Consider the following 63,292-nt stretch of genomic DNA (forward strand, 5'->3'; position numbering starts at 1 on the left):
TCGTGCCGGTCTGGGAAGATCCCACATACCGCGGAGCCCGTGAGCCATGGCCGCTGAGCCTGCGCGTCCGGAGCCTGTGCTCCACAACGGGAGAGGCCACAACAGTGAGAGGCCCGCGTACCGCAAAAAAAAAAAAAGATTACATAAACAGACAAAAGTGAAGATTTTCCTTTCACATTTAAATTATATTTGTTTTACACGTAAGACTGCCTGAAAACAAGTTGGAAGAGACTATTAGTGACAGTGACAGTTTATTGCATTTTTCAGCATCTTTTTTTTGTGTGTGTGGTACGTGGGCCTCTCACTGTTGTGGCCTCTCCCGTTGCGGAGCACAGGCTCCGGACGCGCAGGCTCAGCGGCCATGGCTCACAGGCCTAGCCACTCCGCGGCATGTGGAATCTTCCCGGAGCGGGGCACGAACCCGAACCCGTGTTCCCTGCATCGGCAGGCGGACTCTCAACCACTGTGCCACCAGGGAAGCCCTTTTTTTTTTCATGTTAAATAGTTGGGAGTATTAAGTTCAACTTTCCTGCTTATTTTCAAAAAGATGGATTATCATAAAACCTGAATGGCTGACAGTACTACCATGACCATTAAATTGTTCATGGATCAGAACTCAACTCTGTCGAAGTTGCTTCCTTGTAAATTTTGATCATGAGTTTTAAATGCTCTCAGCAGAATGTGGATATGACTACATTTGCCTAACCGTGATTTGATTCTGATGATGGTTCCAGGATGTCTTTTGGTTTCATATCCAAATCATCTGTGCCTATAATATATTTTCTCCTATGCTTGGTCCTGTTCCCCCATATTATCCAGGATTAATTCAGAGGGAGTCACCTTTCAGAAATGGTGCTGAATGTATATTCACCAACCTTAGTGTCCACCATGTGTACTCTACCTGATTTTCTCTGTTCATAAACTGAGGTTTTCATTCCTGGAGAGGCAAGATGAAAATCAATATCTTTTCCTGCTTTATCTGAAACGTGGTAGTTGATCTCCACTGAGGTGAAAGTCACTGTACAGAAGAGCTGAGGCTAGCTCAGGAGCAGGCTGGCTCTTGTCACCCATCCTGTTGGAAGAGGTGGACTCATCCAAGTTGTCTGAGAACCTCCAGATAGCGGTGTCAATTGTCCTCAGAGCTGGGAGCATAGTCAGAGAACGGGAGAGATCCAGGTTGGGCTGCAATCACTTTCTGAACACTTGTGGGCCTCTGTGCCTCAGTACCCTCTTCCTCCTAGTGTTTTATTTTGAAAATTTTCAGTCCTACAAAAAGTTGAGAGAATAATAAAATTAACTTCTGTGTATCTTTTACTTAGCAGTTGATAACATTCTGCTTAGCAATATTCTTTATTTTTTAAAATTAGTTAATTAATTTATTTTTGGCTGTGTTGGATCTTCATTGCAGCCTGCGGGATTTCTCTAGTTGTGTAGAGCGGGGGCTACTCTTTGTTGCGGTGTGCGGGCTTTTCATTGAGGTAACTTCTCTTGTTGCAGAGCACGGGCTTCAGTAGTTGTGATATGCAGGTTCAGTAGTTGTGGCTCGTGGGCTCCAGAGCGCAGGCTCAGTAGTTGCGGTGCACAGCCTTAGTTGCTCCGCGGCATGTGGGATCTTCCTGACCCGTGTTCCTTGCACTGGCAGGAAGATTCTTAACCCCTGATTCACCAGGGAAGTCCCGCAATATTCTTTAAATGAATTCCTTCTCTGCTACATCAGGCAGTGTCTGTCCCAAGTGATCAGGGACGTTGGCTGACAGACTGTGAACAGGAAATTCACAGAAGAAAAACAAATAACAAAGTAAACATGTGAAACATCTTAAACATTTCCTCCTTGAGAAAATAATTTCCCCAGATGAGCCCAGTGCCCAGCACCTAGCAAGGTGATAGTAAAGGTCTGTAGAATCTGAATGATTGCTGTGAACACTGAGGCCTGATGGATAGGCTGGGGCCAGGCTAAGAAGAAAGAAGCCAAAGCATTGGGACACCTTTGTCGTGGGGACTAGAGGGCTCCTCTCCTTACTCTCCTTCCCTGCTCAGCACTGGCAACAGCAGGTACAGCAGGAGTGGTTTGGCCCACTGGGTGCGTGGTGTCAGAGAAATAGTCCAGAAATGTCAGGGCCACATCACTGGGGCTGACCCAGCTCAGTCGGGGCAGTGGTAGGAGGGGGAGGACCAAGGCTCCTGACCAAGCCAGGCTCCAGCAAAACTCCTCCCCCCTCAGCTGCTGAGCTGATGATAGCCCTCCCTCACACGAGAGTACCCAAAATGCGCTGTGTGGCCAGATCCGGTTAACCGACAGGTAAAGACAGCATTGAAAAGGCAAATATTTACACTAAGCTAGGCTCCTGGCAACCAAGGCCCAAAACTGTAGGATTCTGCAGCAGTACGAAGGGGGTTTGTTTCTTTTTTTCTTGCTGCTGTTATAAATTACCACAAACCTGATGGCTTCAAACAACACAATTTATCATCCTACAGTTCTGTAAGTCAGAAGTCCAACACAAGTCTCCTGGGCTTAAAATTAAGGCAGGGCTGCTTTCCTTTCTGCAGACTATGGGAGATTCCATGTCCTTACCTTTCCCACCTTCTAGAAGTTGCCTACATTCCTTGACTCATGCTCCCTCCTTCATCTGCAAAACCAGCATGCTGCATCTCCCTGATCCGTACTTCTGTAGTCACATCTCCCTCTGACCACAGTCAGGAAAGTTCTCTGCTTTTTTTTTTTTTACCACTCAGCGAGGCATGCAGGATCCTAGTTCCCCAACCATGGATCAAACTGGTGCCCCCTGCGGTGGAAGCTCAGAGTCCTAACCACTGGACCACCAGGGAAGTCCCAAAGTTCTCTGCTGTTAAGTCCTATGTGGTTACACTGGGCTGATCCCAATCATTTCTGATAATCTCCCCATCTCAAGGTCCCTAACCTTAATCACACCTGCAAAGCCCTTTATGCCATGTAAGGTAACATATTCACAGGTTCCAGGAATTAGGCTATGAACATCCTTTTTTGGGGGGAGGGGGTAAGGGGGGGAGGCATTAGTCTCCCTACCACAAGGTGTGGTAAGGAGAAAAGTATAATATTGTTAATGATAAGTAGGCAGCTCTGTACATAACGACATGGATAGTATCGATGATATATTATGAAATGGAAATAAGCAAGTTCAGTAAGTATTTATAGAATGATCCAAATTTTGTGGAATCTCCCTTGCCCCCAATAAATGCTGAATGAATTCTCTCTGAGCCGCACCCCACCGTTCATAGCCTGGCTTCTTCGGGGAGATGGTGGAGCCTACCTCACCCACTCAACTCTCAAGGCACTGGTTTCTTCACAGTCCTCTTTTAGGAGAAGAGTTTAGAAAGGTCCAAGACACCAGAGAGTAGAGAGGAAAGGATCTGATGCAGCTTCAGCATAGCAGGGGACAGCCAGAAAGGACCACACACTGCAATTGGCCAGAGGCAAGTGTCAGCCAAGCAATGTGGAAAGTGAGAAGGTGAGGCTTACAGGAATTTGCCAAAAGGGAAAAAGGGCATTTGAAGGAGAGTCTTTGTTTTTAATAGTGCTGAATAGAATCCAAGGCAGGATAGAAAATCCAAATAGGAATTCTGCAGTTTTAAATAGGTTCTGAGATGCAGACCCAAGGACCTACGAGAGGAAAACACCCATGAAAGGAGGCTGTGCCAGTAACTTAAGTCACTGGGTGTAGCATTCCCCAGGGACGGTGCCCGATCCTTGGCTCCTGGGATTGTCCTGTTGTCCCCACAGTGTCAGCGGGTCTTGGCTTCAGCATTTCCCTAATGCTCTCTCCATCCAACCTGAGGATCAATGCTACCTCTAACTCCCTTTATGCTTTTAGTGAGCACTGAGTTCTTAACACATAATAATAGCAGTCTCTGTAGTTATAATTTTAAAATTCCTCACCTTCCAAACTATATACAATATATATCCATGAAGGGATAGGCACCAAAACTTAACAATGTTTCCTGAGGAGAGGACAGTGAGATGGGAAGAGACACAGGAAGGCAACTTTCACTTTCACTCAGTAGACCTGTTTGTATTTTTGCAACAGACATACATTCATGTATCAGAATTGTAATTAAAAATAAAAAGTGCTTGAAACACTGTGGTTACTACTGTTTATAGTTCTGTACTGCTTGATTTATTTTATACCAAGTCTGTGTGGTTTTCCCAATAAAATCACCCTGACAATTGGAAGAGCGTGGTGGTTACACACAAGCCTGTGAGGCAGAGATTCCTCACCAACGAGATACTTCACCTGTCTCAACTTTAGGCGTCCCACATACTCTCCCTCAATTAGTGAGAATAGTACTTGCCTTCCCGGGATCTTGTGAGGTTTTTCCCCTCCTTTGTATGGAGTCTGACTTCCTAACTATCAGGAAACAAAACGGCTCCCCTCTGTGTCCCATTTCCTTTGGGTCTGTTTCCTGTTATGTAACAGCACAAATCTAAGAATTCAGTCGGCATGAACACCTTAGGTGGCTGCTAATAAATTAATTATTGGGCTGATTTGAACTCTAGATTGGATTCTCCCGGTTGGCAGTCTGGAATCTTCTGATTTATCCTTACAGTATTTCCATTTGCCACAAAGCCTGCACTCAACTGACATTGGCTGTATTCAATGGAATTTAACACAGAAGACTGAGGATTGCCAGCCCCAAAACAGATCTAACCAGGACTGACTTTTCCGTTAATTCTATTTTTCTAACTGAAGCATAGTTGATTTACAACGCTGCGCCAATCCCCGCTGCACAGCAAAGTGACTCACTTATACACAGAGACATGCTTTCAGGATGGACTTCTGAGCAGGCAACCACCTTCACACTCATTAAATTAAACCATTTAACGAGAGTTCTCTCTGGATTGAAGGGTCACTGTGGTTTTAAATGTCCTCTTTATAGTTTTTCGTATTTTTAATTTATTTTTAATTTAAAAAAATTTTTATTTATTTATTTTGGTCACGCTGTTCAGCTTGTGGGATCTTAGTTCCCCAACCAGGGATCAACCCCTGGGCCCCTGCAGTGGAAGCTTGGAGTCCTAACCACTGGACCATCAGGGAATTCCCTATAGGTTTTTGATTGTCCCAATTTTCTACCACATGCATATATTATTTCTGTGGGCAGACAAAAACAAATGTGAGTTAAATAAAAACTGCCATATATTGGTAGTTTTTGTTGTTCCTGCTTGTCTGCACCTTCTCATATGCTTTTAATCGTTGCCCTGATCCAAGCCACCCAACGAACCGTTTCCCACGAACCCCTTCTCAGAAGTGGTTGTCTAGTGGACATTACGAGGCCTTTCGAATCACATGGACCAGCATTTGAATCATAGCTCAGAGCTAACGTGGACGAGCATCTTAATTCTCTGAAACTGTCTCTTTATCTGTAAAAGAAAGTACGACCTACCTTCTGGATTGTTGTGGTCTGGGTCAGCAGCTTCACAAACTTTAATGTGTATACGACTCACCTGGGATGTTGCTAAAATGCAGGCTCTGATTTAGCAGGTCTAGGATGGGCCCGAGTGTCTCCATCTCTAAGAGCTCCAAGGTGTTGCTGATGTTGTGATGCATGTACCATACTTTGATTAGCGACATAACATTTGAAAGAGCCCAGGCACAAATGCCCTACGTGTGCTTTTACCTCTCCTTCCAGGGGGCCTGGATTTTCTGGCTGTCTGATGAGTTCACCCCCAAAAAAGTGCTGACTGAGATCCACTGAGGTGCAACGCAACTCATTTGAGCTTTAACCTATTCCTATTTTCTCCCCACTTCAGTATTCTTCTTTTTCTTTCTGTTCAAGGACTTCATTCTTCCATGGCCTAACAAAGATACAGGTACCTGTGCTTTTAGGTTTTTTTGTGTTTTTTTTTTTTTGTTTTTGGCCGCACCACGCCGCATGTGGAACTTCCCTGCCCAGGGGTTGAACCCATGCCCCCTGCACTGGAAGCGCAGAGTCTTATTAGGTTATTTTTGTTTTAAAAGAGCTTTCCTGAGGTGTAATTGACATATGATAAATTACACTTAAAGTATACACTTTAATAAGTTCTACTACATGTATATACTTGAGAAATCGTCATCATACTCAAGATAATGGATAAAGTGTCCTTAGGCTCCTGGTGCTCCTTCCACCCTCTGGAAACCAACCATCTGTTACATAGATTAGTCTGCTTTTTCTAGAGTTTTAAATAAAAAGAATCATACAGCACGTACTCTTTCTTTGTCTTGCTTTTTTCCTTCAGCCTCATTATTTCATCCATTATTCTGTGTACCAATAGTTCATGCCTTGTCTATTCAATGATTTTTTAAAATTTATTAATTTATTTTTGGCTGTGTTGGGTCTTCGTTTCTGTGCGAGGGCTTTCTCTAGTTGCGGCGAGCAGGGGCCACTCTTCATCGCAGTGCACGGGCCTCTCACTGTCGCGGTCTCTCTTGTTGCGGAGCACAGGCTCCAGACACGCAGGCTCAGTAGTTGTGGCTCATGGACCTAGTTGCCCCGCGGCATGTGGGATCTTCCCAGACCAGGGCTCGAACTTGTGCCGCCTGCATTGGCAGGCAGATCCTCAACCACTGCGCCACCAGGGAAGCCTCCATGCCTTATTTATTGCTGATAGTATTCCATCCTATGGATAGCTGTCACAGTTTGTTCATCCATTCGCCTGTTGATGGAAGTTTGGATTGTTTCCAATTTCTGGCTGTTACCAATAAAGCTGCTTTGAACAGTTTTGTACAAGTCCTCATCATGAAAATACACTTTCATTTTCTCTTGGGTAAATACCCAGAGTGGAGTGGTTGGATCATATGGCCAGCATATGTTTAACTTTTTTAAAAACTGAAACTGTTTTTCAAAGTAGTTGTACCATTTTCCATTCCCATAAAGAGTGTATGAAGTCCCAGTTCTTCCACATTCAGAAAATATTTACTATTATGAATAACATTTATTGTACAAAATTTTTTTAGAAAAGTCATTAGGCCAAAAAAAAAAAAAAATCTGTCATTCATCCCACGAATGGGAGATAACACTGTTAAAAGGTCATGTTCGTACATTTCCAGAAGTTTGCCCTCCTAGGCAAACAGTGGTCTCCTTTTTAAAAAAAACCTGAAAAAATATAATTTTCTGTCTTCACTGTTTTTTTTTTAAAAAGTGTTTTAAAAACTGGTTTTCCAAGTGAATAGATCAGATTCTATCTTTTAAGAATTTTAAGTACTCCAGTATTTGTCTGTGATGTGGTAAACAAAGAATATAGAGGTGACCACCAGCCCTGTCTCTTCCTAGGCTCCCAAGGCACTAGAAAACAATTCAACACTAACATTCCAGGCGTTAAGACCCTTAAATGAGTTAACAACAAACAAACAAACAAAAGGGAGGGACAGGAGTGTCTTTACTCATAACTTTATGCCCAACCATTATTCTTTCATTTCGAGAGAGTTATAAAGAGCTGATAGAAAAAATAGGTAACTAGCATCAATAATCATAGTACACTTCTTAATCATTACTGAACACTCCCTCTGTGCTCCCTGGGGCTCTCTCCGTGCATTATCTCCTTTCACTAGGTCTGGGGAGAGTATCCTACTTTTTCTAGTTTAGACACAACCACCACAGTAGGGATAGTTGAAACCTCTACAAACATGTAAAAGAAATCCAGATGACATTGGTTGAGCTCTTTGGGGAAGCACCACCCAACACCCTTCAAGTAAAAACCAGGGTGATTTCCAAGATCTCTGCCCCTCCCCCTCCCCATGGTTCACTTCCTCTTCTGAGTGTTCCACTCAGAAAAGATCCCTGTTCTCAGCCACCAGTTGATGTCAGCATCTTTTTATGGTATCTCTGGAGTGGAGGTTTCCTTAAGGAGTCTAATACTGACAGGCTCTTAAGAGTCAGTAGGCCTAACTTCTTTGGCTGGGCCCACAGCAGATGCAACCCGAATTCTCACTAAAATTGCCCTGTCCTCTATCTTCCAAGTGTCTGAAGCACGAATGACAAATGAATCAGGCCCATCTGAAAACTAACACTTACCCTTTGTTTTCATATCCATAAAAATGTAACGGGGTGATTCCTACATCCTAATGTTTACTCACGTATTCCCTCGCATGTTCATTCGTTCTTTCATTCGTAGGTCCATCCATCCATCCTTCCATTCATCCATCCATTCACTCATTCAGTCAGTTTACCAAGTATGTACTCCATGCCAAGTACCATTCTAGTGTGGTAATTTGCAGGGAATGATGGGCTCGGTAAAGTCTAACGCTCTAAGCAGTTACTGCTTTTACCTTTTACTATCAGGGGTCATTTCCCCACAAATCAACAAAACAAAGAAAATTACCTAAACTACAGAGGCAAGATACAGGCCAGACTTTCTCCACACAGGGTTTTTCCCTGAAGGGACTCAGGAAGCAAGCAGGTCCTCCTTCACTCTGGACGGTTCTCTGAGCTGTCCTCATGAGGCCTCGAGGTTTCTGGACGACTTTTCTTGCCCAAAGAATCCCAAAGCCCTACAGCGTACTTCCGGGCTGTAATTGTGAACCCAAGTTCTGATTCTGCCCAGTACCATTCAATCTCTGTCCTTACTCTCATTAATTTTTCTGGGCTTCAGTTTTCCCGATCGAAAACCAGGTTCTAGGCTCCTAACTCGCTGGGGCATGCCTGGGGAGCAAGTGCCTTAGCGTTTCTGATGCTGTTCCGAAAAGCGAAGGTTCCTCCAGACTGAAGCTCTCGGGTGGGCGGCCCGCGCCCCAAGCTTGGACGCGCACTCCTGATAAGAGGGCGCCGATGTACAGACAGCGAAACCACCCGGTTCAACCCTGCCTTCCCAAGCATCACGAGACTTATCAGAAAATGAAACTGAAAACCGGGAAGTCCCTCTTTCTAACCTGCCAGGGCCTCGCTCGCTAGGAGACCGGTGACGGCCCGGCGGGCACGGTTCTGATTGGCGGCCTGGGCCTGGCTTTAAGTGCGGCCGCGGGACCGGGCCGTCAGTCCGCCACCCGCGCTTCTCCTGTAGCGATGGCTCGTTTCGTGACCTTGGTCCTACTCGGGCTTCTCTCGCTGTCTGGCCTGGACGCCGTCCAGCGTGAGTGTCCCCTCCTCCCTTTCCCTCTTCCACCAGCCCGTCCCTGTCCCGCTCGCAGGCACTGGGCACTAACTCCGTACCCCCCGGTTCCGCTCCCAAGGTTCGGTGGAGTAGCATGCGGCTTTTTCTCGGGCTGTGGAGGCGGTGGGGGGTGGTGCGTGGAGTGGGGAGGGGGTGCGACCCCAGGACACCGGCTTCTCCGGGATGGGGGGAGGGGACCTCTGGCACGCCCGCACCGGGTGGGTCGGGACAGAGAGACGGAGGTGGGGGAGGGGTTCTCTTCCGCTGGTTCGCGGGGCCTTTGGTTCCCCCCGCGCAGCGGGAGCTGAGGGCGGGCTGGGTGGAGACCACGCGACTGGGTGGAGACCACGCGTGGGCTTTGGGGGAGTCGCCGCCAGGGTGTATCAGTCCGCTGGGAGCCCGAGGGCCTCGAGCTTCCTCCAGGCGCCCGCCAGGTTCAGCTGCCTCTCTGCACTTTCCCCAAATCCGCGACGACCAAACCACGGCGAGGAAGTTGCACGCGACTCTTGTGGAATGTCCTGAGGTGTTTACATAGCGCTTCACGTCGTTCATTCTCTTGTTCCCGCTACCTGTCGCTCTTAATAATAATCATAGAGCTACCCGTTGGCGGCTTACTGACCTGCGCTATGTGCTGTATGTCATTTAACTGTGAAATGCGTCTACGATGTAAACAGGATGGCTTTATCATCAGCTTGTCATAGATGAGGAAAGGGAGGCTAGAAGAGCTGAAGTAACTTAATTACGCAGGGGATTTATGGCAGACAGTAGAGCCTGACCAGAGCATCTGGGGGGTCGTGAGCCCTTTGCCTGTAATCCGTGCGTTTTTCACAGCCTTCTGGGGTGAGATTCTCGGGAGCAGGCTGGGCGGACATGGGCCCCTGTTGCCTTTCTTCACAGAGGGCTCCTCCTTTGGCTCCTTGCCTGGTTCTTTCCAAGATGAACTGAGTATGTACTTTCAGTTTTGAGTAAGCGAAGGTTTATCGTTCAGAAAGGTTGTAAAACTAGGGATAAGAGCAATCAACATGCTTACCCAAGCTGTCTGTCAGGGACACCATGGATACTGACTCAGTACCTCCTAAATACCCTGCAATACACCGGACCCTCAGATTTTTCTCTCTCACAAAAGGCTCTGTGAAGCGGGTTTTTGTGTGTGTGTGTGTGTGTGTGTTTGTTTGTTGTTGCTCATGAGAAAAAGGAAGTTAGTTTAAAATTTATTTAGAAAAGAAGCATAATGTGTGTCACTATTATTGATATCTGTGGTTGCATATAGCTGTAGAAAAATAGCAAGCCGACATTAAAAACTATCTGAATTTGAAAATTTCCTAAGTAATACATGCCTGCAAGATATACAAGGCCATTTCTGGAACGTATACAAGAAACATGTAATTGTGATTCCCTCTGGGGGGATCTATTTTCTGCTCTTTCCCCTATGTGGGTTTGATTTCACTCTGGGTGTAGATAATTTTTCAATTAAACTACAGAAACTCAAACAACTCTCCCCAAAATCCTTAGCCAGTAAGTGGTTGAGGGCAGATTCAAACCCAGGCCTGTCTGATACACCTCCTCTTCTTAGAAGCCACTATTGTGATATTCTTCCAAAAAAAAACCAAAAAACCCACAAACTGCCTAGCTCCCTCAAAGAGACAATTCCAGGTGGGATGAACCTGTGCTCTCACTACTGTAGCACCTACATGTTCTAATTATTAGAAGCTCAAATGCAAAGAGGTTTCTGAATTATCTTCACTTTGAACTATGAAAAATTATCAGGGCTTCATGGTATGTCCAGTCTAGCTCTTGGTGGGCCTAGGGACCTTTTCTTTGGTGATGGGACATTTCTAAACAGATACATCTGGTCAGAGTGGCCTGGTACTCCACCTTCTCTCTACCACTGGACGTGGAGGATGAGCTGAACTTTATAATCTTGTACCCTGAGTGTATTTGTATTTAAGTGGTTATATACATATATTTATATCAGTCTGTATATTCAGTAGCAGTAACACTTCACTTTGGAAGAAAAATATAGAAATAGAGTTTATAATATTTTCTTTACACATCCCCATGGAGGGTCTAGACATGCATCCCATTTTGGAAGCCACTGTTCTGTAGCATTATGCAATATTCCCATCCTGGCAGATTATGGCAAACACTTGAGCATGCTGATTAAAAATACAGATTCCACTGTCACATGCATTACTCCACCTGGTCCTAATGGAGAGTATGTTCTCTCCCATTTGCCATAGTCCTCACCCTTCCCTATTGTTCTTACCCAGCCCAACAACTTCATTTAAGGTATTTGCCAGCTCCTGTAGGTGTTTCAGTTTTGTTTCTTTGTTTTCTAGCTCACGAAATCAGATACAGATTCAGATAGATTTGTCATATAAACTCTGGACACGATGAGGATGTTGTGTTTTGTAGAAATATACTTTGGGTTGACTCTGTTAGGAACCTGAGCAAGGAGGTAACAATAATTACACCTGCCACTTACAGAGCAATTGCTGTGTGCCAGGCACTGTACTAGGCACATATTGAGAAGTCTGATCGGTATGGATCTAGGCAGGAGGCAAAAAAAAAAGGAGTAAACATAGGGGGGAAAAATTGACTGGGTTGAAACAGAGTACAATAACGGGAATTTTTTTTTTTTTTTTTTTTGCGGTATGTGGGCCTCTCACTGTTGTGGCCTCTCCCGTTGCGGAGCACAGGCTCCGGACGCGCAGGCTCAGCGGCCGTGGCTCACGTGCCTAGCCGCTCTGGGGCATGTGGGATCTTCCCAGACCGGGGCACGAACCCATGTCCCCTGCTTCGGCAGGTGGACTCTCAACCACTGCGCCACCAGGAAGCCCAATAATTGGAATTTTTGATGTGGCTAATATGGAGGGAGTGTGAAGTGAGAAATGAAGCTTGATAAGTAGATTACGGCCAAATCATGTAGACTCTTGAGTGATAAGGAATTCTGTGGGTGCTGAGGAGCCAATGAAAAGTTCTTTAGATTCTCCACAGAAAGATTATTAAAGATACAGCACAATCTTCACTGACAGAAGAAGATATTAAGAGAAATCTGCTAGAAAAAGCCTGAAAGGCACGTGTAGGGGAATTATGTGGGAAAGATACTAAGTCATGGTTTATCCCAGAAAATGGAGGCTGCCTTTTGGAAAAATGGAAGCTCATTTGGCATGAGGGGAAATGGAATTGGGAGAAATGGAGGATCAAATATAAACACTTGGGGTCTGATCTAGCTTTAGACCAAGGTAGCCCCAAGTGAAATACTCTGCAATTTCATCTGTCTTCCCCTGCTGCTCCTCAGGTCCTCCGAAGGTTCAGGTTTACTCACGACACCCCGCAGAGAATGGAAAACCAAATTACCTGAACTGCTATGTGTCTGGGTTCCATCCACCCCAGATTGAGATTGATTTGCTGAAGAATGGGGAGAAGATGGAAGTGGAGCAATCAGACCTGTCCTTCAGCAAGGACTGGTCTTTCTACCTTCTGGTCCACGCTGAGTTCACTCCCAACGCAGTGGATCAGTACAGCTGCCGCGTGAAACACGTTACTCTCAGAGAGCCCAAGACAGTTAAGTGGGGTAAGTTTTCAAGTTCGTTCCTTAGCTGCTGACAGTTGTATCTGAACATAGCCACAGCATAAAGCTGCCTTGATATAAGAACATCTGCATACTGGGATTATCAGGGAATGTTATTAAAGCTCTGATTAGTGGCACCTTCTGAGAGATCTCTGCACAGCGTGGTCACGGAGACAGTAGTTTCCCTGTAGTGAGAGCAGGGAGCAGTAGCAGCACTTCCACTGCTACAGGCACTCCCAACGATTCTTCCCTACTGGCTTCCTTGGGCCTTCCTGATAGCCTCAGGGATACTCAGGACCAAGGAGAGTCTCAGGCAGGCACCGGTCTTGTCTGTAAGTCCTGCTATGGTAGTGCCCTCCATTCCTAGACTACTCCAGTTCTCTGGCTGGCTTGGGATCTAAGGCTAGTAGGCAAGGTGGGGACCTGCTGGGTTTTTCTTAACAAGGCACTCACGGTGAGGGACAGTGGGCTCTTCTGCCAGCTTTATTTATAACAGTTTTAGACATTTGTTAGTGCATAGTATTTCAAAAGTGAAACTTAACTGTGTCTCTTTCTCCATTTTCTTTTCTGTAGATCGAGACCAGTAACCAGCATCATGGAGGTGGGTTTCTAATCTTAAGAAAATCTTTTTTTAATAAATTTATTTATTTATTTATTTTTGGCTGTGTTGGGTGTTTGTTGCTGCGTGCGGGCTTTCTCTAGTTGCAGCGAGCGGGGGCTACTGTTTGTTGTGGTGGGCTGGCTTCTTATTGTGGTGGCTTCTCTTGTTGCGGAGCACGGGCCTAGGCTCACAGGCTTCAGTAGTTGTGGCATGTGGGCTCAGTAGTTGTGGCTCACGGGCTGTAGAGCGCAGGCTCAGTAATTGTGATGCATGGGTTTAGTTGCTGTGCGCCATCTGGGATCTTCCTGAACCAGGGCTTGAACCCGTGTCCCCTGCATTGGCAGGCGGATTCTTAACCACTGCACCACCAGGGAAGCCCGTGCGCCACCAGGGAAGCCCCAGAAAATCTTTTTTTAATGTCACTATCCTGGGGACTGTTATAGACAGCTCTCATATGATAACCCTCACTGTCTGGAGGACATTCATCAGGGTAGCAATTTAGCAGGCAGAGAAGAACCCCATGGGGTCACATTCCCTTCTCCTGTGGGGTGGCATGAGGAAGGCATGTGACCCTGGGTGTGGCTCTGCCAGCATCACTGACCCTCTAAAGGGAGGACAGAAGAGCTACAGGTGTGCTGTGACAGGACAGAGGCTGTGGTTACCCACAGCACCTTCAAGGGTTTGCTCTTTCTTCTGCCATTTCTGCCTTGGGCATCTCTGTGCCTTCAAAAGTGAACTGTTCCTTCCTTTGCATGGCAGTTGCTTTGTTATTCAGCCAGAAGGGAAGAGTGACATGGTTCTGCAGACGCACCGTTCCTAAGTGTGTGGGCACTGTGGTTGCCTCTAGAAGCTCCCAGTCCAATAGAGGACAGAAATGGAAACAGATTGTTGTAACCTAATGTAAAGCTACTATAACAGACGTATCTTGCAAGTATCTGTAGCAGCATGAAACAGGGAGCAATTGGACTTCTCTGCATCTTCAGTTGGAGGCCAGAGGCAGATAATCCAGCTTTTCTGGGAAATTTTACTCCACAGGGTATCTTGGCACTGAAAACCTATTCAAATTTCCTGTTACACTGTAGGACAGGGAAGGTAATTTTCGAGAGCATGAGAGAGTTTGGGTGACCTGCCCAGAGTCACAGTTACTAAATGGTAGAGCCAGGATCTGAACTATAGTACCAGCATTCATTCTTCTAAGGTTGTGGGGGAACCAGTGGGATAAACTAGTAGGATATGCTCTTTTAATGGATCTGGAAAATCACCTGCACCTACTACTTTTACCAACAGTGATTTATACAGCACAAGTTAGATAAGTTTGGTGGTGCTATCTGTAATCCAAATAAAATAAATGTATTTGCTAATACTCCTTTTTTTTCTTTTTTTCAGGTTTGAAGATGCCTCATTTGGATTGGACCAATTCCAAATTCTGTTTTCTTGCTTTTTAATACTGATATGCTTTTATGCTTTATGGACATAAATCAGAAGTTATATTGATGTTACCACAAATATCATCTTCTTTATAATTCTACCTAGGGCGCTACGTCTCCACATTTGACCTGTCTTGGCAGGTAGCTGTAGTGGGGGCTCTGGCAGCCTAGAGGTGGGAAAGACAGAATTTCAGGTTTAACATCAACATCTCGGTCAAATCTGAACTCTTCAGTCTCTTCTGCATACAAATCTGGATAATAAGATAGTATGCATGTTTAGCGTAAACCTCCAATTTGTAATTTTTCTTAGAATTTTGGAAAAATTTTGAAAGATAATTTTCAGAATTATGGAAATTTATTACAGTGGATAAAACATTTTGCCATATAAAATTCATATTTACCTCTTACCTCTGTTAGAGAGAGACTTGGTTGTGCCTATTTTGTTTGTTTCACTAATTAAAACAATGGTAAAACACTGTGTTCAGCTTCTCAATGGAACAACAGCTGACTTCTCAACGTCAGTGGGATCCATAACATAGCAGAAAGTAATCATGAATGTAGTAAAACAACTGCCTACCTACAGTTCCATACACAACAAAAATATCTTTTAAAAAATTACAGCAAAGTAAACGTCATTAGATAAAAAGTCAGATTTCAGTACCCTTTAGATCCTCACTAAAGGAGATTCTAAATGATGCACTTCAGGCAGAGAGAAGGCCTAAAATGTGAGAAGAAAGGAAGAGCAAAAGAAATGTATCAGTTCTATGTAAAAAGAAATCAAAAAATAAGCACATAAACTGAATATTTAATATCTAACTAATAGAGGGCACAGTAGCTTATGGAGTGCTAGTAATGTTTTATTTCTTGACATGGATGGTGGTTACAAGAGATTTTGCTTTGTAATTTTTTGTTAAATGTACATATATTCTGCACATTTTAAAGGAATGTTATATTTCACATTAAAAATCATAAAATTAATGTGGTTTATTACAGTAACAGATTAAAGGAGATGATTTATATGCTTATTTCAAAGATTCAGAATAAGTGTTCAATTAAATTTCAACACTCAATGAGTTTATGATAAAAAACTCATAGCTGGAGGAAAAATAGGCTAATTTACTTGGACTTATAAGGGTTTTCTTAACACACATAAACAGACACATGCACACATTAATAGAGAGATATCGGTATTTTACAGGTAAAATCAGAGATAAGATAAGGAGGCCCAGTGCTACTTCTGAGTGATATTATACTTCTGAGTGATATTATACTATACAGCAGCAAATTAAGACAAGGAAAAAAAGTAAAATGAATAAGGATTTGAAGAGAAGAAACAAAATTATATTATTTTGATGTTATATATAGATTAACTATATAGAAATGTCAATAAGGTATAAAAGATGAATTATTAGGATTAATAAGAGAATTTAACAAATTTGCTGGACAGAAAAATCAACATAAAAGTTAAATGCATTTATACTGGTAACAAAATGTAAATTAAAAATATTTAATTTATAGTAGCAATATACATAGTACTTAAGTATATATAAATATATATGCTATATATGTTCAAATAATAGTATTTAAATTTAAATACACATACATTTAAATGTATACAGTTTTTAAATATAAATGCATACACCAATGTAAAGCTAACAAAAGATGTTAATGGAAGCTCTTAATGGAAAAATTGTAGGAATTGTTTTATTGGAGGAAATTAATGAAGACAAAAAAAATGGGGAGAGAGTATGTTTATGGATAGGAAGATTAAATATCCTAAAGATATCACTTCTTCCTAACTTGATATATAGATTTAATGTAATTATTAACAAAATTTTAATAGTTTTTCATGAAACTTGACAAACTGATCCTAAAATATGGAAGAGAGTTAATGGAGAAAGAAAGACAAAGACACACCTGAAGAAGAATAAAGTGAGAGATTTATAATTAAAACAGGATGGAATTGGCCCAGGGATGGACAAAGACCAGTGGAATAGAAAAGAGCCCAGAAACAAACTCATGCATCTATGGAAACTTGACATACAATACATTCCAGATCAATGGTAAAAGGAAGGACTTCTGAGAAAAAAACAAACACGGTGCTGAGACAAATGGTTATCAATATGTGGGGGGAAAATAGGTCCCTACCTCACACTATGCACAAATGTAAGTTCCAACGGAAAAGGATTTAGATGCAAGATTCAAAAATTTTAAACATAGGAAAAAAATATAAAACCATTTTTATGACCTCAACATAGAAGTCACAAATTACATGCATATAGCAAGAGTGATTGATCTCATTAAAATTTAGAACTACATTAAGAGACCCCACGAAAAAAGTAAAACGTCAAGCCACAGATTGAATATATTCACCATATCTATAACAAAGATTGGTATCTAGAATATATCAAACACTACAAACCACTAAGAAAAAGGCAACACCCCAAGAGAAAAATAGGCAAAAGACTTGAACAGTCATTTTACAAAAAACTCCACACCATATATATATGGTGTTTAACATTAATGCAAATTAAAACCCATCATTCCATCAGATAGGCAAAAGTTTTAAAAATCTGGATATACTAAGTGTTGGCAAAGACATACCCCAATGAGAACTTATTACATTGCTGTTGAGAGCATAAACTGATAAAACAACTTTGGAAAACTAGAGTATTATGTAGTAAAATTAAAGATGCACATGCCCTATGCCCCAGCAATTCTACTACTAACATAGAGGAACTCTTGCACAGGGGCTGCAATAGATGTATAAAATGTGTATGCATATGGCTGATTCACTTTGTTGTACAACAGAAAGTAACACAGTATTGTGAAGTAATTATACTCCAATAAAGATCTATTTTAAAAAAGAAACTTTATTCCAACACTGTTTCTAACAGCAAACAATGGAAACAATCTAAAGTTGGATAAAGATACATTCAGACAATGGAATGCTATGCAGGGGCGAAACTGAACGAATTGTTGTTATAAAAATTAACATGGATGAATCACAAAAAATGTTGAGTGAAGAAAAACCCAGCAAGTCCCCCCAAAATATATACAGTGATTCCATTTTATACAAAACTCAACAGTAGCCAAAACTAAATAGCGTTATTTGGGTATATATTTATATGGAGTAAGATAAAGAAAAACGGAATGGTAGAAAATTTCAGAATGGTAGTTAACTCCGAGGCTGGCAAGGTAAGGGAATAGAATGGGGATGGGCACACACATTCAACAGAAGGGGCACACATTTAAAGATATTGGAGATACCTGAGTTCTTGCCTGGATGGTGGGAACAAGAGTATGTGTTTTGTTACTATTGTTGTTATCAATTAAATCATACATATTCACTCATTTGTATGTAGGGGGAGACTAAGGCTAGAACAGTGCTGTAATACCACAAAATAATAATTTAACTCACACATGGCTGCACATTGTATAAGTGCAGAGGCTCTGCAGTCACACTGCTTGGGTTCAAATCCTGACACTACCACTTACTGCCCAAGTACATCTGAATTAGAATTCCTAATCTCTCTGTGTTCCCTCATCTGTAAAATGGAAATAATAACAGTACTTACCTATAAAATTGATAAGATTAACTAGATAACACTTGATTGTTAACATTAATATTTAAGAAAAAACAACTATAAGGAAATAATCCTAAAAGTAAACAAGATCACTTTGAGTAATAGATTTATAAGTGACAAATTTCCTTTTTTCCTCTATTACTCAATGTTCTACAATGATATTCTGTAGTATATAAAGGTAAGTTTTTCAACAAATGGTGCTGGAAAAATGGAATATCCACATGCAAAAGAATGACGTTGGGTCTGTTAGTCATACCATACACAAAAAACAATCAAAATACATCAAAGACCTAAATGTGAGAGCTAAAACTATAAAACTCTTGTAAAAAAATCTTCATGATCTCAGATTAGGCAATGGTTTCTTAGACGTGACACCAAAAGCACAAGTGACCTGAAAAAGGTAAAAACTGACTTTTAAAAACTTTTGAGTTTCACAGGACACCATCAAGAAGGTGAAAAGACAACCCATAGGAGAAAATATTTACAAATCATATACCTCAGAAAGGTCTAGAATAAAGAACTCTTAGAACTCAACAATAAAAACAAATAACTCAATTACAAAGTAAACAGGATTTAAGTAGACATTTCTACAAAGTCATATATAAATGGCCAATAAGCACTTGAAAACATGTTCAACACATGAGTCATTAGGAAAATGCAAGTCAGGGCTTCCCTGATGGCCCACTGGTTAAGAATCCGCCTGCCAACGCAGGGGCCACAGGTTTGATCCCTGGTCCAGGAAGATTCCCACATGCCATGGAGCAACGAAACCCGTGCGCCACAACTACTGAAGCCCACGCGCCCTAGAGCCCATGAGACACAACTACTGAGCCCATGGGCCGCAATACTGAAGTCCTCCTGCCCAGAGCCCATGCTCCGCAACAAAAGAAGCCACCGCTATGAGAAGCCTGCGCATTGCCACGCTGCAACTAGATAAAAGCCCGCGAGCAGCAACGAGACCCAACACAGCCAAGAAATAAATAAAATTTAAACAAACAAAAAACCAAAATACATCCTCTTTAAGAAAAAAAAAAAAAGAAGAAGAAGAAGAAGAGGGCTTCCCTGGTGGCGCCAGTGGTTGAGAGTCCGCCTACTGATGCAGGGAACACGGGTTCGTGCCCCGGTCTAGGAAGAACCCACTTGCCGCGGAGCGGCTGGACCCGAGCCATGGCCGCTGAAGCCTGCGTGTCCGGAAGCCTGTGCTCCGCAATGGGAGAGGCCACAACAGCGAGAGGCCCGCCTACCGCAAAAAAAAAAAAAAAAAAAAAATTCCCAGCCCCTCCCCTGCTCCCCTGTTAAAGGGCCAGCATCCCCAACCACTGCATCCTGGTAGAAATGACAGAACACTAATTCATGAGAAAGAAAACCCTACAAAGGGCAAGAGAATTAAAGTGCATTTTTAACCATCCATGGTTGTGAGTACAGTTTGTTGGGATCAGTATTGGGGAGCAGATATTTAAAAAGAGGATCCCTGTTTTCCACACCCTTAATACAAACTGTGTGAAGTTATGGTCTCTCAATCCTTAAGCTCTACTCCATTAAATTGGATAGGAAATCCCTGGGTGGATCTTGAGGCAATTACTGAGCAGCCAAGTTCTCAGTGCTTGAGGGCAGGGTGCTTGAGGACCCCTAAGGTCCACCTGGTGATGCTTGCCCTTCACTGGGTCCCGTGAGCTTGAGTTGGCTACCCACTCATGGGTACTACACTCAGAATGTAGAAGCCAGATGTTCAAGTTAAAAACACTTTTGCATGAGTTACACAGATAATCCCATATCTTCTTAGCTGCTGTAAATGGAAAACTGGTTCAGAAGCTCAGGAGTAAAAAGAAAAAGAAACAACAACAAAAACAAGCACTTCGGGACTGCTGGTGGCAAAACCTGAGACCCATCTGCGCCTCATCTAGCCCCTCAGCGATTCTGGGTTCTGTGCCCACATCCTGTGTTCAGCTGAAACACACAGGCTTTACAGAACTTCTGAATAAAACTAAAAGTGAAGCTAATTCTCTACGTTAAAAATGCAAGTTAGAGCTCTTTTTTCATGGTTATAAGATTATTAATAATCTCTACTGTGACAGTTTATTGCATTTCAGCCCCCTTTATAAAATGTTAAATAGATTGGAGAAAGTTCTGCTTTTCTGCTTACTTTCAAATAGATGGATTAGCATAAAACCTGAATGGCTAACACCACTACCATGACCACTAAATAGTTCATGGACCAGAGGGCAGTTTCATAGTGTGTAGGATGAGTTATAATAGAAAAAACGAAACATCTCCAATACAGGATTGGATAAAAATATGGAATATTCATATAATGAAATGCAATGAAAGTATGAAAAAACTATGTACATCTTTTATTATAGAAAGAGATATATTGTCCATGACACATCATTAAATTAAAAAGCTGTTGCAAAGAAATATGGGCAGAATGATTACATCTTTCCAAACATATATATCCATGCTTATATCTGTATATGAATAGACAAAGTCTGGGAATAAACATCAATTCATTAGCAGTGGATATTTTTAGATGGAGGGTTAACAGGTGATTTAAATTTTTATCTTTATTCTTACCTACATTGTGTGAACATTTCACGATGGATATTAATTTTATAATTGGAAAAATATTAAGCTTAGTGGAAAAGTTTTTTAAAATATCAAACAAGAAATGCTCAAAAGAAAACAAGGAAAAAACAAAACCAAAACCCCAGCTCAACTGGCACCAGCATCATGGTCTAAAGGTTAAGTCCACATTCTTATTCTTGGCTCCAAAGTCGTTCCTAGCTTCTTTGACCCCTCCACGTGGAACAGGTTGCTTTCCTGGAATCATAATCTATTAAAGGTATATAAACCAGAGTCCATGAATTCTTTGAAGAAAGAGTTTTCCCCAGACCAGCCCAGTGCCCAGCACCTAGCAAGGTGTAGTAAAGGTTTGTAGAATCTGAATGATTGCTGTGAACACTGAGGCCTGATGGATAGGCTGGGGCCAGGCTAAGAAGAAAGAAGCCAAAGCATTGGGACACCTTTGTCGTGGGGACTAGAGGGCTCCTCTCCTTACTCTCCTTCCCTGCTCAGCACTGGCAACAGCAGGTACAGCAGGAGTGGTTTGGCCCACTGGGTGCGTGGTGTCAGAGAAATAGTCCAGAAATGTCAGGGCCACATCACTGGGGCTGACCCAGCTCAGTCGGGGCAGTGGTAGGAGGGGGAGGACCAAGGCTCCTGACCAAGCCAGGCTCCAGCAAACTCCTCCCCCCTCAGCTGCTGAGCTGATGATAGCCCTCCCTCACACGAGAGTACCCAAAATGCGCTGTGTGGCCAGATCCGGTTAACCGACAGGTAAAGACAGCATTGAAAAGGCAAATATTTACACTAAGCTAGGCTCCTGGCAACCAAGGCCCAAAACTGTAGGATTCTGCAGCAGTACGAAGGGGGTTTGTTTCTTTTTTTCTTGCTGCTGTTATAAATTACCACAAACCTGATGGCTTCAAACAACACAATTTATCATCCTACAGTTCTGTAAGTCAGAAGTCCAACACAAGTCTCCTGGGCTTAAAATTAAGGCAGGGCTGCTTTCCTTTCTGCAGACTATGGGAGATTCCATGTCCTTACCTTTCCCACCTTCTAGAAGTTGCCTACATTCCTTGACTCATGCTCCCTCCTTCATCTGCAAAACCAGCATGCTGCATCTCCCTGATCATACTTCTGTAGTCACATCTCCCTCTGACCACAGTCAGGAAAGTTCTCTGCTTTTTTTTTTTTTACCACTCAGCGAGGCATGCAGGATCCTAGTTCCCCAACCATGGATCAAACTGGTGCCCCCTGCGGTGGAAGCTCAGAGTCCTAACCACTGGACCACCAGGGAAGTCCCAAAGTTCTCTGCTGTTAAGTCCTATGTGGTTACACTGGGCTGATCCCAATCATTTCTGATAATCTCCCCATCTCAAGGTCCCTAACCTTAATCACACCTGCAAAGCCCTTTATGCCATGTAAGGTAACATATTCACAGGTTCCAGGAATTAGGCTATGAACATCCTTTTTTGGGGGGAGGGGGGAAGGGGGGGAGGCATTAGTCTCCCTACCACAAGGTGTGGTAAGGAGAAAAGTATAATATTGTTAATGATAAGTAGGCAGCTCTGTACAAAACGACATGGATAGTATCGATGATATATTATGAAATGGAAATAAGCAAGTTCAGTAAGTATTTATAGAATGATCCAAATTTTGTGGAATCTCCCTTGCCCCCAATAAATGCTGAATGAATTCTCTCTGAGCCGCACCCCACCGTTCATAGCCTGGCTTCTTCGGGGAGATGGTGGAGCCTACCTCACCCACTCAACTCTCAAGGCACTGGTTTCTTCACAGTCCTCTTTTAGGAGAAGAGTTTAGAAAGGTCCAAGACACCAGAGAGTAGAGAGGAAAGGATCTGATGCAGCTTCAGCATAGCAGGGGACAGCCAGAAAGGACCACACACTGCAATTGGCCAGAGGCAAGTGTCAGCCAAGCAATGTGGAAAGTGAGAAGGTGAGGCTTACAGGAATTTGCCAAAAGGGAAAAAGGGCATTTGAAGGAGAGTCTTTGTTTTTAATAGTGCTGAATAGAATCCAAGGCAGGATAGAAAATCCAAATAGGAATTCTGCAGTTTTAAATAGGTTCTGAGATGCAGACCCAAGGACCTACGAGAGGAAAACACCCATGAAAGGAGGCTGTGCCAGTAACTTAAGTCACTGGGTGTAGCATTCCCCAGGGACGGTGCCCGATCCTTGGCTCCTGGGATTGTCCTGTTGTCCCCACAGTGTCAGCGGGTCTTGGCTTCAGCATTTCCCTAATGCTCTCTCCATCCAACCTGAGGATCAATGCTACCTCTAACTCCCTTTATGCTTTTAGTGAGCACTGAGTTCTTAACACATAATAATAGCAGTCTCTGTAGTTATAATTTTAAAATTCCTCACCTTCCAAACTATATACAATATATATCCATGAAGGGATAGGCACCAAAACTTAACAATGTTTCCTGAGGAGAGGACAGTGAGATGGGAAGAGACACAGGAAGGCAACTTTCACTTTCACTCAGTAGACCTGCTTGTATTTTTGCAACAGACATACATTCATGTATCAGAATTGTAATTAAAAATAAAAAGTGCTTGAAACACTGTGGTTACTACTGTTTATAGTTCTGTACTGCTTGATTTATTTTATACCAAGTCTGTGTGGTTTTCCCAATAAAATCACCCTGACAATTGGAAGAGCGTGGTGGTTACACACAAGCCTGTGAGGCAGAGATTCCTCACCAACGAGATACTTCACCTGTCTCAACTTTAGGCGTCCCACATACTCTCCCTCAATTAGTGAGAATAGTACTTGCCTTCCCGGGATCTTGTGAGGTTTTTTCCCTCCTTTGTATGGAGTCTGACTTCCTAACTATCAGGAAACAAAACGGCTCCCCTCTGTGTCCCATTTCCTTTGGGTCTGTTTCCTGTTATGTAACAGCACAAATCTAAGAATTCAGTCGGCATGAACACCTTAGGTGGCTGCTAATAAATTAATTATTGGGCTGATTTGAACTCTAGATTGGATTCTCCCGGTTGGCAGTCTGGAATCTTCTGATTTATCCTTACAGTATTTCCATTTGCCACAAAGCCTGCACTCAACTGACATTGGCTGTATTCAATGGAATTTAACACAGAAGACTGAGGATTGCCAGCCCCAAAACAGATCTAACCAGGACTGACTTTTCCGTTAATTCTATTTTTCTAACTGAAGCATAGTTGATTTACAACACTGCGCCAATCCCCGCTGCACAGCAAAGTGACTCAGTTATACACAGAGACATGCTTTCAGGATGGACTTCTGAGCAGGCAACCACCTTCACACTCATTAAATTAAACCATTTAACGAGAGTTCTCTCTGGATTGAAGGGTCACTGTGGTTTTAAATGTCCTCTTTATAGTTTTTCGTATTTTTAATTTATTTTTAATTTAAAAAATTTTTTATTTATTTATTTTGGTCACGCTGTTCAGCTTGTGGGATCTTAGTTCCCCAACCAGGGATCAACCCCTGGGCCCCTGCAGTGGAAGCTTGGAGTCCTAACCACTGGACCATCAGGGAATTCCCTATAGGTTTTTGATTGTCCCAATTTTCTACCACATGCATATATTATTTCTGTGGGCAGACAAAAACAAATGTGAGTTAAATAAAAACTGCCATATATTGGTAGTTTTTGTTGTTCCTGCTTGTCTGCACCTTCTCATATGCTTTTAATCGTTGCCCTGATCCAAGCCACCCAACGAACCGTTTCCCACGAACCCCTTCTCAGAAGTGGTTGTCTAGTGGACATTACGAGGCCTTTCGAATCACATGGACCAGCATTTGAATCATAGCTCAGAGCTAACGTGGACGAGCATCTTAATTCTCTGAAACTGTCTCTTTATCTGTAAAAGAAAGTACGACCTACCTTCTGGATTGTTGTGGTTTGGGTCAGCAGCTTCACAAACTTTAATGTGTATACGACTCACCTGGGATGTTGCTAAAATGCAGGCTCTGATTTAGCAGGTCTAGGATGGGCCCGAGTGTCTCCATCTCTAAGAGCTCCAAGGTGTTGCTGATGTTGTGATGCATGTACCATACTTTGATTAGCGACATAACATTTGAAAGAGCCCAGGCACAAATGCCCTACGTGTGCTTTTACCTCTCCTTCCAGGGGGCCTGGATTTTCTGGCTGTCTGATGAGTTCACCCCCAAAAAAGTGCTGACTGAGATCCACTGAGGTGCAACGCAACTCATTTGAGCTTTAACCTATTCCTATTTTCTCCCCACTTCAGTATCCTTCTTTTTCTTTCTGTTCAAGGACTTCATTCTTCCATGGCCTAACAAAGATACAGGTACCTGTGCTTTTAGGTTTTTTTTTTTTGTTTTTGGCCGCACCACGCCGCATGTGGAACTTCCCTGCCCAGGGGTTGAACCCATGCCCCCTGCACTGGAAGCGCGGAGTCTTATTAGGTTATTTTTGTTTTAAAGGAGCTTTCCTGAGGTGTAATTGACATATGATAAATTACACTTAAAGTATACACTTTAATAAGTTCTACTACATGTGTACACTTGAGAAACCATCATCATACTCAAGATAATGGATAAAGTGTCCTTGGGCTCCTGATGCTCCCTCCACCCTCTGGAAACCAACCATCTGTTACATAGATTAGTCTGCTTTTTCTAGAGTTTTAAATAAAAAGAATCATACAGCATGTACTCTTTCTTTGTCTTGCTTTTTTCCTTCAGCCTCATTATTTCATCCATTATTCTGTGTACCAATAGTTCATGCCTTGTCTATTCAATGATTTTTTAAAATTTATTAATTTATTTTTGGCTGTGTTGGGTCTTCGTTTCTGTGCGAGGGCTTTCTCTAGTTGCGGCGAGCAGGGGCCACTCTTCATCGCAGTGCACGGGCCTCTCACTGTCGCGGTCTCTCTTGTTGCGGAGCACAGGCTCCAGACACGCAGGCTCAGTAGTTGTGCCTCATGGACCTAGTTGCCCCGCGGCATGTGGGATCTTCCCAGACCAGGGCTCGAACTTGTGCCGCCTGCATTGGCAGGCAGATCCTCAACCACTGCGCCACCAGGGAAGCCTCCATGCCTTATTTATTGCTGATAGTATTCCATCGTATGGATAGCTGTCACAGTTTGTTCATCCATTCGCCTGTTGATGGAAGTTTGGATTGTTTCCAATTTCTGGCTGTTACCAATAAAGCTGCTTTGAACAGTTTTGTACAAGTCCTCATCATGAAAATACACTCATTTTCTCTTGGGTAAATACCCAGAGTGGAATGGTTGGATCATATGGCCAGCATATGTTTAACTTTTTTAAAAACTGAAACTGTTTTTCAAAGTAGTTGTACCATTTTCCATTCCCAAAAAGAGTGTATGAAGTCCCAGTTCTTCCACATTCAGAAAATATTTACTATTATGAATAACATTTATTGTACAAAATTTTTTTAGAAAAGTCATTAGGCCAAAAAAAAAAAATTCTGTCATTCATCCCATGAATGGGAGATAACAGTTAAAAGGTCATGTTTGTACATTTCCAGAAGTTTACCCTCCTAGGCAAACAGTGGTTTCCTTTTTTAAAAAAAAAAAAACAAAAAAAAAACCTGAAAAAATATAATTTTCTGTCTTCACTGTTTTTTTTTTAAAAAGTGTTTTAAAAACTGGTTTTCCAAGTGAATAGATCAGATTCTATCTTTTAAGAATTTTAAGTACTCCAGTATTTGTCTGTGATGTGGTAAACAAAGAATATAGAGGTGACCACCAGCCCTGTCTCTTCCTAGGCTCCCAAGGCACTAGAAAACAATTCAACACTAACATTCCAGGCGTTAAGACCCTTAAATGAGTTAACAACAAACAAACAAAAGGGAGGGACAGGAGTGTCTTTACTCATAACTTTATGCCCAACCATTATTCTTTCATTTCGAGAGAGTTATAAAGAGCTGATAGAAAAAATAGGTAACTAGCATCAATAATCATAGTACACTTCTTAATCATTACTGAACACTCCCTCTGTGCTCCCTGGGGCTCTCTCTGTGCATTATCTTCTTTCACTAGGTCTGGGGAGAGTATCCTACTTTTTCTAGTTTAGACACAACCACCACAGTAGGGATAGTTGAAACCTCTACAAACATGTAAAAGAAATCCAGATGACATTGGTTGAGCTCTTTGGGGAAGCACCACCCAACACCCTTCAAGTGAAAACCAGGGTGATTTCCAAGATCTCTGCCCCTCCCCCTCCCCATGGTTCACTTCCTCTTCTGAGTGTTCCACTCAGAAAAGATCCCTGTTCTCAGCCACCAGTTGATGTCAGCATCTTTTTATGGTATCTCTGGAGTGGAGGTTTCCTTAAGGAGTCTAATACTGACAGGCTCTTAAGAGTCAGTAGGCCTAACTTCTTTGGCTGGGCCCACAGCAGATGCAACCCGAATTCTCACTAAAATTGCCCAGTCCTCTATCTACCAAGTGTCTGAAGCAGGAATGACAAATGAATCAGGCCCGTCTGAAATCTAACACTTAGCCTTTGTTTTCGTATCCATAAAAATGTAACGGGGTGATTCCTACATCCTAATGTTTACTCACGTATTCCCTCGCATGTTCGTTCGTTCTTTCATTCGTAGGTCCATCCATCCATCCTTCCATCCATCCATCCATTCACTCTTTCAGTCAGTTTACCAAGTATGTACTCCATGCCAAGCACCATTCTAGTGTGGTAATTTGCAGGGAATGATGTTCCTCAAGGGCTCGGTAAAGTCTAACGCTCTAAGCAGTTACTGCTTTTACCTTTTACTATCAGGGGTCATTTCCCCACAAATCAACAAAACAAAGAAAATTACCTAAACTACAGAGGCAAGATACAGGCCAGACTTTCTCCACACAGGGTTTTTCCCTGAAGGGACTCAGGAAGCAAGCAGGTCCTCCTTCACTCTGGACGGTTCTCTGAGCTGTCCTCATGAGGCCTCGAGGTTTCTGGACGACTTTTCTTGCCCAAAGAATCCCAAAGCCCTACAGCGTACTTCCGGGCTGTAATTGTGAACCCAAGTTCTGATTCTGCCCAGTACCATTCAATCTCTGTCCTTACTCTCATTAATTTTTCTGGGCTTCAGTTTTCCCGATCGAAAACCAGGTTCTAGGCTCCTAACTCGCTGGGGCATGCCTGGGGAGCAAGTGCCTTAGCGTTTCTGATGCTGTTCCGAAAAGCGAAGGTTCCTCCAGACTGAAGCTCTCGGGTGGGCGGCCCGCGCCCCAAGCTTGGACGCGCACTCCTGATAAGAGGGCGCCGATGTACAGACAGCGAAACCACCCGGTTCAACCCTGCCTTCCCAAGCATCACGAGACTTATCAGAAAATGAAACTGAAAACCGGGAAGTCCCTCTTTCTAACCTGCCAGGGCCTCGCTCGCTAGGAGACCGGTGACGGCCCGGCGGGCACGGTTCTGATTGGCGGCCTGGGCCTGGCTTTAAGTGCGGCCGCGGGACCGGGCCGTCAGTCCGCCACCCGCGCTTCTCCTGTAGCGATGGCTCGTTTCGTGACCTTGGTCCTACTCGGGCTTCTCTCGCTGTCTGGCCTGGACGCCGTCCAGCGTGAGTGTCCCCTCCTCCCTTTCCCTCTTCCACCAGCCCGTCCCTGTCCCGCTCGCAGGCACTGGGCACTAACTCCGTACCCCCCGGTTCCGCTCCCAAGGTTCGGTGGAGTAGCATGCGGCTTTTTCTCGGGCTGTGGAGGCGGTGGGGGGTGGTGCGTGGAGTGGGGAGGGGGTGCGACCCCAGGACACCGGCTTCTCCGGGATGGGGGGAGGGGACCTCTGGCACGCCCGCACCGGGTGGGTCGGGACAGAGAGACGGAGGTGGGGGAGGGGTTCTCTTCCGCTGGTTCGCGGGGCCTTTGGTTCCCCCCGCGCAGCGGGAGCTGAGGGCGGGCTGGGTGGAGACCACGCGACTGGGTGGAGACCACGCGTGGGCTTTGGGGGAGTCGCCGCCAGGGTGTATCAGTCCGCTGGGAGCCCGAGGGCCTCGAGCTTCCTCCAGGCGCCCGCCAGGTTCAGCTGCCTCTCTGCACTTTCCCCAAATCCGCGACGACCAAACCACGGCGAGGAAGTTGCACGCGACTCTTGTGGAATGTCCTGAGGTGTTTACATAGCGCTTCACGTCGTTCATTCTCTTGTTCCCGCTACCTGTCGCTCTTAATAATAATCATAGAGCTACCCGTTGGCGGCTTACTGACCTGCGCTATGTGCTGTATGTCATTTAACTGTGAAATGCGTCTACGATATAAACAGGATGGCTTTATCATCAGCTTGTCATAGATGAGGAAAGGGAGGCTAGAAGAGCTGAAGTAACTTAATTACGCAGGGGATTTATGGCAGACAGTAGAGCCTGACCAGAGCATTTGGGGGGTCGTGAGCCCTTTGCCTGTAATCCGTGCGTTTTTCACAGCCTTCTGGGGTGAGATTCTCGGGAGCAGGCTGGGCGGACATGGGCCCCTGTTGCCTTTCTTCACAGAGGGCTCCTCCTTTGGCTCCTTGCCTGGTTCTTTCCAAGATGAACTGAGTATGTACTTTCAGTTTTGAGTAAGCGAAGGTTTATCGTTCAGAAAGGTTGTAAAACTAGGGATAAGAGCAATCAACATGCTTACCCAAGCTGTCTGTCAGGGACACCATGGATACTGACTCAGTACCTCCTAAATACCCTGCAATACACCGGACCCTCAGATTTTTCTCTCTCACAAAAGGCTCTGTGAAGCGGGTTTTTGTGTGTGTGTGTGTGTGTGTGTGTTTGTTTGTTGTTGCTCATGAGAAAAAGGAAGTTAGTTTAAAATTTATTTAGAAAAGAAGCATAATGTGTGTCACTATTATTGATATCTGTGGTTGCATATAGCTGTAGAAAAATAGCAAGCCGACATTAAAAACTATCTGAATTTGAAAATTTCCTAAGTAATACATGCCTGCAAGATATACAAGGCCATTTCTGGAACGTATACAAGAAACATGTAATTGTGATTCCCTCTGGGGGATCTATTTTCTGCTCTTTCCCCTATGTGGGTTTGATTTCACTCTGGGTGTAGATAATTTTTCAATTAAACTACAGAAACTCAAATAACTCTCCCCAAAATCCTTAGCCAGTAAGTGGTTGAGGGCAGATTCAAACCCAGGCCTGTCTGATACACCTCCTCTTCTTAGAAGCCACTATTGTGATATTCTTCCAAAAAAAAACCAAAAAACCCACAAACTGCCTAGCTCCCTCAAAGAGACAATTCCAGGTGGGATGAACCTGTGCTCTCACTACTGTAGCACCTACATGTTCTAATTATTAGAAGCTCAAATGCAAAGAGGTTTCTGAATTATCTTCACTTTGAACTATGAAAAAATATCAGGGCTTCATGGTATGTCCAGTCTAGCTCTTGGTGGGCCTAGGGACCTTTTCTTTGGTGATGGGACATTTCTAAACAGATACATCTGGTCAGAGTGGCCTGGTACTCCACCTTCTCTCTACCACTGGACGTGGAGGATGAGCTGAACTTTATAATCTTGTACCCTGAGTGTATTTGTATTTAAGTGGTTATATACATATATTTATATCAGTCTGTATATTCAGTAGCAGTAACACTTCACTTTGGAAGAAAAATATAGAAATAGAGTTTATAATATTTTCTTTACACATCCCCATGGAGGGTCTAGACATGCATCCCATTTTGGAAGCCACTGTTCTGTAGCATTATGCAATATTCCCATCCTGGCAGATTATGGCAATCACTTGAGCATGCTGATTAAAAATACAGATTCCACTGTCACGTGCATTACTCCACCTGGTCCTAATGGAGAGTATGTTCTCTCCCATTTGCCATAGTCCTCACCCTTCCCTATTGTTCTTACCCAGCCCAACAACTTCATTTAAGGTATTTGCCAGCTCCTGTAGGTGTTTCAGTTTTGTTTCTTTGTTTTCTAGCTCACGAAATCAGATACAGATTCAGATAGATTTGTCATATAAACTCTGGACACGATGAGGATGTTGTGTTTTGTAGAAATATACTTTGGGTTGATTCTGTTAGGAACCTGAGCAAGGAGGTAACAATAATTACACCTGCCACTTACAGAGCAATTGCTGTGTGCCAGGCACTGTACTAGGCACATATTGAGAAGTCTGATCGGTATGGATCTAGGCAGGAGGCAAAAAAAAAAGGAGTAAACATAGGGGGGAAAAATTGACTGGGTTGAAACAGAGTACAATAACGGGAATTTTTTTTTTTTTTTTTTTGCGGTATGTGGGCCTCTCACTGTTGTGGCCTCTCCCGTTGCGGAGCACAGGCTCCGGACGCGCAGGCTCAGCGGCCGTGGCTCACGTGCCTAGCCGCTCCACGGCACGTGGGATCTTCCCAGACCGGGGCACGAACCCGTGTCCCCTGCTTCAGCAGGTGGACTCTCAACCACTGCGCCACCAGGAAGCCCAATAATTGGAATTTTTGATGTGGCTAATATGGAGGGAGTGTGAAGTGAGAAACGAAGCTTGATAAGTAGATTACGGCCAAATCATGTAGACTCTTGAGTGATAAGGAATTCTGTGGGTGCTGAGGAGCCAATGAAAAGTTCTTTAGATTCTCCACAGAAAGATTATTAAAGATACAGCACAATCTTCACTGACAGAAGAAGATGTTAAGAGAAATCTGCTAGAAAAAGCCTGAAAGGCACGTGTAGGGGAATTATGTGGGAAAGATACTAAGTCATGGTTTATCCCAGAAAATGGAGGCTGCCTTTTGGAAAAACGGAAGCTCATTTGGCATGAGGGGAAACGGAATTGGGAGAAATGGAGGATCAAATATAAACACTTGGGGTCTGATCTAGCTTTAGACCAAGGTAGCCCCAAGTGAAATACTCTGCAATTTCATCTGTCTTCCCCTGCTGCTCCTCAGGTCCTCCGAAGGTTCAGGTTTACTCACGACACCCTGCAGAGAATGGAAAACCAAATTACCTGAACTGCTATGTGTCTGGGTTCCATCCACCCCAGATTGAGATTGATTTGCTGAAGAATGGGGAGAAGATGGAAGTGGAGCAATCAGACCTGTCCTTCAGCAAGGACTGGTCTTTCTACCTTCTGGTCCACGCTGAGTTCACTCCCAACGCAGTGGATCAGTACAGCTGCCGCGTGAAACACGTTACTCTCAGAGAGCCCAAGACAGTTAAGTGGGGTAAGTTTTCAAGTTCGTTCCTTAGCTGCTGACAGTTGTATCTGAACATAGCCACAGCATAAAGCTGCCTTGATATAAGAACATCGGCATACTGGGATTATCAGGGAATGTTATTAAAGCTCTGATTAGTGGCACCTTCTGAGAGATCTCTGCACAGCGTGGTCACAGAGACAGTAGTTTCCCTGTAGTGAGAGCAGGGAGCAGTAGCAGCACTTCCACTGCTACAGGCACTCCCAACGATTCTTCCCTACTGGCTTCCTTGGGCCTTCCTGATAGCCTCAGGGATACTCAGGACCAAGGAGAGTCTCAGGCAGGCACCGGTCTTGTCTGTAAGTCCTGCTATGGTAGTGCCCTCCAATCCTAGACTCCTTCAGTTCTCTGGCTGGCTTGGGATCTAAGGCTAGTAGGCAAGGTGGGGACCTGCTTGGTTTTTCTTAACGAAGCACTCATGGTGAGGGACAGTGGGCTCTCCTGCCAGCTTTATTTATAACAGTTTTAGACATTTGTTAGTATATAGTATTTCAAAAGTGAAACTTAACTGTTTCTCTTTTTCTTTCTCCATTTTCTTTTCTGTAGATCGAGACCAGTAACCAGCATCATGGAGGTAAGTTTCTAATCTTAAGAAAATCTTTCTTTTATAAAGTTATTTATTTGTGGCTGCGTTGGGTGTTTGTTGCTGCGTGTGGGCTTTCTCTAGTTGCAGCGAGTGGGGGCTACTGTTTGTTGTGGTGGGCTGGCTTCTTATTGTGGTGGCTTCTCTTGTTGCGGAGCATGGGCCTAGGCGCGCCAGCTTCAGTAGTTGTGGCATGTAGGCTCAGTAGTTGTGGCTCGCGGGCTCTAGAGCACAGGCTCAGTAGTTGTGGTGCACAGGTTTAGTTGCTGTGCGGCATGTGGGATCTTCCTAGACCAGGGCTTAAACCTGTGTCCCCTGCATTGGCAGGCGGATTCTTAACTACTGCGCCACCAGGGAAGCCCCAGAAAATCTTTTTTTAATGTCACTATCCTGGGGACTGTTATAGACAGCTCTCATATGATAACCCTCACTGTCTGGAGGACATCATCAGGGTAGCAATTTAATAGGCAGAGAAGAACCCCATGGGGTCACATTCCCTTCTCCTGTGGGGTGGCATGAGGAAGGCATGTGACCCTGGGTGTGGCTCTACCAGCATCACTGACCCTCTAAAGGGAGGACAGAAGAGCTACAGGTGTGCTGTGACAGGACAGAGGCTGTGGTTACCCACAGCACCTTCAAGGGTTTGCTCTTTCTTCTGCCATTTCTGCCTTGGGCATCTCTGTGCCTTCAAAAGTGAACCGTCCCTTCCTTTGCATGGCAGTTGCTTTGTTATTCAGCCAGAAGGGAAGAGTGACATGGTTCTGCAGATGCACCGTTCCTAAGTGTGTGGGCACTGTGGTTGCCTCTAGAAGCTCCCAGTCCAATAGAGGACAGAAATGGAAACAGATTGTTGTAACCTAATGTAAAGCTACTATAACAGACGTATCTTTTTTTTTTAACATCTTTATTGCAGTATAATTGCTTTACAATGTTGTGTTAGTTTCTGCTGTATAACAAAGTGAATCAGCTATACGTACACATATATCCGCATATCACCTCCCGCTTGCATCTCCCTCCCACTCTCCCTATCCCAGCCCTCTAGGTGGACACAAAGCACTGAGCTGATTTCCCTGTGCTATGCGGCTGCTTCCCACTAGCTATGTATTTTAAATTTGGTAGTGTATATATGTCCATGCCACTCTCACTTTGTAACAGATGTATTTTGCAAGTACCTCTAGCGGCATGAAACAGGGAGCAATTGGACTTCTCTGCATCTTCAGTTGGAGGCCAGAGGCAGATAATCCAGCTTTTCTGGGAAATCTTGGCACTGAAAACCTATTCAAATTTCCTGTTACACTGTAGGACAGGGAAGGTAATTTTCGAGAGCATGAGAGAGTTTGGGTGACCTGCCCAGAGTCACACAGTTACTAAATGGTAGAGCCAGGATCTGAACTATAGTACCAGCATTCTTTCCTCTAAGGTTGTGGGGGAACCAGTGGGATAAACTAGTAGGATATGCTCTTTTAATGGATCTGGAAAATTGCCTGCAGCTATTACTTTTACCAACAGTGATTTATATAGCACAGGTTAGGTAAATTTTGGTAGTGCTATCTGTAATCCAAATAAAATAAATGTATTTGCTAATACTCCTTTTTTTCTTTTTTTCAGGTTTGAAGATGCCTCATTTGGATTGGACTAATTCCAAATTCGGTTTTCTTGCTTTTTAATACTGATATGCTTTTATGCTTTATGGACATAAATCAGAAGTTATATTGATGTTACCACAAATATCATCTTCTTTATAATTCTACCTAGGGCGCTACATCTCCACGTTTGACCTGTCTTGGCATGTAGTTGTAGTTGGGGTGCTGGCAGCTTAGAGGTGGGGAGAAAAGAACTCTCATGTTCAGCATCAACATCTTGGTCAAATTTAAAGTCTTTATTGTCTTTTGCACACAAAACTAGGTAGTAAGATAACTATGCATATTTAGAGTAAACCTCCAATTTGTAATGTTTCTTAGAATTTTGGAAAATTTTTGGAAAGATAATTGTCAGAATTATTGGAAATTTGTTATAGCGGATGACATTTTGTCATATGAAATCATATTTACTTAACATCTGTTAGTATGAGACATGGTTGTGCCTGTTTTTATGTTATTTCGTTTCACTAATTAAAATGCTGGTAAAACTTGATGTGTTTAGTACTTATATATCGCTCCTCTTCTAACCCCTTTGTTCAAACAGGGAAATGATCTTCAAATATCACTTGGAAAAGAGTGTGAACTCCTGATGTATAGGGTTTGGCTCACAGTGGAAGGGGCATCAGTGATCTGCATTTTACGAATGAGGAACAGCATCTACAAGAAGTTAAATGACTTAGGGTGACACAGCTATCTGCTGGAAGACCTGGCTTCTGTCTTTTCACCAGAATTCTGTTCCCTGGGCTAAGAAATGAGGACTGTGCGGACTTTAAGAGGGAGCAAAAATATCTGGAGGATTTCTTATTTTAGCAAGCAATATACCTAAATAAAAAATACTAGATTAAAAATTTCAAGGCATAATTTATACTTGATGACCAGCTTTGTGCATTTAAAAAAATTTGACCATGAATTTGAGTGAGTTAGTGCTAGGTACTGACGAGATGAATAAGACATAACACTGCTCTCAAATTGCCTTAGTGGAGGGCTAGACATGCACTTGAACAATTAAAATATATCCTGATAAAGAGTATAACATAGTTATGCCCAAAAAACTAGGTGATAGGAAAATGTGTTCAGGGAACAAAAATCCTTAGGTAGATTGTACGGTAGCTCTGTTTTTATTTCTTAAGGAACTTCCATACTGTTTTCCATAGTGGCTGTACCAATTTACATTCCCACCAACAGTGCACCAACTGTGCTCCCTTTTCTCCAATATTTATCTATATTTCTGCCTAACTAACTTCCAATATGCAAAAACAAAAACTTTAGGTAAGTGTTAAGGAGGGCATTTGCTTGTGCTGAGACTTACTGGGTAGTGGTTCTTCCAATTGGTAAATGGAGCCTGAGGTAAGGAGGTAAAATTATAAGACGTATGGAGCTATGACAGGTGTGGATAATTCCAACCAGTGGAGCAAGGGTACCTGGGTGAAGACTTGTAGGAACTCAGCTGAGCAGATTGAGGGGTGCCTTATTTAGACTGGTAACTCTCCACCCTCGATGCACATTAGAATCACCTGTGGAACTTAATAAAAAATACCAGCTCTAAAAAATAAAGTCTATTAAAAAAAAACAAAAACGCCAGCTTTCCAGGCACCAATCCAGAGCAACTAAATCACATGGAGCCCAGATATCAGTATTATTATTCGTTTTTTTTTCTTTTAATTAAGACATTATGTTTTTAGAGCGGTTTTAGGTTCACAGCAGAATTGAGGGGAAGGTGCTGGTATTTCACATCTACCCCCTGCTCCCACACATGCATAGCCTCCCCCATTATCAACATCCCCCACCAGAGTGGTATATTTGTTACAACTGATGAACCTACACTGACACATCATAATCAACAAGGTCCATAATTTAAGGTTGCTCTTGGTGTTTTGTTCTGTAGGTATATACTATGTATAATGACATGTATCCATCATTATACTGCCCTAAAATTCCTATGTGCTCGGCCTATTAATTTCTCCCACCCCTGGCAATCACTGATCTTTTTACTGTCTCCATAGTTTTCCTTATCCAGAATCATACAGTATGTAGCTTTATCATGCTGACTTTTTTAATTTAAAAAATTTTTTATTTTTTAAAAATTTATTTATTTGTTGGCTGCATTGGGTCTTCGTTGCTGTGCGCAGGCCTTCTCTAGCTGTGGCGGGGGGGCACTACTCTTCATTGAGGTGCGTGGGCTTCTCATTGCGATGGCTTCTCTTGTGGAGCACGGGCTCTAGGCACACGGGCTTCAGTAGTTGTGGCACATGGGCTTAGTTGCTCCACGGTATGTGGGATCTTCCCAGACCAGGGCTCAAACCTGTGTCCCTTGCATTGGCAGGTGGATTCCTAACCACTGCACCTCCAGGGAAGTCCCTCATATTGACTTTCACGTAGTTATATGCATTTAAAGTTCCTCCATGTCTTTTCATGACTTTATAACTCATCTTTTAGCTTTGAATAATATTCCATTGTCTGGATGTACCACAGTCTATTTATCCATTCACCTACTGAAGTACATCTTGGTTTATTCCAAATTTTGTCAATTATGGATAAAGCTGCTATAAATGGCACGTGCAGATTTTTGTGGACATAAGTTTTCACAGTATTGTTTGTTTAAGGTTTTGAATAGTTCTTATCTGCAGCCAAGGTTGAGACCTATTGGGTTAAATCATAAAGGACTTTTTGTTCCATGTCACTCAACAGAACAATTTTGTGAAAAGCTGCTTTGCTGGCTAATGGTTCAGTGTAATGCCCCTTTGGAGCATGGCTTAGTCCCCCATTTCAGAAGAAGAGGTTGATCAAAGAGGAGAGATATTGGAGCTTAATTAAGCTTATTAAATATAACTGTGCAATGCAAATTAAAAAGTCTCAATTTCAGTAATAAAGAATTAGATCTTATATACTGACATGGAAGAAGAACCGTGCTATATTGCTGAAACAAAAAGCAGTTTCTAGAAAATCTATATTGGAAGCCATTATATACAAGCACATGCATTTTATATTTGTATCACACACCATAGCAGGTCTGGTAGGCAATGCCCTGAATAGTTGTTACCCAAGGCATGGATGAGGGGTAAATAAAGAAGAGAAAGCTGACTAGTGTGTTGGAAAATCAATTTGCTAAAATCCATTTTCCTTGGTGTCAGTTGGTGTTTTTCTGAAACCATATGTATTGGGGGGAAGGAGGAGGGATTTTGGGGTGGGATGAGAGTGGAGGAGTAGAGGGGAAATGGCAGGGTCAGACCCTGAGCAGTGGTGTTTCCCTCCTGCTCACCATGGCCAACAATAGAGCCTGTGTCTTGCTCTTCTAAACACTGGGGGATGTGGCAGCTGAGCCAACCACCACCTACCATGGCCTGGTCAGATGGAAGGAGGGTGGAACCCACAATACTCCACCATTCTCCCAGGCAGAGGGCTGGTCTCACCCCAGGCTGTGCTGATGAAAGGGCCCAAAGAAGCTGTCTCTCAGTTTGGGGCAAATTGATTATTTGAAGAATTATTTGGCTAACTGATATATAACATTTTTCTTTTAGGAAATTGATTTTATAATTGTTCTAAAATTGTCTCCCTCATCAAATAGTGAAAATAAGGAAAAAAATATCATAAACTCCTGTAATCTCTTATAACAGGATTACCACCTTTTGGACTCCACTGGATTCTCTCAATGTGTACCCATCACTCTCCATTTTATGTTATGGCTATTTTTAAAATTTAACCTTTGGTAAATAGTTCTCCTTGAATGTCCTTATAATTCCCCATTTAGAAAAATTTAGAAAGATCCAAGAAACTAGAGAAAGACAGCATATGATTGGATGCAGGTTCTAGAACTGCAGAGACAGCCTGAGGGGACCCCCTACCTTAACTGACCAAAGCAAGCAATAGTGAGAAAAAGCTTTAGGGTGGGACCCATGGCTTAAGGCAATTCACCAAGGTAAAGGGAGAAAAAACACACCTGGAAGAGAGAGTCTAAAGAAATTCAGAAATGTGAATTCGAATGCATCAATTTTAACCTGGAACTGCTCTGCTAATCCAAAGACCTACAAGGAAACATCAAGAGATGAGACTGTGACTGTAACTTAGTGGTTTGTGTATTCCTCAAGAATGGTGCTCAGATCTTGGCAACTGTGGTGCTCATCCTGCTCATCCCCCATTTCAGAGCATCAGCGTTTGCCATCTCAGGCACTCCAAGCTGAGGTGCTACCTCTGACCCCATTTTTATATAGATTTAAAACAAACTACATTAAACTTTAACTTTTTTTCTCAACCTCTCTAAGCACATACACCAACAAGAAAAGGTCCAAAAATGTATCCAACTACCTCTTAACAATGTTTACCTGGGGGTAGGGGCTAAGATTTCAGGAGAAGATGGAGGGAGACTTTTAAAATATAATTCTACATACTTCTATATGATCTGAATTTTTACATCTTTTATTATTTGAGTGTATGCTCATTATTTTTAAAAATAGAAAGTTTGTATAGGCAGAAAAAAAACTTGTTAATCCCACCACCCAGAGATGATCACTTATCAGTGTTCATTTTGGTGTGGTTAGCTTTTTAGGAGATTTTAATTTTTATTCTATCATTTAAAAAATGGTCATTATTATTATGTTTATTTAAAAATTGTTTGAAATAATAATTTTTATATCTCACTTTTTTTTCACTGTCCCAAATGAAAACATGGCATAAAAGGAAACAATACAGAGAACTGGCAAATGTTCTTTTCTAGTTTTTGTCAACAACTACTCTCCCAATATGTTTGGGCTTGTTGCTTTTTACTTATATTTCTTATGTTGTAAACTCTTGAGGTAAAACTCAAAGCCTTTCTTTAATAAAAATGAGTATTTTGTCTGTGATGTAGCCATCAAGATTTTAGGGCCAAAAATTAGCCTTATCTTTCCTTGAATTCTAGGCTTTTACAAAAAAAAATTGAAGACTAAAATTTGGGTCCCAGTTATATTAAGAAATAAAGTATCTGTGAGTACCTTAACTGGAAACTTTATGCATTAAAAACTATTCTGGGGCTTCCCTGGTGGCGCAGTGGTTGAGCGTCCGCCTGCTGATGCAGGGGACACGGGTTAGTGCCCCGGTCCGGGAAGATCCCACATGCTGCGGAGCTGCTGGGCCCGTGAGCCATGGCCGCTGAGCCTGCGCGTCTGGAGCCTGTGCTCTGCAATGGGAGAGGCCACAACAGTGAGAGGCCCGTGTACCGCAAAAAAAAAAAACCCCCACTATTCTGATACTTTAGAGAGCATAAGAAGGGCTAACAGAAAAAAAAACAACTAGTAAATACAATTAAAAACCACAGTTTGATCATGTATCAAGTACTTATTATGCACTAAATTCAACACAACTGCTCTCATTAATTGGATACAGTTATTCATCTTCTTCGGTCCTCCACAACATAGATGATTAAAAAGTCTACAAAACTAAGGAGATATTTATAACTCTATAGCACAGAGGCCCAACTAAAGACCGCAGTGATGTGCAGCCTTCCCCTCCCCCATGGCCCACTTCCTCTTTTTACTGTTTTCACTTAGAAAAAACAGAGAGGACTCTTGATGCCACACAATGCCATACTGTTATTCGAAGTGGGTTTTTTGGTATGCTAAGCGATCTACAACTTTGCATACCATTTTCATCATCTGAAGAGTCAGTAAATGTCTTAGGTTGAGTTCTTGTAGAAGCAGGCCCTGAGCCACTGGATGTAAGTGATTTAGTATTAAGAAAGGGCTTCCATGCAGAGAGTTCCATACAGGATAAACCCAAGGAGAAACATGCCGAGACACATAGTAATCAAACTGGCAAAAATTAAAGACAAAGAAAAATTATTGAAAGCAACAAGGGAAAAATGACAAATAACATACAAGGGAACTCCAATAAGGTTAACAGCTGATTTCTCAGCAGAAACTCTACAAGCCAGAAGGGAGTGGCATGATATACTTAAAGTGATGAAAGGGAAGAAGCTACAAGCAAGATTGCTCTACCCGGCAAGGATCTCATTCAGATTCGATGGAGAAATCAAAAGCTTTACAGACAAGCAAAAGCTAAGAGAATTCAGCACCACCAAACCAACTCTACAACAAATGCTAAAGGAACTTATCTAAGTGGGAAACACAAAAGAAGAAAAGGACCTACAAAAACCAACCTAAAACAATTAAGAAAATGGTCATAGGAACATACATATCGAAAATTACCTTAAACGTAAATGGATTAAACGCTCCAACCAAAAGACACAGACTGGCTGAATGGATACAAAAACAAGACCCATATATATGCTGTCTACAAGAGACCCACTTCAGACCTAGGGACACATACAGACTGAAAGTGAGGGGATGGAAAAAGATATTCCATGCAGATGGAAACCAAAAGAAAGCTGGAGTAGCAATTCTCATATCAGACAAAATAGACTTTAAAATAAAGACTATTACAAGAGACGAAGAAGGACACTACATAATGATCAAGGGATCGATCCAAGAAGATAAAACAATTGTAAATATTTGTGCACCCAACATAGGAGCACCTCAATACATAAGGAAAATACTAACAGCCATAAAAGGGGAAAACGACAGTAACACAATCATAGTAGGGGACTTTAACACCCCACTTTCACAAATGGACAGATCATCCAAAATGAAAACAAATAAGGAAACACAAGCTTTAAATGATACATTAAACAAGATGGGCTTAATTGATATTTATATGACATTCCATCCAAAAACAACAGAATACACATTTTTCTCAAGTGCTCATGGAACATTCTCCAGGATAGATCATATCTTGGGCCACAAATCAAGCATTGGTAAATCTAAGAAAATTGAAATTGTATTAGGTATCTTTTCCGACCACAACGCTATGAGACTAGATATCAATTACAGAAAAAGATCTGTAAAAAATACAAACACATGGAGGCTAAACAATATATTAATTAATAACGAAGTGATCACTGAAGAAATCAAAGAGGAAATCAAAAAATACCTAGAAACAAATGACAATGGAGACACGACGACCCAAAAGCTATGGGATGCAGCAAAAGCAGTTCTAAGAGGGAAGTTTATAGCAATACAATCCTACCTTAAGAAACAGGAAACATCTAGAATAAACAACCTAACCTTGCACCTAAAGCAATTAGAGAAAGAAGAACAAAAAAACCCCAAAGTTAGCAGAAGGAAAGAAATCATAAAGATCAGATCAGGGGCTTCCCTGGTGGTGCAGTGGTTGAGAGTCCGCCTGCCAATGCAGGGGACACAGGTTCGTGCCCCGGTCTGGGAAGATCCCACATGATGTGGAGCAGCTGGGCCCGTGAGCCATGGCTGCTGAGCCTGCACGTCCGGAGCCTGTGCTCTGCAACGGGAGAGGCCACAACAGTGAGAGGCCCACGTACAGCAAAAAAAAAAAAAAAAAAAAATCAGGTCAGAAATAAATGAAAAAGAAATGAAGGAATCAATAGCAGAGATCAATAAAACTAAAAGCTGGTTGTTTGAGAAGATAAACAAAATTGATAAACCATTAGCCAAACTCATCAAGAAAAAAAGGGAGAAGACTCAAATCAATAGAATTAGAAACGAAAAAGGAGAAGTAACAACTGACACCGCAGAAATACAAAAGATCATGAGAGATTACTACAATCAACTCTATGCTAAAAAAATGGACAACCTGGAAGAAGTGGACAAATTCTTAGAAATGCACAACCTGCCAAGACTGAATCAGGAAGAAATAGAAAATATGAATAGACAAATCACAAGCACTGAAATTGAAACTGTGATTAAAAATCTTCCAACAGGGCTCCACTGCTGGCACAGTGGTTGAGAGTCCGCCTGCTGATGCAGGGTAAACGGGTTCATGCCCCGGTCCGGGAAGATCCCATATGACGCGGAGTGGCTGGGCCCGTGAGCCATGGCCTCTGAGCCTGCGCGTCCAGAGCCTGTGCTCCACAATGGAAGAGGCCACAGCAGTGAGAGATCCGCATACCACACACACACACACACACACACAAATCTTCCAACAAACAAAAGCCCAGGACCAGATGGCTTCACAGGCTAATTCTTTCAAACATTTAGAAAAGAGCTAACACCTATCCTTCCCAAACTCTTGCAAAATATAGCAGAGGGAGGAACACTCCCAAACTCATTCTACGAGGCAACAATCACCCTGACACCAAAACGAGACAAGGATTTCACAAAGAAAGAAAACTATAGGTCAATATCACTGACGAACATAGATGCAAAAATCCTCAACAAAATACTAGCAAACAGAATCCAACAGCACATTAAAAAGATCATACACCATGATCAAGTGGGGTTTACTCCAGGAATGCAAGGATTCTTCAATATACGCAAATCAATCAATGTGATACACCATATTAACAAACTGAAGGATAAAAACCATATGATAATCTCAATAGATGCAGAAAAAGCTTTCGACAAAATTCAACACCCATTTATGATAAAAACCCTCCAGAAAGTAGGCATAGAGGAAATGTTCCTCAACATAATAAAGGCCATATATGACAAACCCACAGCCAACACCATCCTCAATGATGAAAGACTGAAAGCATTTCCACTAAGATCAGGAGCAAGACAAGGTTGCCCACTCTCACCACTCTTATTCAACATAGTTTTGGAAGTTTTAGCCACAGCAATCAGAGAAGAAAAGGAAATAAGAGGAATCCAAAACAGAAAAGAAGAAGTAAAGCTGTCACTGTTTGCAGATGACCTGACACTATACATAAAAAATCCTAAAGATGCTACCAGAAAACTACTAGAGCTAATCAATGAATTTGGTAAAGTAGCAGGATACAAAATTAATGCACAGAAATCTCTGGCATTCCTATACACTAATGATGAAAAATCTGAAAGTGAAATCAAGAAAACACCCCCATTTACCACTGCAACAAAAAGAATAAAATATCTAGGAATAAACCTACCTAAGGAGACAAAAGACCTGTATGCAGAAAACTATAAGACACTGATGAAAGAAATTAAAGATGATACAAATAGATGAAGAGATATACCATGTTCTTGGATTGCAAGAATCAACATTGTGAAAATGACTCTATTACCCAAAGCAATCTACAGATTCAATGCAATCCCTATCAAACTACCACTGGCATTTTTCACAGAACTAGAACAAAAAATTTCACAATTTGTATGGAAACACAAAAGACCCCGAATAGCCAAAGCAATCTCGAGAACGAAAAACGGAGCTGGAGGAATCAGACTCCTTGACTTCATATAATACTACAAAGCTACAGTAATGAAGACAGTATGGTACTGGCACAAAAAGATAAATCAATGGAACAGGATAGAAAGCCCAGAGATAAACCCTCGCACATACGGTCACCTTATCTTTGATAAAGAAGGCAGGAATGTACAGTGGAGAAAGGACAGTCTCTTCAATAAGTGGTGCTGGGAAAACTGGACAGGTAAATGTAAAAGTATGAGATTAGATCACTCCCTAACACCATACACAAAAATAAGCTCAAAATGGATTAAAGAGCTAAATGTAAGGCCAGAAACTATCAAACTCTTAGAGGAAAACATAAGCAGAACACTCTATGTCATAAACCATAGCAAGATCCTTTTTGACCCACCTCCTAGAGAAATGGAAATAAAAATAAACAAATCAGACCTAACGAAACTTAAAAGCTTTTGCACAGCACAGGAAACCATAAACAAGACCAAAAGACAACCCTCAGAATGGGAGAAAATATTTGCAAATGAAGTAACTGACAAAGGATTAATCTCCAAAATTTACAAGCAGCTCATGCAGCTCAATAACAAAAAAACAAACAACCCAATCCAAAAATGGGCAGAAGACCTAAATAGACATTTCTCCAAAGAAGATATACAGACTGCCAACAAACACATGAAAGAATGTTCAACATCATTAATCATTAGAGAAATGCAAATCAAAACTACAATGAGATATCATCTCACACCAGTCAGAATAGCCATCATCAAAAAATCTAGAAACAATAAATCCTGGAGAGGGTGTGGAGAAAAGGGAACACTCTTGCACTGCTGGTGGGAATGTGAATTGATACAGCCACTATGGAGAACAGTATGGAGGTTCCTTAAAAAACTGCAAATAGAACTACCAAATGACCCAGCAAACCCACTACTGGGCATATACCCTGAGAAAACCATAATTCAAAAAGAGTCATGCACCACAATGTTCATTGCAGCTCTATTTACAACAGCCAGGAGGTGGAAACAACCTAAGTGTCCATCATCGGATGAATGGATAAAGAAGATGTGGCACATATATACAATGGAATATTACTCAGCCATAAAAAGAAATGAAATTGAGCTATTTGTAATGAGGTGGATGGACGTAGAGTCTGTCATACAGAGTGAAGTAAGTCAGAAAGAGAAGACAAATACAGTATGCTAACCCATGTATATGGAATTTAAGAAAAAAAAATGTCATGAATAACCTAGGGATAAGACAGGAATAAAGACACAGACCTACTAGAGAATGGACTTGAGGATATGGGGAGGGGGAAGGGTAAGCTGTGACAAAGTGAGAGAGTGGCATGGACATATATACACTACCAAATGTAAAATAGATAGCTAGTGAGAAGCAGCTGCATAGCACAGGGAGATCAGCTTTGTGATCACCTAGAGGGGTGGGATAGGGAGGGTGGGAGGGAGGGAGATGCAAGAGGGAAGAGATATGGGAACATCTGTATATGTATAACTGATTCACTTTGTTATAAAGCAGAAACTAACACACCATTGTAAAGCATTTATACTCCAATAAAGATGTAAATATATATATATATATATATATGCACCCAACATAGGAGCACCTCAATACAAAAGGCAACTGCTAACAGCTATAAAAGAGGAAATCAACAGTAACACAATAACAGTGGGGGACTTTAACACCTCAGTTACACCAATGGACAGATCATCCAAAATGAAAATAAATAAGGAAACAAAAGCTTTAAATGACACAATAGACCAGATAGATTTAATTGATATTTATAGGACACCCCATCCAAAACCAGAAGATTACGCTTTCTTCTCAAGTGCGCACAGAACATTCTCCAGGATAGATCACATCTTGGGTCACAAATCAAGCCTCAGTAAATTTAAGAAAATTGAAATCATATCAAGCATCTTTTATGACCAGAACGCTATGAGATTAGAATCAATTTCAGGGAAAAAACGTAAAAAACACAAACACATGGAGGATAAATAATATATTACTAAATAACCAAGAGATCAATGAAGAAATCAAACAGGAAATCAAAAAATACCTGGAGACAAATGACAATGAAAACATGACAATCCAAAACCTACGGGATGCAGCAAAAGCAGTTCCAAGAGGGAATTTTATAGCTATACAAGCCTACCTCAAGAAACAAGAAAAATCTCAAGTAAACAATCTAACCTTACACCTAAAGGAACTAGAGAAAGAAGAACAAACAAAACCCAAAGTTAGCAGAAGGAAAGAAATCATAAAGATCAGAGCAAAAATAAATGAAATAGAAACAAAGAAAACAATAGCAAAGATCAATAAAACTAAAAGGTGGTTCTTTGAGAAGATAAACAAATTGATAAAACATTAGCCAGACTCATCAAGAAAAAAAGGGAGAGGACTCAAATCAATAAAATTAGAAATGAAAAAGGAGAAGTTACAACAGACACCACAGAAATACAAAGCCTCCTAAGGCACTACTACAAGTAACTCTATGCCAATAAAATGGACATCCTGGAAGAAACAGATGAATTCTTAGAAAGGTATAATCTTCCAAGACTGAACCAGGAAGAAATAGAAAATATGAACCGACCAATCACAAGTAATGAAATTGAAACTGTGATTAAAAATCTTCCAACAAACAAAAGTCCAGGACCAGATGGCTTCACAGGTGAATTCTATCAAACATTTAGAGAAGAGCTAACACCCATCATTCTCAAACTCTTCCAAAAAATTGCAGAGGAAGGAACACTCCCAAACTCATTCTGTGAGGCCACCATCACCCTGATACCAAAACCAGACAAAGATACCACAAAAAAAGAAAATTACAGACCAATATCACTGATGAACATAGATGCAAAAATCCTCAACAAAATACTAGCAAACAGAATCCAGCAACACATTAAAAGGATCATACACCATGATCAAGTGGGATTTATCCCAGGAATGCAAGGATTCTTCAATATATGTAAATCAATCAGTGTGATACACCATATTAACAAACTGAAGAATAAAAACCATATGATCATCTCAATAGATGCAGAAAAAGCTTTCGACAAAATTCAGCACCCATTTATGATATAAACTCTTATGAAAGTAGGCATAGAGGGAACTTACCTCAACATAATAAAGGCCATATACGACAAACCCACAGCAAACATCATTCTCAATGGTGAAAAACTGAAAGCCTTTCCTCTAAGATCAGGAACAACAGAAGGATGTCCACTCTCACCACTATTATTCAACATAGTTTTGGAAGTCCCAGCCACGGCAATCAGAGAAGAAAAAGAAATAAAAGGGATACAAACTGGAAAAGAAGAAGTAAAACTGTCACTGTTTGCAGATGACATAATACTATACATAGAGAATCCTAAAGATGACACCAGAAAACTACTAGAGCTAATCAATGAATTTGGTAAAGTTGCAGTATACAAAATTAATGCACAGAAGTCCCTTGCATTCCTATACACTAATGATGAAAAATCTGAAAGAGAAATTAAGGAAACACCCCCATTTACCACTGCAACAAAAAGAATAAAATACCTAGGAATAAACCTACCTAGGGAGACAAAAGACCTGTATGCAGAAAACTATAAGACACTGATGAAAGAAATTAAAGATGATACCAACAGATGGAGATATATACCATGTTCTTGGGTTGGAAGAATCAATACTGTGAAAATGACTATACTACCCAAAGCAATCTATAGATTCAGTACAATCCCTATCAAATTACCAATGGCATTTTTTACAGAACTAGAACAAAAAATCTTAAAATTTGTATGGAGACACCAAAGACCCCGAATAGCCAAAGCAGTCTTGAGGGAAAAAAACGGAGCTGGAGGAATCAGACTCACTGAGTTCAGGCTATACTACAAAGCTACAGTAATCAAGACAATATGGTACTGGCACAAAAACAGCAACATAGATCAATGGAACAAGATAGAAAGCCTGGAGATAAACCCATGCACCTATGGCCAACTAATCTGTGACAAAGGAGGCAAGGATATACAATGGAGAAAAGACAGTCTCTTCAATAAATGGTGCTGGGAAAACTGGACAGCTACATGTAAAAGAATGAAATTAGAACACTCCCTGACACCATACACAAAAATAAACTCAAAATGTATTCGAGACCTAAATGTAAGACCGGACACTATAAAACTCTCAGAGGGAAACCTAGGAAGAACACTCTTTGACATAAATCACAGCAAGATCCTTTTTGACCCACCTCCTAAAGTAACGGAAATAAAAACAAAAATAAACAAATGGGACCTAATGAAACTTCAAAGCTTTTGCACAGCACAGGAAACCATAAACAAGACGAAAAGACAACCCTCAGAATGGGAGAAAATATTTGCAGACGAATCAACGGACAAAGGATTAATCTCCAAAATATATAAACAGCTCATGCAGCTCAGTATGAAAAGAACAAACAACCCAATCCAAAAATGGGCAGAAGACCTAAATAGATATTCCTCCAAAGAAGACGGCCAAGAAGCACATGAAAAGTTGCTCAACATCACTAATTATTAGAGAAATGCAAATCAAAACTACAATGAGGTATCATGTCATACCAGTTAGAATGGGCATCATCAGAAAATCTACAAACAACAAATGCTGGAGAGGGTGTGGAGAAAAGGGAACCCTCTTGCACTGTTGGTGGGAATGTAAATTGATACAGCCACTATGGAGAACAGTACAGAATTTCCTTAAAAAACTAAAAATAGAATTACCATATGACACAGCAAACCCACTACTGGGCATATACCCAGAGAAAACGATAATTCAAAAAGACACATGCACCCCAATGTATATTGTAGCACTATTTACAATAGCCAGGTCATGGAAGCAACCTAAATGCCCATTGACAGACGAATGGATAAAGAAGATGTGGTGCATATATACAATGGAATATTACTCAGCTATAAAAAGGAATGAAACTGGGTCATTTGTAGAGACGTGGATGGATCTAGAGATTGTCATACAGAGTGAAGTAAGTCAGAAAGAGAACAAATATCGTATATTAACACATATATGTGGAACCTAGAAAAATGGTACAGATGAACCGGTTTGTAGGGCAGAAATTGAGACACAGATGTAGAGAACAAACATATGGACACCAAGGGGGGAAAGCAGTGGGGGGTGGTGGTGGTGGTGTGATGAATTGGGTGATTGGGATTGACATGTATACACTGATGTGTATAAAATTGATGACTAATAAGGACCTGCTGTATAAAAAAATAAATAAAATTTTTTTTAAAAAAAGAAAGGGCTTCCAGGAGAAACCTATAAGGGCATGGGGGATGAAGGATAGGGAATGGGAAGAAGCCAAATGAGGGTGTGATTTCAGAAGTCCTACACTCAACCTATGCCCGTGGGAGTTCAGAATAAAGGAATAGACATCAGAGTTTGTCCTGCCTTGAAACAAAGGAGCTGGGCTTTGGTATTCCACATCAGCCTGGCTTTGGCTATAGGCTGCCAGGAGGGTGAAGTGGGGTGAAACATAGCACTCCCAGGTACTTTCAGCTCACTTCAGTGCCTGAGGGTAATTTGCAGGACTGGGGTAATGTGCAGGTGCAGCTGATAGCAGCAAAATATGAAAAAGCTGGGGATGGGCTCATAGACCATGGGTGGGGCATCAGTTTGCTACTGTGAGTTTCCTGGTAACTTCCTCTACTGGGCCCACAACACATGTTATCCCAAACTTCCAATAAAAGTTCAAAGTTTCTAAGCAGCTGGCATTGAAGTGTGAATGCCATTGAACCCCAATTTGAGTTGAAATCCTAATTCCACAGAAGGAATGGGAAAAGTCATATTACTGTTTAAGTTTGTATCATAACCCCATAAAAGCAATTGGAAAAGTCATTATTACTGTCTTGACTCTTTGTCACCATATCCATAAAATGGAAGAATCATCCCTACATCAGAAAGTTTACTCATTTATTTGATCAATCATTCATTCAATGAATATGGAGTGTCTACTCTGAGATTCTGTTCAAGGGTTATTCTGAGAAGCAGATGGTGATAAGAAGAGCTCTGTAAAATGTAAAGCTCTAGGCAACTGCTTTTATTTCCAGTGGTTATTTATTTTCACAGCCCACTAGGAAACATAAAATTACCTAAAACCACAGCAAGGAGATACAAGGGAAAACTTCTTGGTACTGAGCTGGTATAAGCAGGTTTTTCAAAGAGAGAGAGAAACAGAGTGTGTGTATAGGCTGGGGTCCCTGGCCCTCAGCCCTTAAATACCGTAGGGACCCCATCATTGGAACAAGCAAAAGAAGCCCAGTCAATTTCCAAAACTTCTCCTAACTCCTCCATTGGGAACCACTTTTCTCAGCGTGAGAGTTGCTGATCTAATGACTAGAAAAAAAACAAAAAACAACCAACCAACCCGGTCCTTCCCCTTTCTCGGAAAACCTGAGACTTGAGAGACAGACTAGGGACGGGAAAGTCCCCTTTTCTAACCTGGAACAGCTCTTTCTGCCCAGAGACTTGTGACGAGCTACCACGGGCTCGGATTTTGATTGGTCAGTTGAGAAACTAAAATAGTGGGTTGACAGGAGAGAAAACCCCAGTGTTTGCTGCCATCGGGTGGGTGGGAATAAGCGCCGCGACTGCTGCTCCGTGACCTTGGCTCTGTTCTTCACTGGGCGCTGCCGCCAGCCTGGGCGCGTTCACCGTGAGTACCCGCTCCCGCGCCGCCCCCTCCCTCGACTTCTCCTTTTCTTCCCTGGCCTCTGGTTCCTTGGTGCTCTTTCCCTGTCCAGTGTACTCAGGCGCCAGGCTCGGCTGGTTCAGGCTCGGTCCCGAGCGGACCGACAAGCAGCGGAGGGGCCGGAAAGTGGCAGGCCGCTGGAGCGCAGGCTTCCTGCTCTATTCTCACTGGATAGCTCACAGGGCGCAACCGGACAAAACACTAGGTCATTGATGAGCTGCTGGCTGCCTGGGTGGAGTCGAGGGTGGTGAGCACTGTTTTGCAGGGCTGCCCGGTGTCACCCCGAAGGTTGTCTTTCCCTGAGTGCAGAGCGGAGGAGGGGCAGGCTGGTCACGAAGGTAAGTGATCCGATGAGAGACAGGTGTTTGTGGGGTCAGTAAGTAGGTCGGCGCCATCGGGTGGAGCATTGAGCACTGCACCCTCCTCTGAGCTCCCTCCATTTTCTTCTGGGGCTCCCTGGTTCGAGGGCTTGTGTCTAAATTTAGATATCTCACACGGTTTTGTGAAATATTTCTATGGCATCTTAAGGTATTTGTTTTTGCTAAAGCTTTATTAAGGTATTTGTATTCGTCAAAGCCTCCTCTGGGCTCTCCCCATTTCCTTCTGGGGCTCCCAGCTTCCAGGGCTTGTCTAAATTTAGATATCTCACACTGTTTTGTGTAATATTTCTATGGCATCTTAAGGTATTTGTTTTCGTTAAAGCTTTATTGAGGTATAAATCACAAACCATAAAATCCTCCTATTTATAATGTACTTCAGTGGGTTACAGTATATTCATGTAGTTGTGCAACCATTTTCTCAATATTAGAACATTTTCATCACCCCCCGAAAAAACACTGTACTGATTAGACATCACTCCCCATTTCTCCCCAACCACCCCCAGCCCTAAGGAACCACTAATCTTTCTGTCCCTATGGATTTGCCTATTCTTGATTTATCATATAAGTGGGATCATACAGTATGTGGTCTTCTGTGACTGGCTTCTGTCATTTGATATGATGTTTTCAAAGATCATCCATTATAGCAAGTACTGGCACTTCATTTCTTTTTTATTGATGAATAATATTCCATTGTAGGACTATACCACATTTTATTTATTCATTCATCAGTTAATGAGCATTTGGGTTGTTTCCACTTTTTGGCTATTAAAAATAATACTATTACTGGGCTTCCCTGGTGGTGCAGTGGTTAAGAATCCGCCTGCCAATGCACGGGACATGGGTTCAAGCCCTGGTCCGCGAAGATCCCACATGCTGTGGAGCAACTGAGGCTGTGCGCCACAACTATTGAAGCCCGTGAGCCACAACTAGTGAAGCCTGGAGTCTAGAGCCCGTGCTTCGCAACAAGAGAAGCCACTGCAATGAGAAGCCCGCACACCACAACAAAGAGTAGCTCCTGCTCACTGCAACTAGAGAAAGCCTGCATGCAGCAATGAAGACCCAACACAGCCAAAAATAATAAATTAATTAAATAAGTTTTTTTTAAATAAAAAATAAAATAAAAATAATACTATTATTGACATTCATGTACAACTTTTCAGTGTGAGCAGAAGTTTTCAATTCTCTTGGGTATATACCTAGGAGTGGAATTGCTGGGTCATATAGTAACTATATGTTTACCATATAGTTATGTTTACCTTTTGCGGAACTGCCAGACTGTTTTCCAGAAGTGCCACACCATTTTACCTTCCCAACAGCAGTATATGAGAGTCCCAATTTTTCTACATCCTCGCTAACACTTATTTTTTCTTCCAGTTTTATTGAGATATAATTGACGTACAGCACTGTATAAGTTTAAGGTGTTACATCATGAAACAGTTATCACAATAAGTTTAGTGAACATCCGTTATTTCATACGGATACAAAATTAAAGAAATAGAAAAAATTTTTTCCTCGTGATGAGATTTTAGGATTTACTCTTAACAATTTTTATATATAACATCCTGCTGTTACTTATATTTATCATGTTGTACATTACATCCCTATACTTATTTATCTTATAACTGTAAATTTGTACCTTTTGACTGCCTTCATTGAATTCCCCTCCCACAAACCCCTGCCTCTGGTAACCACAAATATGGTCTCTTTTTCTATGAGTTTGTTTTTGAAGTATAATTAACCTACAACACTATATTAGTTCCTGTCACACAATATGATATTTCTATACATTTCAAAATAGTCACCATGATTATAGTGTCACCATACAAAGATATTACATAGTTATTGACTATATTCTACACACTGTACATTTTATACCCATGGCTTATTTATTTTGCAACTGGACGTTTGTACCTCTTAATCTCCCTCATCTATTTCTTTCCTCCCCCACCACTGCCCCTCTGGCAACAACTTGTTTGTTCTCTGTAATTATAACTCTGTTTCTGTTTTTTTATGTTTGTTCATTTGTTCTGATTTTTAGATTCCACATATAAGTGAAATCAGACAGTATTTGTCTTTCTCTGATTTATTTCACTTAGCACAATACCCTCTAGGTCCATCCATGTTGTCAAAAATGCAAGATTTCATTCTTTTTTATGGCTGAGTAATATTCCATTTTATATACATATATATATATATATATATATATATATATATATATATATATATATATAAAATCTGTAATATTTTATGGGAAAACCAAAATGAGCTTTTTGGCCAACCCAATATATATACACATACATTCCAGAACTTCTTTATCCATTCATCTATTGATGGGCATTTAGGTTGCTTCCATATCTTGGCTATTGTAAATAATGCTGTAATGAACACAGGGGTGCATATATCTTTTCTAATTAGTGTTTTTGTTTTCTTTGGATAAATACCCAGGAGTGGAAATGCTGGATCACATGATAGTTCTATTTTTAATTTTTTGAGTAATCTCCATACTGCTTTCCATAGTGGCTGTACCAGTTTACATTCCCACCAACAGTTAACAAGTGTTCCCTTTTCTCCACATCCTTGCCAACACTTGTTATTTGCTGTTTTTTTTTTTTTTTTTTTTTTTTTTTGAGGTACACGGGCCTGTCACTGCTGTGGCCTCTCCCATTGCGGAGCACAGGCTCCGGATGCACAGGCTCAGTGGCCATGGCTCACGGGCCCAGCCGCTCCGCGGAATGTGGGATCTTCCTGGACCGGGGCATGAACCCGTGTCCCCTGCATCGGCAGGTAGACTCTCAACCACTGCACCACCAGGGAAGCCCTATTTGCTGTCTTTTTGATAATATCCATTCTGATGGGTGTGAGGTGATATCTCATTGTGGTTTTGATTTGCATTTCACTGATGATTAGTGATGTTGAGCACCTTTTCATATGTCTGTAACCATCTGTATGTCTTACTTGGAAAAATGCCTGTTTAGACCCTCGGTCCATTTTTTAATCAGGTTGTTTGTTTTTTTGATGTTGAGTTATATGAGTTTTTTGTATACTGTGGATATTAACCCCTTATTGGATATATCATTTACAAATACCTTCTCCTATATCGTAGGTGGCCTTTTCATTTTGTTAATAGTTTCCTTTGCTGTGCAAAAACTTAAATGCAGTCCCATTTGGTTATTTTTGCTTTCATTTCCCTTGCCTGAAGAGACATATCCAAAGACATATTACTAAGACTGATGTCAGAGAGCTTACTGCCTTTGTTTTCTTCTAGAAGTTTTATTGTTTCAGGTCTTACAGTTCAATCTTTAATTCATTTTGAATTTATTTCTGTGTATAGTGTAAGAAAGTAATCCAGTTGTTTTTTTGCATGTAGCTGTCCAGTTTTCACAACATCATTTACTGAAGAGGCTATCTTTTCTCCATTGTATATTCTTGCCTCGTTTGTCCTAGGTTAATTGCCCATATAAGTGTGTGTTCATTTCTGGCCACTCTGTTCTGTTCCATTGATCTATGTGTCTGTTTTTGTGCCAGTACCATACTGTTTTGATGACTGTAGCTTTGTAGTATAGTTTGAAGCCAGGGCATGTGATACCTTCAGCTTTGTTCTTCTTTCTCAAGATTATTTTGGCTATTCAGGGTCTATTGTGTTTCCATACAAATTTTAGAATTACCAGATTCATTGGTGAGTTCTAGTAGTTTTTTGGTGGTGTCCTTCGGAATTTCTACATATAGTATAAAGTCATCTGCAAACAATGACAGTTTTACTTCTTCCTTTCCAACTTGGATTCCTTTTATTTCTTTTTCTTGTCTGATTGCAATGGTTAGGACTTCCAATACTATGTTGAATAAAAGTGGTGAGAGTAGGCATCCTTGTCTTGCTCCTGATCTCAGAGGAAATGCTTTCAGCTTTTCACCACTGAGTATAATGTTAGTTGTGGGCTTGTCATATGTGGCCTTTATTATGTTGAGGTATGTTCCTTCTATACCCACTTCACTGACAGTTTTTTGTTTTTTAAACATCTTTATTGGAGTATAATTGCTTTACAATGGTGTGTTAGTTTCTGCTTTATAACAAAGTAAATCAGCTATACATACACATATATACTCATATCTCCTCCCTCTTGTGTCTCCTTCCCACCCTCCCTATCCCATCCCTCTAGGTGGTCACAAAGCACCAAGCTGATCTCCCTATGCTATGTGGCTGCTTCCCACTGGCTATCTATTTTACATTTGATAGTATATATTAGTCCATGCCACTCTGTCACTGAAAGATTTTAATCATAAGTAAATGTTGAATTTTGTCAAAACCTTATTTTTTTTCATCTATTGAGAGTATCATATGATTTTTATTATTCAATTTGTTAATGTGATGTATCACATTGATTGACTTGTGGATATCAAACCATCCTTGCATCTCTGGGATAAATCTCACTTGATAACGATGTATGATCCTTTTAAGCTTTGTTGAATTTGATTTGCTAATATTTTGTTGAGGATTTTTGCATCTATGTTCATCAGGGATGTTGGCCTATAATTTTGTTTTTTCTGATATTTGTTTGGTTTTGGCATCAGAGTGACGCTGGTCTTGTAAAATGAGTTCAGAAGCATTCCTTCCCCTGCATTTTTCTTGGAATAGTTTGAGAAGGATAGGAGGATAGGTGTTAACTCTTCTCTTAATGGTAGAATTCACCTGTGAAGCCATCTGGTCATGGGCTTTTTTTTGGTTGGGAGTTTTTTGGTTACTGATTCAATTTCATTACTGGTGAAGTGGTCTGTTTCTTCCTGGTTCAGTCTTGGGAGATTGTACATTTCTAGGATTTTTTCCATTTCTTCTAGGTTGTCCATTTTATTGGCATATAATTGTTCCCAGTAATCTCTTATGATACTTGGTATTTCTGTGGTGTCAGTTGTAACTTCTCCTTTTTCATTTCTGTTTTCATTTATTTGGGGCCTCTCTCTTTTTTTCTTGATGAGTCTGGCTAGAGGTTGATCAATTTTGTTTATCTTTTCAAAGAACCAGCTCTTAGTTTTATTGATCTTTTCTATTTTTTAAGTCCCTATTTCATTTATTTCCACTCTGATCTTTATGATTTCTTTCCTTTCACTAATTTTGAGTTTTGTTCTTCTCTTTCTAGTTTCTATAGGTGTAAGGTTAGGTTGTTTATTTGAGATTTTTCTTGTTTCCTGAGTTAGGCTTGTATCACTGTAAACTTCCCTCTTAGAACTGCTTCTACTGCGTCCCACAGATTTTTGGATCATGTTTTTGTTTTCATTTGTCTCCAGGTATATTTTTAATTTCTTCTTTGATTTCTTCAGTGATCCACTGGTTGTTTAGTAGCATACTGTTTAGCCTCCATGTGTTTGTGTGGTCTTTTTTTTTCCTTGTAGTTGATTTCTAGTTTCATAGCATTGTGACTGGAAAAGATGCTTGATATGATTTCAGTTTTCTTAAATTTACTGAGTCTTGTTTTGTGGCCTTGTTTTGTGACCTATTCTGGAGAATGCAGAGTTATCAAAAACTTTTGAGTACACATTTTTCTCTATCTATATACTTTATACTGCTGTCAATCTTATTTTAAGTACTACTAATGCTTAATCTTTGTCTCATTTTTTTTCAGTTAAAAATTCAGATTGAGCTTTCTCATAAGTGGCTCCCAGAAGATTCACCCCACCCCACTGTGGGAACACAGCAGTTGGGGATATGGAGACAGGAATGGAACCAGAATCAGAGTTCAAATATACCAGAAAATGTGGACCATAAATTCTTATATAAGTCAGAGACTGACTGGCCAAGAGCTGTGGGACATTGAGGACTTTAGCATTCACTGTAAACTTTGGCACAGGTCACTTATTTCTCTTAATACTGGATCCAAAAAGCACAATGAACACAAGAATGTGCTATGGTACTAGGGTGAATTCCAGACAAGCACGAGAATCCTGTACATCTGGGGAAGGAGGCACAACTCCTGAGGTGATCTTGGAAGTGGAACTGATAGAACTTGGGGAAAGTGATGAAATAATTGATCTCACTTGTGACTCTCTAGAACCTGCAGTGATTGACCTAACTCACCATGACTCTGTTGTGATTACTGAAGAAAGGAGGAGGCCAAGGGGAAATACAAGGTCACTCCAAGGCCAAACTGGCAGCTGTGTGGTGAGCAGTGATAAGGAGGGGTTGATGAGGGACAGAGATGTATCTGTGACCAACAGTGCCTACCATAATGCCCTGGAAGAAGAAACTTTAAGTTGCACACTACCTGGTTATATCTGGTGTCGAATTTGTAGGGATGGGTACTTAGAGATTGAGCTGAGTAAACGACATATCTACTCTACACAATGTGGCCACATCTTCTGTAGTCAGTGCCTCTGCACTTCCCTTAAATATACTAGAAATTGCCCAGTTTGTTTGAAAAAAATCAGCTGCCATCTGTACCACCGCATCTATATATGATGTGTGCTGTGTTGCTCAGGACAGACAGACAACCTAGCTAGATTCTTCCATGTCCTTGTGCAGAAACGGTGGGTTGTTGGCATTCAGTGCACTGAATTAAAAACGCCTGATTTTAAAAATTGCTCTCTGGAGTATATAAAATTTTTTTTTCATTTCCCACACACAATGAGACTACCTTTTGCTTTGTTTTGTTTCATGCTGCAGGACTGGACTTGGTTGTCATAGTATGCCAGAGACTGGTGGTTGTCCTCAAAGCAAATTTTCCTTTCTTTCTCATAACAATCAATTTTTAATTGGCTGCATGTGAGCATTTTGGGTCATGTAAATAAGGGCAACATCCTAGAGATGATGGAACAAGATGGAAGGAACCTGAGAGACTGACAAGTTTGCAAACCAGAGCCACCTACAAGTTTGGGCTTTTACTTGAGAGATGAATAAACTTCATTCTTGTTTATGCAACTATTATACTGAGTCTTGCTTAGAGCAATGGAACTTTATTTTAATTAATGGAGCAGGCAGGGTGATATCTTCCTGGTTTTTCTGAATTTCCTGACTCCACTGGAATAAAAGGAAGTCAGTCCTTTCTGACCATCTCTCCAACCAGCAAGGTGGAGGTAGGTATACAAGCAGGCACCATGTCCTGCTGGGACTCCTGGTGGCCTTTGAAACCAGCCTGAGGAGTCACCTAGACACACTGTAATCTAGAGTTGTGGTTCTGTGCTCTCTGACCTGCCACACCAGAGAGAGGCTCCCTTCATCCTAGGCTTACAGGTGTGCCTGCCTTCCACCATACTGGTCAGCTAATCAACAAGTTGGTCTGCTTCTCTGTGAACAAATACATCACTGCATCACCATCCTAGCTGCTCCTGCAGCCTGACTGGGTCACATGCTTGAGAAGACCTCATCACTGCTGCCCACAGACCCCCAACACGCACACGCACGCGCACACACACACACACACACACACACACTAGCTCTTTTTTCTTTTGAAGAAAATCACAAAGGACTCACAATTCCATCTGTACTTTAGAATTAGAGAGGACATGATTTCTACTGTGCTCTCTCCTTTTCCCTCATAATGAAATGTGCAGTAAAGCTTGTTCCTTACTTTCAATGGTTGTAGCAGTGTTGCTTTCCTCCATGGAGGCTCAGTTGTGCCAATGGAGCAGTGCCCATCCCAGCATAATGTCTGTTCTACACACTGCATTCTCTGCAATATCTCATACTCCAAACCTCAGTTGCTTGTCTTAGCACAGGATATGCAAGATAAATGGGTATACGCCCTTCCGTGGGTTTCCTTGTATGTTCTAAAATGAAATGAGGGGATTTCCCTGGTAGCGCAGTGGTTAAGAATCTGCCTGCCAATGCAGGGGACATGGGTTCGAGCCCTGGTCTGGGAAGATCCCACATGCTGTGGAGCAACTAAGCCCGTGTGCCACAACTACTGAGCCTGTGCTCTAGAGCCCACGTGTCACAACTACTGAAGTCCATGTGCCTAGAGCCCATGCTCCACAACAAGAGAAGCCACCTCAATGAGAAGCCCGTGCACTGCAATGAAGAGTAGCCCCCGCTCGCCGCAACTAGAGAAAGCCCACGTGCAGCAACTAAGACTCAACGCAGCCAAAAATAAATAAATTTATTAAAATAAAATAGAACGAGGAAGAAAAACGACATGAAAATTTTTTTAAAAGAAAAAAGTTCTAAATATTAGATGTAGAACTTCCTGCATTTCAATAGGACATGTTGTGTGTTCCACTTTGGAGACTGTTAATTGCTCTGTTACATAACATAGTGTATCACAAACTTGGCTAATGATTGAAACATCTGAGAGGTGCCTATTAAATATACAGATTCTGCTTTTGCATATATTGCCCATGTGATCAGGAAAAAGAGCATACTCTCTCCAGCTTGCCAGCAGCCCTTGACCCTCCCTATTGTGTTCTACCCAGTCCACTACATTTTTACCTTATCTACCAAACTCATGTAGACATTTGAGTTTTTGATCTCTGCTTTAGGGAAAAAATAGAGGGGATTCTGACTTTTCTGAAAAATTGAGATAAATTTTACAGACAGAAAAATTCACTGATCTTAAAGTGTTTAATTAGATGAGCTGGGGCAAATATGTACATTCACAGGACCAGCACCCCAATCAAAATATAGAACAATTCCAGAGCAGTTCTCCTGAGTTTCCTTACCCTGTTGCTCTCCACCTGGGTGCCCCTTCCCAGTAAAGTCTTTTGCTTTGTCAGCAAAAAAAAAAAAAAAAAAAAAAAATATATATATATACACATACATACACATACACACACACACACACACACATATATATATGTAAAACAATTCCATCATTTCAGAAAGTTCCCATCTAGTCAATCCCCATCCCTCACAGGCAACCACTTTTTTAATTACTATCATCATAGATATGTTTGGGGACACTGAATTTTATTACTTCATTGTCTAGCCCAGATCATCTGGGAGTAAAGTTTGATAGGGAAATTTGGAATATAAGCATTAGGCAAGGGTCAAGGGTTTATTTTAGTGGGAGTATGACTTATTTTTCTTAAGAATTGAAGCAAGAAGGTATTAATAATGACACCTGCTATTTATTAAACAATAGCTATTTTCCAGGCACAGTACAAGGCACTTCACACATCACAGGCAGTCAAGGTATACATCTAGGCAACAGCAGGAACCCAACAGGATGTAAGAATAAAAGTTGAAGGAAAGGAGCTGCCACAGGCACATTAGTGTGAATAGGTTGGCTGACTATTGTACATGGCTGTGGGAAGAAGTGAGAACTAAGGCTAGAAAAGAATATTAAGGCCACATCATGAGTAGAGCATTGTGTGCTGTGTTATGGAGTTTAGATTTTATTCTACAGTTGCTAAGGAACCATTAAAGGCTCTGAAAAAGAGCCTCCAGAGAAGGATTCTTAAGGATTCAGCATGATATCAGTGAGGGTTGAAGATACTGCTTGAAAACTGGGAGGAAAATATGGAGGTAGGATCAGGAAGGAAAGGTCCTGGTGTTGATTTTCCTCCGAAAATAGAAGTGAATTTTCTGAAATGTATAAGAAAAAGGATGAAAGTACCCTTGGTCTGAGGAATGTGGTAATGCACTGGTACTCTCTTGCCCTTGATGTTAGCAGTTTCATTTTAGCACAGCCAGCAGGGCTGTGCAAGTCTTTTGAGCTATGGCAACTCTTGGGAGAAGGCTGTTGGTCTGAGGTAGCAATGATAGGAATTGAGAGAACAGCTGTGGCAGTTTGGATTTAGCTTTCAGGTACCTTTCTGGAAAAGTGGAAGCTCATTTGACCAGAGTGGAAATGGATTAGAAGAGTTTGGACAATCAAATTTATCCACTTTATGACCGATCTAGCTTTAGAACAAGTTAGCCTCACAGTGAGATAATCTGGCAATTTAAATTAGCTGTTTCCTGATGTTCCCTGAGGTTACGGCAGGGAACTAAAGCCAAACTTCTTGAGCTATAATATGTGAGGATTTCGTCAATCACTGATTAAAATCAAGCTGTTCAAGAAAAGGGTTAAGAGAGACAGAGTGGAGAAGTCAGAGGCATCTTTCAGCAAGGATTGGTCTTTCTATTGTCTGATCCACACTGAATTCATCCCTGCAGCAAATGTTAAGCACACCTGCCAGAAGAAACAAGTTACTCTCTGAGAACCTAAAATTGTTAAGATGGATAAACTTTTAGATCCTTTCCTTAGCTATATCAATTAGATCCCACTGATTTCATATTAAAATCTGCATACTGAGATGACTATCCCAAGGAGTGTTAATAAAGTAGGTTTCAATGATATCATTGGCTCAGTGTCTTGTCTCTAAAACAGTAGTTTCCCTGCAACAAGAGCAGGGAACAGCAGCGGCACTTGCACAAATGCACAGGCACTCCCAATGGTTCTCTCCTACTGGTTTCCTTATTTATCATTGTTTTAGACATTTGTTAGTACATAGTATTTTGAAAGTAAAACATGTTTTCTTTTTCCATCTCCAATTTCATAGTTCAGTTTCATGGTATTATGCAGATGGATTTCCAACTTTGAGAAAATGTTTTTTGTTTCACTATCCAGGGACTATTTACAGACAGCTCTAACATGATAACCCTCCTGTGTGGGGAACATTAATCAGGGCAGCATTGGACATGGGCCCTTCCCTGCCCCCTTAGCTTTCAGCAGGCAAAAAGATCCTACAGGGCATAGTCCTTTCTCCTGTGGAGTGGCATGGAGAAGGCATGTGGCCCCAGGTATGACTCTGCCAGCATCACTGACCCTCTAAAGGGAGGGCAGAGGGACTGCCAGTGTGGTGTGACAAGATAGAGGTAGCAGTTACCGACAGCACTTGGCTTCCCTGCTGAGATGAGAGCCTTTAGAGAACAAATTTCTCTCTTCCTTTCCTCTGAACGAGGCCAAGTCACAGAAGTAGCAGCTGCTGTATTCTCCAACCAGAAAAGAGAAGGTGCAGTGCATTGCTGGGCATGGACCACTCATTAATTCTTTCATTCATCTGCTCATTTGCCTAGTATTTATTAAATTCTGATAGTGTGATAGACCTATATAGTTAAAAAGATGAGTAAGACAGTCTCCAAGAAGCTCACAGCTAGTAGGGAAGAGATGTGAAAATAGTTATAATACAATAAAAGAAATAATGCAGTGAAAGGAAAGCTATGACAGAAATATCTGCCAGGTGCTGCCGAGGCATAAAAGAGGAAATAACTGACTTCTCAGTAGCTTCCTTGGAGTCTAGAAGATGGAAAATTGAACTTTTAATTTATATTCAGCTCCATGGAGTCCTTGAAGATTAATACCTACTTACATTTCTTGTTATATTTCAAGACAAAGTTAATTTGAAGGGGCATTAGTTTTGTAAACTATTTTCTATACAAATGTTAGTGCAATAACAATAATAATAGCTATGACCATTTATTGGGTGCTCACTATGTGCCAGGTACTGTTAAGCACTTTACATACATCATCTCATTTAATCCTCACCACAATCCTATGAGGTAAGTATTATTATCTCTATTTTTATTTTAATTTTTTTATTTTTGGGCCACACCATGCGGCTTGTGGGATCTTAGTTCCCTGACCAGGGATTGAACACATACCCTCTTCAGTGGAAGCATGGAGTCCTAACCACTGGACCGCCAGGCAATTCCCTATCATCTCTATTTTATATACGATAAAATTGAGGCTTGGAAAAGAAAAGTAACTTTGGTTTATGACTTTGTTTTTGTTTCCCATCTCCTGGTACCAATTATATGGTAAAACCTGGTATGTAGTTTCTTAAACATCACTGTCCCACTGCACAAAACTTCATTTTTAAATAGTGAAATAAAAGCTCGAAGTGCCTTTTTATGAGATTTGGGACCTCTTGCTACATAGGTTGTGGAATCACAAACTTTGGAGGTGGAAGGGGAGTCTTAGGAACTCATATTTTATGGTGGAAGAACTGATGCCCAGAGGAGTTAAACATCTTAACCAAAGTTACTCATTGTTCTGGTGGGAGACACAGCTCCTCTCTTCTTTTTTTTCTTTTTTAATAAATTTATTTATTAGTTTGTTTTTATTTTTGGCTGTATTGGGTCTTTGTTGCTGCTCATGGGCTTTCTCTAGTTGAGGCAAGCGGGGGCTACTCTTCGTTGCGGTACGTGGGCTTCTCATTGTCTTGGCTTCTCTTGTTGCAGAGCACAGGCTCTAGAGCGCAGGCTCTAGAGCGCAGGCTCAGTTGCTCCGTGGCATGTGGGATCTTCCTGGGCCAGGGCTCAAACCCGTGTACCCTGTATTGGCAGGCAGATTCTTAACCACTGCGCCACCAGGGAAGCCCAAGGCTTCTCTCTTCTAGCCCACTGTTCTTGCCCCAGGGCCAAAGACTCAAGAATGTGCAGACTTCAGGTTTTCATACAATCATCTCTACTAGACATTGTTAAACATTTTAGCCAACAATAAAACATTCAAGATGAAACAAAAAAAAATTTCTTTTTTTACTTGGGGACATCGTTTCTAGGTGATCATCAGCATTTCATAGCCATTTATTTGACAAAGAATCTGATCCAATGAATGCCATGTACTGTCAAGGTAAGCAAGACACAGCACAACCCAGCAGTTGTTCACAACTTAGGGAAGGGGCAGACATGCAATCAAACAATTAAAATAATTATGTACAAGCATGTACAAAGGTTTAGGGTGCTATAGAAATGTGTAAAGCGATGATTCTCAGCTGGTGGTGGGTCCCACTCCCATATACCCAACAGACACTTGGCAATGTCTGGAGACAGTTCTGGTTCTCACAA

At 41.6% G+C, this 63,292-nt stretch overlaps 2 protein-coding genes and 2 pseudogenes across 2 annotated transcripts; 3 read left to right on the plus strand and 1 right to left on the minus strand.

The window, feature by feature from the left end:
- Positions 1-520: 520 nt before the first annotated feature.
- Positions 521-5,579, minus strand: LOC136118454 (transmembrane emp24 domain-containing protein 5 pseudogene; annotated as a pseudogene).
- Positions 5,580-8,988: 3,409 nt separating this feature from the next.
- On the plus strand, positions 8,989-14,991 carry LOC136118104 (beta-2-microglobulin). Its single transcript, XM_065871279.1, has 4 exons — positions 8,989-9,076; positions 12,399-12,674; positions 13,245-13,272; positions 14,659-14,991. Exons 1-3 carry the CDS (start codon positions 9,010-9,012, stop codon positions 13,256-13,258), a joined length of 357 nt encoding a protein of 118 aa, XP_065727351.1. The 5' UTR covers positions 8,989-9,009; the 3' UTR covers positions 13,259-13,272; positions 14,659-14,991.
- A 13,342-nt stretch (positions 14,992-28,333) lies between these two features.
- Positions 28,334-32,588, plus strand: LOC136118455 (beta-2-microglobulin). Its single transcript, XM_065871717.1, has 3 exons — positions 28,334-28,400; positions 31,723-31,998; positions 32,575-32,588. The coding sequence occupies exons 1-3, from the start codon at positions 28,334-28,336 to the stop codon at positions 32,586-32,588; spliced, it is 357 nt and encodes a 118-aa protein (XP_065727789.1).
- A 23,828-nt stretch (positions 32,589-56,416) lies between these two features.
- Positions 56,417-56,986, plus strand: LOC136118456 (E3 ubiquitin-protein ligase RNF4 pseudogene; annotated as a pseudogene).
- The last annotated feature ends 6,306 nt before the right edge of the window (positions 56,987-63,292 follow it).

This window comes from Phocoena phocoena, chromosome 2 (assembly GCF_963924675.1).
Source record: "Phocoena phocoena chromosome 2, mPhoPho1.1, whole genome shotgun sequence".
Taxonomy (NCBI): Eukaryota; Metazoa; Chordata; class Mammalia; order Artiodactyla; family Phocoenidae; genus Phocoena; species Phocoena phocoena.

What these genes read in the sequence shown, in the direction of transcription:
- LOC136118104 (XM_065871279.1), top strand. Translation starts at nt 9,010, where the DNA reads ATGGCTCGTTTCGTGACCTTGGTCCTACTCGGGCTTCTCTCGCTGTCT. An exon ending in TGGCCTGGACGCCGTCCAGC is followed by an intron (nt 9,077 to 12,398) that starts GTGAGTGTCCCC and finishes GCTGCTCCTCAG; the next exon opens with GTCCTCCGAAGGTTCAGGTT.
- LOC136118455 (XM_065871717.1), top strand. Translation starts at nt 28,334, where the DNA reads ATGGCTCGTTTCGTGACCTTGGTCCTACTCGGGCTTCTCTCGCTGTCT. An exon ending in TGGCCTGGACGCCGTCCAGC is followed by an intron (nt 28,401 to 31,722) that starts GTGAGTGTCCCC and finishes GCTGCTCCTCAG; the next exon opens with GTCCTCCGAAGGTTCAGGTT.